The 64,031-nt window shown below is 43.0% G+C and overlaps 2 protein-coding genes across 2 annotated transcripts; one reads left to right on the top strand and one right to left on the bottom strand.

The window, feature by feature from the left end:
* The first annotated feature begins 25,143 nt into the window (after positions 1-25,143).
* agrp (agouti related neuropeptide) lies at positions 25,144-30,839 on the top strand. The gene is made up of 4 exons (XM_036964549.2): positions 25,144-25,248; positions 26,386-26,876; positions 27,325-27,431; positions 29,785-30,839. The coding sequence occupies exons 2-4, from the start codon at positions 26,738-26,740 to the stop codon at positions 29,974-29,976; spliced, it is 438 nt and encodes a 145-aa protein (XP_036820444.2). The 5' UTR covers positions 25,144-25,248; positions 26,386-26,737; the 3' UTR covers positions 29,977-30,839.
* Positions 30,840-43,550: 12,711 nt separating this feature from the next.
* On the bottom strand, positions 43,551-48,105 carry LOC110515682 (chymotrypsin A-like). The gene is made up of 6 exons (XM_090223335.1): positions 47,946-48,105; positions 46,313-46,496; positions 45,976-46,054; positions 44,847-45,027; positions 44,127-44,260; positions 43,551-43,761 (listed from the first exon to the last, which is right to left on the bottom strand). The coding sequence occupies exons 1-6, from the start codon at positions 48,067-48,069 to the stop codon at positions 43,600-43,602; spliced, it is 864 nt and encodes a 287-aa protein (XP_090079461.1). The 5' UTR covers positions 48,070-48,105; the 3' UTR covers positions 43,551-43,599.
* Between the last annotated feature and the right edge of the window lie 15,926 nt (positions 48,106-64,031).

The following is a 64,031-nucleotide window of genomic DNA, read 5'->3' as shown; positions in this document are numbered from 1 at the left end:
CCCCCCCCGCCCCATGTTGATGCATAGTTCTACTGTAGGCCTTTCCACTAAGCAGAACCACCCCCCCCCCGCCCCATGCTGATGCATAGTTCTACAGTAGGCCTTTCCACTGAGCAGAACCACCCCCCCCCCCGCCCCATGTTGATGCATAGTTCTACTGTAGGCCTTTCCACTAAGCAGAACCACCCCGCCCCTGCCCCATGTTGATGCATAGTTCTACAGTAGGCCTTTCCACTGAGCAGAACCACCCCCCCCCCCCCGCCACATGTTGATGCATAGTTCTCCAGTAGGCCTTTCCACTGAGCAGAACCACCCCCCCCCCCCCCCCGCCCCATGTTGATGCATAGTTCTACAGTAGGCCTTTCCACTGAGCAGAACCTCCCCCCTCCCCATGCTGATGCATAGTTCTACTGTAGGCCTTTCCACTGAGCAGAACCTCCCCCCGCCCCATGTTGATGCATAGTTCTACTGTAGGCCTTTCCACTGAGCAGAACCAACCCCCCCCCGCCCCATGCTGATGCATAGTTCTACAGTAGGCCTTTCCACTGAGCAGAACCACCCCCCCCACCCCCACCCCATGTTGATGCATAGTTCTACAGTAGGCCTTTCCACTAAGCAGAACCACCCCCCCCCCGCCCCATGCTGATGCATAGTTCTACAGTAGGCCTTTCCACTGAGCAGAACCACCCCCCCCCCGCCCCATGTTGATGCATAGTTCTACTGTAGGCCTTTCCACTAAGCAGAACCACCACCCCCCCCCCCCCCCCCCCGCCCCATGTTGATGCATAGTTCTACTGTAGGCCTTTCCACTGAGCAGAACCTCCCCCCGCCCCATGTTAATGCATAGTTCTACTGTAGGCCTTTCCACTGAGCAGAACCTCCCCCCGCCCCATGCTGATGCATAGTTCTACTGTAGGCCTTTCCACTGAGCAGAACCTCCTTACCCCCCGCCCCATGCTGATGCATAGTTCTACTGTAGGCCTTTCCACTGAGCAGAACCTCCCCCCGCCCCATGTTGATGCATAGTTCTACTGTAGGCCTTTCCACTGAGCAGAACCACCCCCCCCCCCGCCCCATGCTGATGCATAGTTCTACAGTAGGCCTTTCCACTGAGCAGAACCACCCCCCCCCCGCCCCATGTTGATGCATAGTTCTACTGTAGGCCTTTCCACTAAGCAGAACCACCCCCCCCCCCCCCGCCCCATGCTGATGCATAGTTCTACAGTAGGCCTTTCCACTGAGCAGAACCACCCCCCCCCCCCGCCCCATGTTGATGCATAGTTCTACTGTAGGCCTTTCCACTAAGCAGAACCACCCCGCCCCTGCCCCATGTTGATGCATAGTTCTACAGTAGGCCTTTCCACTGAGCAGAACCACCACCCCCCCCCCCCCCCCGCCCCATGTTGATGCATAGTTCTACTGTAGGCCTTTCCACTGAGCAGAACCACCCCCCCCCTCCCCATGCTGATGCATAGTTCTACTGTAGGCCTTTCCACTAAGCAGAACCACCCCGCCCCTGCCCCATGTTGATGCATAGTTCTACAGTAGGCCTTTCCACTGAGCAGAACCTCCCCCCGCCCCATGTTGATGCATAGTTCTACTGTAGGCCTTTCCACTGAGCAGAACCACCCCCCCCCCCGCCCCATGTTGATGCATAGTTCTACTGTAGGCCTTTCCACTGAGCAGAACCACCCCGCCCCTGCCCCATGTTGATGCATAGTTCTACAGTAGGCCTTTCCACTGAGCAGAACCACCCCCCCCCCCCCCCGCCCCATGTTGATGCATAGTTCTACAGTAGGCCTTTCCACTGAGCAGAACCACCCCCCCCCCCCCCCGCCACATGTTGATGCATAGTTCTACAGTAGGCCTTTCCACTGAGCAGAACCACCCCCCCCCCCCCCCCCGCCCCATGTTGATGCATAGTTCTACAGTAGGCCTTTCCACTGAGCAGAACCCCCCCCCCCCCCCCGCCCCATGTTGATGCATAGGTCTACTGTAGGCCTTTCCACTGAGCAGAACCACCCCCCCCCCCGCCCCATGTTGATGCATAGTTCTACAGTAGGCCTTTCCACTGAGCAGAACCCCCCCCCCCCCCCCCCCCGCCCCATGTTGATGCATAGTTCTACTGTAGGCCTTTCCACTGAGCAGAACCACCCCCCCCCCCCCCCACGCCCCATGCTGATGCATAGTTCTACAGTAGGCCTTTCCACTGAGCAGAACCACCCCCCCCCCCACGCCCCATGTTGATGCATAGTTCTACTGTAGGCCTTTCCACTGAGCAGAACCACCCCCCCCCCCCCACGCCCCATGTTGATGCATAGGTCTACTGTAGGCCTTTCCACTGAGCAGAACCACTCCCCCCCCCCCCACCCCATGCTGATGCATAGTTCTACAGCAGGCCTTTCCACTGAGCAGAACCTCCCCCCCCCCCCCCCGCCCCATGCTGATGCATAGTTCTACTGTAGGCCTTTCCACTGAGCAGAACCACCCCCCCCCCCCCCCGCCACATGTTGATGCATAGTTCTACAGTTGGCCTTTCCACTGAGCAGAACCCCCCCCCCCCCGCCCCATGCTGATGCATAGTTCTACTGTAGGCCTTTCCACTGAGCAGAACCTCCCCCCGCCCCATGCTGATGCATAGTTCTACTGTAGGCCTTTCCACTAAGCAGAACCACCCCCCACCCCCCCGCCCCATGCTGATGCATAGTTCTACAGTAGGCCTTTCCACTGAGCAAAACCACCCTCCCCCCGCCCCATGTTGATGCATAGTTCTACTGTAGGCCTTTCCACTGAGCAGAACCACCCCCCCCCCCGCCCCATGTTAATGCATAGTTCTACTGTAGGCCTTTCCACTGAGCAGAACCATCCCCCCCCGCCCCATGTTTATGCATAGTTCTACTGTAGGCCTTTCCACTGAGCAGAACCACTCCCCCCCCCCCCCCCCGCCCCATGTTGATGCATAGTTCTACTGTAGGCCTTTCCACTAAGCAGAACCACCCCCTGCCCCATGTTGATGCATAGTTCTACAGTAGGCCTTTCCACTGAGCAGAACCTCCCCCCGCCCCATGTTGATGCATAGTTCTACTGTAGGCCTTTCCACTGAGCAGAACCTCCCCCCGCCCCCGCCCCATGTTAATGCATAGTTCTACTGTAGGCCTTTCCACTGAGCAGAACCTCCCCCCGCCCCCGCCCCATGCTGATGCATAGTTCTACTGTAGGCCTTTCCACTGAGCAGAACCACTCCCCCCCCCCCCACCCCATGCTGATGCATAGTTCTACTGTAGGCCTTTCCACTGAGCAGAACCTCCCCCCACCCCCACCCCATGTTGATGCATAGTTCTACTGTAGGCCTTTCCACTGAGCAGAACCACTCCCCCCCCCCACCCCATGCTGATGCATAGTTCTACTGTAGGCCTTTCCACTGAGCAGAACCTCCCCCCACCCCCGCCCCATGTTGATGCATAGTTCTACTGTAGGCCTTTCCACTGAGCAGAACCTCCCCCCACCCCATGTTGATGCATAGTTCTACTGTAGGCCTTTCCACTGAGCAGAACCTCCCCCCTCCCCATGTTGATGCATAGTTCTACTGTAGGCCTTTCCACTGAGCAGAACCTCCCCCCACCCCCGCCCCATGTTGATGCATAGTTCTACTGTAGGCCTTTCCACTGAGCAGAACCTCCCCATGTTGATGCATAGTTCTACTGTAGGCCTTTCCACTGAGCAGAACCTCCCCCCTCCCCATGTTGATGCATAGTTCTACTGTAGGCCTTTCCACTGAGCAGAACCACCCCCCGCCCCATGTTAATGCATAGTTCTACTGTAGGCCTTTCCACTGAGCAGAACCTCCCCCCACCCCATGCTGATGCATAGTTCTACTGTAGGCCTTTCCACTGAGCAGAACCTCCCCCCACCCCATGCTGATGCATAGTTCTACTGTAGGCCTTTCCACTAAGCAGAACCTCCCCCCACCCCATGCTGATGCATAGTTCTACTGTAGGCCTTTCCACTGAGCAGAACCACACCCCCCCCCCCCCACCCCATGCTGATGCATAGTTCTACTGTAGGCCTTTCCACTGAGCAGAACCTCCCCCCCACCCCATGCTGATGCTCATTAGACCCAGACCTAGGCCTCCAGCTTCCCCCCACCCCATGCTGATGCTCATTAGACCCAGACCTAGGCCTCCAGCTCCCCCCCACCCCATGCTGATGCTCATTAGACCCAGACCTAGGCCTCCAGCCCCCCACCACCCCATGCTGATGCTCATTAGACCCAAACCTAGACCTCCAGCCCCCCACCACCCCATGCTGATGCTCATTAGACCCAGACCTAGGCCTCCAGCTTCCCCCCACCCCATGCTGATGCTCATTAGACCCAGACCTAGGCCTCCAGCTCCCCCCCACCCCATGCTGATGCTCATTAGACCCAGGTTTCGGACTTTCCCTTGGTCGTATTCTCGCGGGGCAGAAATCTCAGAGACCAATTGGTACACTCTGATTTACCACCCCAAGATATTCCTGAACAACGTCTATTTGCGCCCCTACTGGATGGAAATTACAAATGTAATGGCTGTGCTCAATGCAATGGCACTTATAAATGTAGATCCTTCAAACACCCACAAACAGGGAAACAGATCCCAATAAAAGGTGTTATCACGTGCTCCACTAAGGCAGTTATTTATCTTATAACTTGTCCTTGTGGTAAACATTATGTGGGTAAAACAAAGCGTGAATTAAAAGTACGTATCTCAGAGCATCGTAGCACCATTAGGTGTAAGAACTTTACTTATCCAGTTGCGGCCCACTTCTTGGAGGCAGGCCACTCGATTTCGTCTCTGCGTTATATTGGCATCGAACATGTCACCCTCCCTAGGAGAGGGGGTGACCTTGATCATTTATTTTTAAAACCATGCTGATGCTCATTAGACCCAGACCTAGACCTCCAGGCCCCAACCCCCCACCCCATGCTGATGCTCATTAGACCCAGACCTAGGCCTCCAGCCCCCCCCCACCCCCCACCCCATGCTGATGCTCATTAGACCCAGACCTAGGCCTCCAGCCCCCCCCACCCCCCACCCCCCACCCCATGCTGATGCTCATTAGACCCAGACCTAGGCCTCCAGCCCCCCCCCCCCCCCCCCCCCGCCCCATGCTGATGCTCATTAGACCCAGACCTAGACCTCCAGGCCCCAACCCCCCACCCCATGCTGATGCTCATTAGACCCAGACCTAGGCCTCCAGCCCCCCCCCACCCCCCACCCCATGCTGATGCTCATTAGACCCAGACCTAGGCCTCCAGCCCCCCCCACCCCCCACCCCATGCTGATGCTCATTAGACCCAGACCTAGGCCTCCAGCCCCCCCCCCCCCCCCCCGCCCCATGCTGATGCTCATTAGACCCAGACCTAGACCTCCAGGCCCCAACCCCCCACCCCATGCTGATGCTCATTAGACCCAGACCTAGGCCTCCAGCCCCCCCCCACCCCCCACCCCATGCTGATGCTCATTAGACCCAGACCTAGGCCTCCAGCCCCCCCCCACCCCCCACCCCATGCTGATGCTCATTAGACCCAGACCTAGACCTAGACCTCCAGGCCCCAACCCCCCACCCCATGCTGATGATCATTAGACCCGGACCTAGGCCTCCAGCCCCCCGCCCCATGCTGATGCTCATTAGACCCAGACCTAGACCTCCAGGCCCCAACCCCCCACCCCATGCTGATGCTCATTAGACCCAGACCTAGGCCTCCAGCCCCCCCCCCCCCCCCCCCCCCGCCCCATGCTGATGCTCATTAGACCCAGACCTAGACCTCCAGCCCCCCCCTCCCCCCTCCCACTGGTTGACCTACTGTATACCGTCATCCAAATTGATGATTCATTGCTTTCTTGTGTCACTTCCGTACTGACTTACGCTAACCACCATAAATAACCACGGCCAGGAATTCCCATTAAAAATGTTCTATGAAACATTATAGAAATAACATTTTTAAAAATCTATTAAATTAAAATATGCCCTAAAAGCAATGCAGAGTTCAACAAGATGCGTTGTGAGATGTATTTGCAAAGGTTTTGGCAACTCACCAATTCCAGGAAATGCATCAAGCCTCTCCCTTATCAGTCCCCATTCTGAGTATATTACATCCGAATGAGCAATGCTACTACATACATTAGACCACAAAGTGACCAGATCGACAAATGGATTTGTACTCAAATTTGATGTTTTTCAAAACATTTACTGAGAAATATATTGAATCATAATAACAACAGGTTTAAATTGGTACTTCCTGTTTACCTAATAAAATAAAATAGAGCAGTATTCCTTATTTTATAAAAGATTGTTACACATAGACCTGTGCAAAAGATTCTGTACTTACCCTTTTCGGCCGACTGAGAATTGTTATGCATTATTACAAAATACTATAAACAATCATTGAGATAAGTGACACGTTAAAAACAAACTATATTTGCTTACATGAACAAACCTCCCCCCAGTACAAAACGGTTCATGGAATCAGACGTCAAAGCCAGCTCTGTGAAGCACTGAACAACTATGTTGAGAGTCATTAGTTACCGTGAGGTCAAAGGAATGAAAAAACAATGACTTCTGGGTATTTCCCTTCACATTAAGTGCTAAACAAGCCAACTGTAATCAGCTACTTATTAATGAGGATCCAGCTTCTACAACATATTGTGTTTCTGAGTAATGTGTCTATATAGGAGGGGTTGGGTAATGTGTCTATAGGAGGGGTTGGGTAATGTGTCTATATAGGAGGGGTTGGGTAATGTGTCTATATAGGAGGGGTTGGGTAATGTGTCTATAGGAGGGGTTGGGTAATGTGTCTTTAGGAGGGGTTGGGTAATGTGTCTATAGGAGGGGTTGGGTAATGTGTCTATAGGAGGGGTTGGGTAATGTGTCTATATAGGAGGGGTTGGGTAATGTGTCTATATAGGAGGGGTTGGGTAATGTGTCTATAGGAGGGGTTGGGTAATGTGTCTATAGGAGGGGTTGGGTAATGTGTCTATAGGAGGGGTTGGGTAATGTGTCTATAGGAGGGGTTGGGTAATGTGTCTATAGGAGGGGTTGGGTAATGTGTCTATATAGGAGGGGTTGGGTAATGTGTCTATAGGAGGGGTTGGGTAATGTGTCTATAGGAGGGGTTGGGTAATGTGTCTATAGGAGGGGTTGGGTAATGTGTCTATAGGAGGGGTTGGGTAATGTGTCTATAGGAGGGGTTGGGTAATGTGTCTATAGGAGGGGTTGGGTAATGTGTCTATAGGAGGGGTTGGGTAATGTGTCTATAGGAGGGGTTGGGTAATGTGTCTATAGGAGGGGTTGGGTAATGTGTCTATAGGAGGGGTTGGGTAATGTGTCTATAGGAGGGGTTGGGTAATGTGTCTATAGGAGGGGTTGGGTAATGTGTCTTTAGGAGGGGTTGGGTAATGTGTCTTTAGGAGGGGTTGGGTAATGTGTTGATATCAGAAGGGTTGGGTTTAAAGCAGAAGACACACTTCCATCTGACTAGTAAACTACAGCTTATGTCTTATCTTATATACAGTGAGCTCCAAAATTACTGGCACCCTTGACTGGCAATGCACAAAACAATACTTAAACAAATATAAACAATACAATTATAGAGATGAACTCTAAATACGTGAGAAATACTGTATTTTATTAATGTTTCTAATGGAACCCAACAAAATAAGTGATTGATTTAAGTACAAATCAATGTCCTCCAAATCGAAGTGTCACCATTAATGGCACCCTTAAAGATGATTGTAAATAACATCTACCAACATTAAACCAGGAACTATATTCCACTTATTTAAGTTTATCTTAGTCTTAAGGAACTATATTGAGCCATTACATCACTTCCTTTTTAACTAGGGTATGAAAATGAGGTAACAGGCATGTGTCACGCCCTGACCGTAGAGATTTTTTTAATTCTCTATGTTTGGTTGGTCAGGGTGTGAGTCGGGTGGGAAACTCTATGTTCTTTATTTCTATGTGTTTTGGCCTGGTATGGTTCTCAATCAGGGACAGCTGTCTACCGTTGTCTCTGATTGGGAATCATTATACTTAGGCAGTCTGTTTTGCCACATTAGTTTTGTGGGATGTTGTTTTTGTACAGCTCTGTGTGGCCTACTGAACGTTACGCTCGGTTTCATTTTGTTGTTTTTAGGTGTTCCTTTTTAATTAAAGACAAAATGTACACCTATATAACGGATGTGAAACGGCTAGCTTAGTTAGCGGTGGTGCTGGTGTAACGGATGTGAAACGGCTAGCTTAGTTAGCGGCGGTGTGCGCTAAATAGCGTTTCAATCGGTGACGTCACTCGCTCTGAGACCTTGAAGTAGTAGTTCCCCTTTGCTCTGCAAGGGCCGCGGCTTTTGTGGAGCGATGGGTAACGCTGCTTGGAGGGTGAATGTTGTTGATGTGTGCAGAGGGTCCCTGGTACGCGCCCGGGTAGTGGCGAGGGTGACGGTCTAAAGTTCTACTGTTACACCTACCACGCTGCACCTTGGTCCCATCATTTCCACGAGCGTAACAGCATGCAATATCCCTTTGTCATCCAACACCATGATGAAAAGAAAAGAACTGGCAGTTCACAAAGAGCCAGATGGTCGTAGACCTTCATAAATCTGGAAACGGCTACAAGAAGATCCACAAACGGTTAAATATACCACTGAGCCCTGTCAGGGCAATTATTTAAAAATTCAAAAGATATGGGAACAGTTGAAAACCTCACGGGTAGAGGACGCAAAGGCATTTTGCCCCCCCTCAGGATAGGGAGGAGGATGGTGAGAGAAGCAACGAAGTCCCCAAGAATCACTGGGAAAGAATTGCAGGCCTTGGTGGCGTCTTGAGGTCACCAGGTTTCAAAAAGCACCATCAGACTCCACCTCCACAAACACAGGCTCTTTGGAAGGGTTGCCAGAAGAAAGTACCATCAGACTCCACCTCCACATCCACATGCTCTTTCGAAGGGTTGCCAGAAGAAAGTACCATCAGACTCCACCTCCACATCCACAGGCTCTTTGGAAGGGTTGCCAGAATAAAGCACCATCAGACTCCACCTCCACAACCACAGGCTCTTTAGAAGGGTTGCCAGAAGAAAGCACCATCAGACTCCACCTCCACATCCACAGGCTCTTTGGAAGGGTTGCCAGAAGAAAGCACCATCAGACTCCACCTCCACAACCACAGGCTCTTTGGAAGGGTTGCCAGAAGAAAGCACCATCAGACTCCACCTCCACAACCACAGGCTCTTTAGAAGGGTTGTCAGAAGAAAGCACCATCAGACTCCACCTCCACAACCACAGGCTCTTTAGAAGGGTTGTCAGAAGAAAGCCCTTTCTGACCCTAAGACACAGACGCAAGCGCTTGGAGTTTGCCAAACGTCATTTAAATTATGATTGGAAAAAGGTGCTCTGGTCAGATACAGCATCGGCATCTTTGGCGTCGAAACAGAGATGCATACAAGGAGAGGCACCTCATACCCACGGTGAAACAGAGATGCATACAAGGAGAGGCACCTCATACCCACGGTGAAACAGAGATGCATACAAGGAGAGGCACCTCATACCCATGGTGAAACAGAGATGCATACAAGGAGAGGCACCTCATACCCACGGTGAAACAGAGATGCATACAAGGAGAGGCACCTCATGCCCACGGTGAAACAGAGATGCATACAAGGAGAGGCACCTCATACCCACGGTGAAACAGAGATGCATACAAGGAGAGGCACCTCATACCCACGGTGAAACAGAGATGCATACAAGGAGAGGCACCTCATGCCCACGGTGAAACAGAGATGCATACAAGGAGAGGCACCTCATACCCACGGTGAAACAGAGATGCATACAAGGAGAGGCACCTCATACCCACGGTGAAACAGAGATGCATACAAGGAGAGGCACCTCATACCCACGGTGAAACAGAGATGCATACCAGGAGAGGCACCTCATACCCACGGTGAAATATGGAAGAGTGCCAATAATTATGAAACCTTGATTTTGGTGAAATGTATTTTGCATTAATTAAATAATTGTATGTTTTATTGGTTAGTTCCATTTAAACATGAATAAAATACGGTATTTCTCACATGTTGGTATTTTGAGTTTATCTCCATAATTATATTGTTTCTGTTTGTTTTAAAGTATTGTTTGTGCATAGTGCCAGTCATTTTGGAGCCCACTGTACCTCCATTAAAGAGGAGAGTGTGAGGACATCGTATTAAAGAGGAGAGTGACTCTACTTTCAGGTTCTTCCATTGAGCAGCCGACTAGTTGAAACGCTCACACATGAACCATGTTGACATAGAAAACTATTGTGTTTCCTGTGTCCCATGAAGGGTTTTTGTTATGTGCACATTAAGGCAAGACTAAAAGGACGTACACACAGAGGGAGGTCAAGTCAACAATCCCCAAAAACAAAAGCGGAATCCCAAATGGAAGCCTATTCCCTGTTTTAGTGCACTACGTTTGACTGGTCATAGGTAGGAGTGCACTACGTTTGACTGGTCATAGGTAGGAGTGCACTACATTTGACTGGTCATAGGTAGTAGTGCACTACGTTTGACTGGTCATAGGTAGTGCACTTCATTTGACTGGTCATAGGTAGTAGTGCACTACATTTGACTGGTCATAGGTAGTGCACTTCGTATGAAATAGGGGTTCCGTTTGTGCTGCAGTCCCTTGTTTTTTGACTGAGGACTTGATTGAAGCCTTGTAAATAACCACGTCAATGAAGAACACTTCTGGGAACAGTACATTTGTGACGTTCACCAATCAGAAGCATGTAAAAGGTCAATGTATTTGCCATTATATTGAACATGGTAAGGGTGTACTTCCTGTTCGTTACCTGGAAGGGGCTATTAGGAGTTTCATGGATGTTGAAGCAATGGATTTAATACAACATCATTTGGATGAGAGGATTCTTGTATTTCCCATTTATTAGGCTATATATTATGCATTATACACATCTATATATTATACATAGTACACATATTATGCATAGTATTATGCATAGTACACATGTATATAGTATACATAGTACACATCTATATATTATACATAGTACACATCTATATATTATGCACAGTACACATCTATATATTATACACAGTACACATCTATATATTATGCACAGTACACATCTATATATTATACACAGTACACATCTATATATTATGCACAGTACACATCTATATATTATGCATTATACACATCTATATATTATACATAGTACACATATTATGCATAGTATTATGCATAGTACACATGTATATAGTATACATAGTACACATCTATATATTATACATAGTACACATCTATATATTATGCACAGTACACATCTATATATTATGCATAGTACACATCTATATATTATGCACAGTACACATCTATATATTATGCACAGTACACATCTATATATTATACACAGTACACATCTATATATTATGCACAGTACACATCTATATATTATACACAGTACACATCTATATATTATACACAGTACACATCTATATATTAAACACAGTACACATCTATATATTATGCATAGTACACATCTATATATTATGCATAGTACACATCTATATATTATGCACAGTACACATCTATATATTATGCACAGTACACATCCATATATTATACACAGTACACATCTATATATTATGCACAGTACACATCTATATATTATACACAGTACACATCTATATATTATGCACAGTACACATCTATATATTATGCACAGTACACATCTATATATTATGCACAGTACACATCTATATATTATGCACAGTACACATCTATATATTATGCACAGTACACATCTATATATTATGCACAGTACACATCTATATATTATACACAGTACACATCTATATATTATGCACAGTACACATCTATATATTATACACAGTACACATCTATATATTATGCACAGTACACATCTATATATTATGCACAGTACACATCTATATATTATACACAGTACACATCTATATATTATGCGCAGTACACATCTATATATTATACACAGTACACATCTATATATTATACATAGTACACATCTATATATTATACACAGTACACATCTATATATTATACACAGTACACATCTATATATTATACATAGTACACATCTATATATTATACATAGTACACATCTATATATTATACACAGTACACATCTATATATTATACATAGTACACATCTATATATTATGCACAGTACACATCTATATATTATACACAGTACACATCTATATATTATGCACAGTACACATCTATATATTATACATAATATAATGATAATGATGGAGGAACTATAGACACTAACCTGTCCATAATGATGTAGAAACTATAGACACTAACCTGTCCATAATGATGGAGAAACTATAGACACTAACCTGTCCATAATGATGTAGAAACTATAGACACTAACCTGTCCATAATGATGTAGAAACTATAGACACTAACCTGTCCATAATGATGTAGAAACTATAGACACTAACCTGTCCATAATGATGTAGAAACTATAGACACTAACCTGTCCATAATGATGTAGAAACTATAGACACTAACCTGTCCATAATGATGTAGAAACTATAGACACTAACCTGTCCATAATGATGGAGGAACTATAGACACTAACCTGTCCATAATGATGGAGAAACTATAGACACTAACCTGTCCATAATGATGGAGAAACTATAGACACTAACCTGTCCATAATGATGTAGAAACTATAGACACTAACCTGTCCATAATGATGGAGAAACTATAGACACTAACCTGTCCATAATGATGTAGAAACTATAGACACTAACCTGTCCATAATGATGGAGAAACTATAGACACTAACCTGTCCATAATGATGTAGAAACTATAGACACTAACCTGTCCATAATGATGTAGAAACTATAGACACTAACCTGTCCATAATGATGGAGAAACTATAGACACTAACCTGTCCATAATGATGTAGAAACTATAGACATTAACCTGTCCATAATGATGTAGAAACTATAGACACTAACCTGTCCATAATGATGGAGAAACTATAGACATTAACCTGTCCATAATGATGGAGAAACTATAGACACTAACCTGTCCATAATGATGGAGGAACTATAGACACTAACCTGTCCATAATGATGGAGAAACTATAGACACTAACCTGTCCATAATGATGGAGGAACTATAGACACTAACCTGTCCATAATGATGTAGAAACTATAGACACTAACCTGTCCATAATGATGGAGAAACTATAGACACTAACCTGTCCATAATGATGTAGAAACTATAGACACTAACCTGTCCATAATGATGTAGAAACTATAGACACTAACCTGTCCATAATGATGTAGAAACTATAGACACTAACCTGTCCATAATGATGTAGAAACTATAGACACTAACCTGTCCATAATGATGTAGAAACTATAGACACTAACCTGTCCATAATGATTTGGAAACTATAGACACTAACCTGTCCATAATGATGTAGAAACTATAGACACTAACCTGTCCATAATTATGTAGAAACTATAGACACTAACCTGTCCATAATGATGGAGAAACTATAGACACTAACCTGTCCATAATGATGTAGAAACTATAGACACTAACCTGTCCATAATGATGTAGAAACTATAGACACTAACCTGTCCATAATGATGTAGAAACTATAGACACTAACCTGTCCATAATGATGGAGGAACTATAGACACTAACCTGTCCATAATGATGTAGAAACTATAGACACTAACCTGTCCATAATGATGTAGAAACTATAGACACTAACCTGTCCATAATTATGTAGAAACTATAGACACTAACCTGTCCATAATGATGTAGAAACTATAGACACTAACCTGTCCATAATGATGTAGAAACTATAGACACTAACCTGTCCATAATGATGGAGAAACTATAGACACTAACCTGTCCATAATGATGTAGAAACTATAGACACTAACCTGTCCATAATGATGGAGAAACTATAGACACTAACCTGTCCATAATGATGTAGAAACTATAGACACTAACCTGTCCATAATGATGGAGAAACTATAGACATTAACCTGTCCATAATGATGGAGAAACTATAGACACTAACCTGTCCATAATGATGGAGAAACTATAGACACTAACCTGTCCATAATGATGTAGAAACTATAGACACTAACCTGTCCATAATGATGTAGAAACTATAGACACTAACCTGTCCATAATGATGTAGAAACTATAGACACTAACCTGTCCATAATGATGGAGGAACTATAGACACTAACCTGTCCATAATGATGGAGAAACTATAGACACTAACCTGTCCATAATGATGTAGAAACTATAGACACTAACCTGTCCATAATGATGGAGAAACTATAGACACTAACCTGTCCATAATGATGTAGAAACTATAGACATTAACCTGTCCATAATGATTTATAGAGAAACTATAGACACTAACCTGTCCATAATGATGTAGAAACTATAGACACTAACCTGTCCATAATGATGGAGAAACTATAGACATTAACCTGTCCATAATGATGGAGAAACTATAGACACTAACCTGTCCATAATGATGTAGAAACTATAGACACTAACCTGTCCATAATGATGTAGAAACTATAGACACTAACCTGTCCATAATGATGGAGAAACTATAGACATTAACCTGTCCATAATGATGTAGAAACTATAGACACTAACCTGTCCATAATGATGTAGAAACTATAGACACTAACCTGTCCATAATGATGTAGAAACTATAGACACTAACCTGTCCATAATGATGGAGGAACTATAGACACTAACCTGTCCATAATGATGTAGAAACTATAGACACTAACCTGTCCATAATGATGTAGAAACTATAGACATTAACCTGTCCATAATGATGTAGAAACTATAGACACTAACCTGTCCATAATGATGTAGAAACTATAGACACTAACCTGTCCATAATGATGTAGAAACTATGGACACTAACCTGTCCATAATGATGTAGAAACTATAGACATTAACCTGTCCATAATGATGGAGGAACTATAGACACTAACCTGTCCATAATGATGGAGGAACTATAGACACTAACCTGTCCATAATGATTTATAGAGAAACTATAGACACTAACCTGTCCATAATGATGTAGAAACTATAGACACTAACCTGTCCATAATGATGTAGAAACTATAGACACTAACCTGTCCATAATGATGTAGAAACTATAGACACTAACCTTTCCATAATGATGTAGAAACTATAGACACTAACCTGTCCATAATTATGTAGAAACTATAGACACTAACCTGTCCATAATGATGTAGAAACTATAGACACTAACCTGTCCATAATGATGTAGAAACTATAGACACTAACCTGTCCATAATGATGTAGAAACTATAGACACTAACCTGTCCATAATGATGGAGAAACTATAGACACTAACCTGTCCATAATGATGTAGAAACTATAGACATTAACCTGTCCATAATGATGTAGAAACTATAGACACTAACCTGTCCATAATTATGTAGAAACTATAGACACTAACCTGTCCATAATGATGTAGAAACTATAGACACTAACCTGTCCATAATGATGTAGAAACTATAGACACTAACCTGTCCATAATGATGTAGAAACTATAGACATTAACCTGTCCATAATGATGTAGAAACTATAGACACTAACCTGTCCATAATGATGTAGAAACTATAGACACTAACCTGTCCATAATGATGTAGAAACTATAGACACTAACCTGTCCATAATGATGGAGGAACTATAGACACTAACCTGTCCATAATGATGGAGAAACTATAGACACTAACCTGTCCATAATGATGTAGAAACTATAGACACTAACCTGTCCATAATGATGGAGAAACTATAGACACTAACCTGTCCATAATGATGTAGAAACTATAGACATTAACCTGTCCATAATGATTTATAGAGAAACTATAGACACTAACCTGTCCATAATGATGGAGGAACTATAGACACTAACCTGTCCATAATGATGTAGAAACTATAGACACTAACCTGTCCATAATGATGTAGAAACTATAGACACTAACCTGTCCATAATGATGTAGAAACTATAGACACTAACCTGTCCATAATGATGTAGAAACTATAGACACTAACCTGTCCATAATGATGGAGGAACTATAGACACTAACCTGTCCATAATGATGGAGGAACTATAGACACTAACCTGTCCATAATGATGTAGAAACTATAGACACTAACCTGTCCATAATGATGTAGAAACTATAGACACTAACCTGTCCATAATGATGTAGAAACTATAGACACTAACCTGTCCATAATGATGTAGAAACTATAGACACTAACCTGTCCATAATGATGGAGAAACTATAGACACTAACCTGTCCATAATGATGGAGGAACTATAGACACTAACCTGTCCATAATGATGTAGAAACTATAGACACTAACCTGTCCATAATGATGTAGAAACTATAGACACTAACCTGTCCATAATGATTTATGGAGAAACTATAGACACTAACCTGTCCATAATGATGGAGAAACTATAGACACTAACCTGTCCATAATGATGTAGAAACTATAGACACTAACCTGTCCATAATGATGTAGAAACTATAGACACTAACCTGTCCATAATGATTTATGGAGAAACTATAGACACTAACCTGTCCATAATGATGTAGAAACTATAGACACTAACCTGTCCATAATGATGTAGAAACTATAGACACTAACCTGTCCATAATGATGTAGAAACTATAGACACTAACCTGTCCAAAATGATGTAGAAACTATAGACACTAACCTGTCCATAATGATGTAGAAACTATAGACACTAACCTGTCCATAATGATGTAGAAACTATAGACACTAACCTGTCCAAAATGATGTAGAAACTATAGACACTAACCTGTCCATAATGATGTAGAAACTATAGACACTAACCTGTCCATAATGATGTAGAAACTATAGACACTAACCTGTCCATAATGATTTATGGAGAAACTATAGACACTAACCTGTCCATAATGATGGAGAAACTATAGACACTAACCTGTCCATAATGATGTAGAAACTATAGACACTAACCTGTCCATAATGATGTAGAAACTATAGACACTAACCTGTCCATAATGATGGAGAAACTATAGACACTAACCTGTCCATAATGATGGAGAAACTATAGACACTAACCTGTCCATAATGATGTAGAAACTATAGACACTAACCTGTCCATAATGATGTAGAAACTATAGACACTAACCTGTCCATAATGATGTAGAAACTATAGACACTAACCTGTCCATAATGATGTAGAAACTATAGACACTAACCTGTCCATAATGATGTAGAAACTATAGACACTAACCTGTCCATAATGATGTAGAAACTATAGACACTAACCTGTCCATAATGATTTATGGAGAAACTATAGACATTAACCTGTCCATAATGATGTAGAAACTATAGACACTAACCTGTCCATAATGATGGAGAAACTATAGACACTAACCTGTCCATAATGATGGAGAAACTATAGACACTAACCTGTCCATAATGATTTATGGAGAAACTATAGACACTAACCTGTCCATAATGATGTAGAAACTATAGACACTAACCTGTCCATAATGATGTAGAAACTATAGACACTAACCTGTCCATAATGATGTAGAAACTATAGACACTAACCTGTCCATAATGATGGAGAAACTATAGACACTAACCTGTCCATAATGATGTAGAAACTATAGACACTAACCTGTCCATAATGATGTAGAAACTATAGACACTAACCTGTCCATAATGATGTAGAAACTATAGACACTAACCTGTCCATAATGATGTAGAAACTATAGACATTAACCTGTCCATAATGATGTAGAAACTATAGACACTAACCTGTCCATAATGATGTGGAAACTATAGACACTAACCTGTCCATAATGATGTAGAAACTATAGACACTAACCTGTCCATAATGATGTAGAAACTATAGACACTAACCTGTCCATAATGATGGAGGAACTATAGACACTAACCTGTCCATAATGATGGAGAAACTATAGACACTAACCTGTCCATAATGATGTAGAAACTATAGACACTAACCTGTCCATAATGATGTAGAAACTATAGACACTAACCTGTCCATAATGATTTATGGAGAAACTATAGACACTAACCTGTCCATAATGATGGAGAAACTATAGACACTAACCTGTCCATAATGATGTAGAAACTATAGACATTAACCTGTCCATAATGATGTAGAAACTATAGACATTAACCTGTCCATAATGATGTAGAAACTATAGACACTAACCTGTCCATAATGATGTAGAAACTATAGACATTAACCTGTCCATAATGATGTAGAAACTATAGACACTAACCTGTCCATAATGATGTGGAAACTATAGACACTAACCTGTCCATAATGATGTAGAAACTATAGACACTAACCTGTCCATAATGATTTATGGAGAAACTATAGACACTAACCTGTCCATAATGATGTAGAAACTATAGACACTAACCTGTCCATAATGATGTAGAAACTATAGACACTAACCTGTCCATAATGATGTAGAAACTATAGACACTAACCTGTCCATAATGATGTAGAAACTATAGACACTAACCTGTCCATAATGATGGAGAAACTATAGACACTAACCTGTCCATAATGATTTATGGAGAAACTATAGACACTAACCTGTCCATAATGATGTAAAAACTATAGACACTAACCTGTCCATAATGATGGAGAAACTATAGACACTAACCTGTCCATAATGATGTAGAAACTATAGACACTAACCTGTCCATAATGATGTAGAAACTATAGACACTAACCTGTCCATAATGATGTAGAAACTATAGACACTAACCTGTCCATAATGATGTAGAAACTATAGACACTAACCTGTCCATAATGATGTAGAAATTATAGACACTAACCTGTCCATAATGATGTAGAAACTATAGACACTAACCTGTCCATAATGATGTAGAAACTATAGACACTAACCTGTCCATAATGATGTAGAAACTATAGACATTAACCTGTCCATAATGATGTAGAAACTATAGACACTAACCTGTCCATAATGATGTGGAAACTATAGACACTAACCTGTCCATAATGATGTAGAAACTATAGACACTAACCTGTCCATAATGATTTATGGAGAAACTATAGACACTAACCTGTCCATAATGATGTAGAAACTATAGACACTAACCTGTCCATAATGATGTAGAAACTATAGACACGAACCTGTCCATAATGATGTAGAAACTATAGACACTAACCTGTCCATAATGATGTAGAAACTATAGACACTAACCTGTCCATAATGATGTAGAAACTATAGACACTAACCTGTCCATAATGATGTAGAAACTATAGACACTAACCTGTCCATAATGATGTAGAAACTATAGACACTAACCTGTCCATAATGATGTAGAAACTATAGACACTAACCTGTCCATAATGATGTAGAAACTATAGACACTAACCTGTCCATAATGATGTAGAAACTATAGACACTAACCTGTCCATAATGATGTAGAAACTATAGACACTAACCTGTCCATAATGATGTAGAAACTATAGACACTAACCTGTCCATAATGATGTAGAAACTATAGACACTAACCTGTCCATAATGATGTAGAAACTATAGACACTAACCTGTCCATAATGATGTAGAAACTATAGACACTAACCTGTCCATAATGATGTAGAAACTATAGACACTAACCTGTCCATAATGATGTAGAAACTATAGACATTAACCTGTCCATAATGATGTAGAAACTATAGACACTAACCTGTCCATAATGATGTAGAAACTATAGACACTAACCTGTCCATAATGATGGAGGAACTATAGACACTAACCTGTCCATAATGATGTAGAAACTATAGACACTAACCTGTCCATAATGATGTAGAAACTATAGACACTAACCTGTCCATAATGATGTAGAAACTATAGACACTAACCTGTCCATAATGATGTAGAAACTATAGACACTAACCTGTCCATAATGATGTAGAAACTATAGACACTAACCTGTCCATAATGATGGAGGAACTATAGACACTAACCTGTCCATAATGATGTAGAAACTATAGACACTAACCTGTCCATAATGATGTAGAAACTATAGACACTAACCTGTCCATAATGATGTAGAAACTATAGACACTAACCTGTCCATAATGATGTAGAAACTATAGACACTAACCTGTCCATAATGATGTAGAAACTATAGACACTAACCTGTCCATAATGATGTAGAAACTATAGACACTAACCTGTCCATAATGATGGAGGAACTATAGACATTAACCTGTCCATAATGATGTAGAAACTATAGACATTAACCTGTCCATAATGATGTAGAAACTATAGACACTAACCTGTCCATAATGATTTATGGAGAAACTATAGACACTAACCTGTCCATAATGATGTAGAAACTATAGACACTAACCTGTCCATAATGATGTAGAAACTATAGACACTAACCTGTCCATAATGATGTAGAAACTATAGACACTAACCTGTCCATAATGATGTAGAAACTATAGACACTAACCTGTCCATAATGATGTAGAAACTATAGACACTAACCTGTCCATAATGATGGAGAAACTATAGACACTAACCTGTCCATAATGATGTAGAAACTATAGACACTAACCTGTCCATAATGATGGAGAAACTATAGACACTAACCTGTCCATAATGATGTAGAAACTATAGACACTAACCTGTCCATAATGATGGAGAAACTATAGACACTAACCTGTCCATAATGATGTAGAAACTATAGACACTAACCTGTCCATAATGATGGAGGAACTATAGACACTAACCTGTCCATAATGATGTAGAAACTATAGACACTAACCTGTCCATAATGATGTAGAAACTATAGACACTAACCTGTCCATAATGATGTAGAAACTATAGACACTAACCTGTCCATAATGATGTAGAAACTATAGACACTAACCTGTCCATAATGATGTAGAAACTATAGACACTAACCTGTCCATAATGATGTAGAAACTATAGACACTAACCTGTCCATAATGATGTAGAAACTATAGACACTAACCTGTCCATAATGATGTAGAAACTATAGACACTAACCTGTCCATAATGATGTAGAAACTATAGACACTAACCTGTCCATAATGATGTAGAAACTATAGACACTAACCTGTCCATAATGATGGAGAAACTATAGACACTAACCTGTCCATAATGATGGAGAAACTATAGACACTAACCTGTCCATAATGATTTATAGAGAAACTATAGACACTAACCTGTCCATAATGATGTAGAAACTATAGACACTAACCTGTCCATAATGATGTAGAAACTATAGACACTAACCTGTCCATAATGATGTAGAAACTATAGACACTAACCTGTCCATAATGATGGAGAAACTATAGACACTAACCTGTCCATAATGATGTAGAAACTATAGACACTAACCTGTCCATAATGATGTAGAAACTATAGACACTAACCTGTCCATAATGATGTAGAAACTATAGACACTAACCTGTCCATAATGATGTAGAAACTATAGACACTAACCTGTCCATAATGATGTAGAAACTATAGACACTAACCTGTCCATAATGATGTAGAAACTATAGACACTAACCTGTCCATAATGATGTAGAAACTATAGACACTAACCTGTCCATAATGATGGAGGAACTATAGACACTAACCTGTCCATAATGATGGAGAAACTATAGACACTAACCTGTCCATAATGATGGAGGAACTATAGACACTAACCTGTCCATAATGATGGAGGAACTATAGACACTAACCTGTCCATAATGATGTAGAAACTATAGACACTAACCTGTCCATAATGATGGAGGAACTATAGACACTAACCTGTCCATAATGATGTAGAAACTATAGACACTAACCTGTCCATAATGATGTAGAAACTATAGACACTAACCTGTCCATAATGATGTAGAAACTATAGACACTAACCTGTCCATAATGATGGAGGAACTATAGACATTAACCTGTCCATAATGATGGAGGAACTATAGACATTAACCTGTCCATAATGATGGAGAAACTATAGACATTAACCTGTCCATAATGATGTAGAAACTATAGACACTAACCTGTCCATAATGATGGAGAAACTATAGACATTAACCTGTCCATAATGATGTAGAAACTATAGACACTAACCTGTCCATAATGATGGAGGAACTATAGACATTAACCTGTCCATAATGATGTAGAAACTATAGACACTAACCTGTCCATAATGATGTAGAAACTATAGACACTAACATGTCCATAATGATGTAGAAACTATAGACACTAACCTGTCCATAATGATGTAGAAACTATAGACACTAACCTGTCCATAATGATGTAGAAACTATAGACACTAACCTGTCCATAATGATTTATGGAGAAACTATAGACACTAACCTGTCCATAATGATGTAGAAACTATAGACACTAACCTGTCCATAATGATTTATGTAGAAACTATAGACACTAACCTGTCCATAATGATGTAGAAACTATAGACACTAACCTGTCCATAATGATGGAGGAACTATAGACACTAACCTGTCCATAATGATGGAGAAACTATAGACATTAACCTGTCCATAATGATGTAGAAACTATAGACACTAACCTGTCCATAATGATGTAGAAACTATAGACACTAACCTGTCCATAATGATGGAGGAACTATAGACATTAACCTGTCCATAATGATGTAGAAACTATAGACACTAACCTGTCCATAATGATGGAGGAACTATAGACACTAACCTGTCCATAATGATGTAGAAACTATAGACACTAACCTGTCCATAATGATGGAGAAACTATAGACACTAACCTGTCCATAATGATGTAGAAACTATAGACACTAACCTGTCCATAATGATGTACAAACTATAGACACTAACCTGTCCATAATGATGGAGAAACTATAGACACTAACCTGTCCATAATGATGGAGAAACTATAGACACTAACCTGTCCATAATGATGTAGAAACTATAGACACTAACCTGTCCATAATGATGTAGAAACTATAGACACTAACCTGTCCATAATGATGGAGGAACTATAGACACTAACCTGTCCATAATGATGTAGAAACTATAGACACTAACCTGTCCATAATGATGGAGAAACTATAGACACTAACCTGTCCATAATGATGGAGAAACTATAGACACTAACCTGTCCATAATGATGGAGGAACTATAGACACTAACCTGTCCATAATGATGTAGAAACTATAGACACTAACCTGTCCATAATGATGTAGAAACTATAGACACTAACCTGTCCATAATGATGGAGAAACTATAGACACTAACCTGTCCATAATGATGTAGAAACTATAGACACTAACCTGTCCATAATGATGTAGAAACTATAGACACTAACCTGTCCATAATGATGTAGAAACTATAGACACTAACCTGTCCATAATGATGGAGAAACTATAGACACTAACCTGTCCATAATGATGGAGAAACTATAGACACTAACCTGTCCATAATGATGGAGAAACTATAGACACTAACCTGTCCATAATGATTTAGAAACTATAGACACTAACCTGTCCATAATGATGTAGAAACTATAGACACTAACCTGTCCATAATGATGTAGAAACTATAGACACTAACCTGTCCATAATGATGGAGAAACTATAGACACTAACCTGTCCATAAATATTTAGAAACTATAGACACTAACCTGTCCATAATGATGTAGAAACTATAGACACTAACCTGTCCATAATGATGGAGGAACTATAGACATTAACCTGTCCATAATGATGTAGAAACTATAGACACTAACCTGTCCATAATGATTTAGAAACTATAGACACTAACCTGTCCATAATGATGTAGAAACTATAGACACTAACCTGTCCATAATGATGTAGAAACTATAGACACTAACCTGTCCATAATGATGTAGAAACTATAGACACTAGGCTTAATAATAATAATAATTATGTCTCGCATTGAAGTGCCCGGTGGGCCGGTTACGGTCCGTGGGCCGTACTTTTCCTCCCTTTGGACTAGAGCATGCTTATATACAAGGCCTTTTCCTCTCCTGACATCAACAGTCCTACTCCTGGGTTTCTATGTTATTATCACATGGTCAAGGGATGGAGTCAGGGAGGAGTCAGGGAGGAGTCAGGAAAGAGTCAGGGAGGAGTCAGGGAGGAGTCAGGGAGGAGTCAGGAAAGAGTCAGGGCGGGGTCAGGGAGGAGTCAGGGAGGAGTCAGGAAATAGTCAGGGCGGGGTCAGGGAGGAGTCAGGAAAGAGCCAGGGAGGAGAGGGAGGAGTCAGGGAGGAGTCAGGAAAGAGTCAGGGAGGATTCAGGGAGGAGTCAGGGAGGAATCAGGGAGGAGTCAGGGAGGATTCAGGGAGGCCACACTGACTATATCTATGACCACTCCTTCTGCCCACTACTCTCCTATTCACTAGGAACCAAGCAAGAAGAAAACGGTCTGAAACAGGGAGGAGTCAGGGAGGTGTCAGGGAGGAGCCAGGGAGGAGTCAGGGAGGATTCAGGGAGAAGTTAGGGAGGAGTCAGGGAGGATTCAGGGAGGCCACACTGACTATCTCTATGACCACTCCTTCTGCCCACTACTCTCCTATTCACTAGGAACCAAGCAAGAAGAAAACGGTCTGAAACAGGGAGGAGCCAGGGAGGATTCAGGGAGGGACTACCTAAACGTGTCCAATAAGAAACACTCATTTTCATTATCCATTGCAAAGCGCTTTGCTACTGTGGACGCTTATGACTACGACCCTGGGCTGAAGAGAGCTAGGCAACGCTATGCTTTTATCAATTGCATACTCCCACCCCTCTCACCTTCTCCACTAATGGGTTTTGATAAGGAGACGAGTAGAGAGAAGAGAGGACGCAGGGTTTTTGCAATTGAGAAAAGGCCCATGACTGTGAGCACTCCTCCTCTTCCTCCTCTTCATCCCCCCATGTAGCTGCTGCTGTGGGCTGGCCTCCCTCATCCCTCCTTACCTCCTCCCTCCTTCCCTCCTCAGGGCATCTTTATAAAGAGACTCTTGGTCTCACCATGGGACGATCACTCGCAGACACAGGAGTCCACGGAGCCACAGGTGAGCTGAACAATCCAGTAGCTGCTCTGTGTGTTTCTCTCTCTCTGTGTCTCTGTCTCCCTCATTCTCTGTATCTCTCTCTCTGTGTCTCTCGCTGTCTCCCTCTGTCTCTCTCTCAATCACTTTCTCTGTATCTCTATCTCTCCGTCTCTCTCTCTCTCTCTGTCTCTCATTCTTTGTATCTCTCTGTGTCTCTCTCTGTCTCTCTCTCTCTGTATCGCTTTCTTTGTATCTCTCTGTGTCTCTCTCGGTCTTCCTCTTTGTCGCTTTCTCTCTCCATCTCTTTCTCTCTCTGCCTCTAACTCTGTCTCTATCTCTCTCAGGTCTCTCTCTATCTCTCTCAGGTCTCTCTTTCTCTGTATCTCTCTCTCTGTCTCTCTGTATCTCTCTCTGTCTCTCTCTATCTGTCTCTCTCTCTGTCTCTGTCTCTCTCTTTCTCTCGCTGTCTTTCTGTCGCTCTCTGCCACTCTAACTCTCTCTTATTCGCTCTTTCTCACACACTCACTCACACACACACACACACACACACACACACACACACACACACACACACACACACACACACACACACACACACACACACACACACACACACACACAAACACACAAAACAAATGTGACTTGTCTAATATCTAATACTGTATGTTCCTCTGAGGTTCAGCCAAGCGCAAACAACTGGACACTTTGTCTAATGTAACTGCTGTTGTGGTCTGTGTGTGTGTGTGTGTGTGTGTGTGTGTGTGTGTGTGTGTGTGTGTGTGTGTGTGTGTGTGTGTGTGTGTGTGTGTGTGTGTGTGTGTGTGTGTGTGTTCTCTGATGTTCCAACGGTTACAATGCTTGAGGAGAAATTATGACAATATCTGCAACTCTCAGATCTCTACAGATCACTTATAATCACAATCAAACAGGCTGTTTTATTACGATGTATTCCGGTTAAAATAGCTCAAACAGAATGATTCGATATTTAAGTATGTTTGTACATTTTGTAAAACATTTTAAAAAAGAGACTGTAGAAGACCTCAAACATTTAGTCATTTGTCAATGATTTTAGGCAAAACAACAAAGTTTACTTTTTAAAAAACAAAAGTGATTTAACTGTAATGACATAACCCCTATCTATGTATGACTCTTCCTCAGCTCTCTTCACTCAGTAAAACAGCACTCAGTGAAGCAGTGAAGCAGCCGCCAGCGAAGCAGCACTCAGTGAAGCAGCACTCAGTGAAGCAGCCGTCAGTGAAGCAGCCGTCAGTGAAGCAGCCGTCAGTGAAGCAGCCGTCAGTGAAGCAGCACTCAGTGAAGCAGCCGTCAGTGAAGCAGCCGTCAGTGAAGCAGCACTCAGTGAAGCAGCACTTAGTGAAGCAGTGAAGCAGCCGTCAGTGAAGCAGCCGTCAGTGAAGCAGCCATCAGTGAAGCAGCACTCAGTGAAGCAGCCATCAGTGAAGCAGCACTCAGTGAAGCAGCACTCAGCGAAGCGTTGTGTTGTATCAGCATGGTCAACTCAGTATTCCCATACTGCTGGACCCTGTGCCTGATCCAGCTGGCTACAGGACTGGTTCATGGAAACGTTCGTCTAGACGACTCCCATCCCGGCCTCAGACTCACTGACGATTCCTTCCTCTCCGATATAGGTTCGGTATTTTTATTTGCATTTGCTGTAATTAGGTAGACGGTGATTACTGTCCAGGTGAGAAAAAACAGTGGATTGTTCCAGAAAGCTGGACCAATCAGTTAGCAGTGGATTGTTCCAGAAAGCTGGACCAATCAGTTAGCAGAGGATTGTTCCAGAAAGCTGGACCAATCAGTTAGCAGAGGATTGTTCCAGAAAGCTGGATCAGTCAGTTAGCCGAGGATTGTTCCAGAAAGCTGGATCAGTCAGTTAGCAGAGGATTGTTCCAGAAAGCTGGATCAGTCAGTTAGCCGAGGATTCTTCCAGAAAGCTGGATCAGTCAGTTAGCAGAGGATTGTTCCAGAAAGCTGGATCAATCAGTTAGCCAGCTAACGTTTCGATTCCTCTCTAGGAAACGATCCCATTCTGATTGATTGATTGATGGATTGACCTTTCGTTTCTCCCCTCAGGCAAAGGCTCTCTCTCTAGAGGGGATCCTGTGGGTTTCCGCTTAGAGTCTGAGGATGAAGAGGAGAAGGAGGAGGAGCTGCTGATGGACCTGGAAACCTACGATGAGGTGGATCAATATACTATTTAAATCATTACTCGTTGTGTGTGACAGCGTGCAATGTGTACATCACTTTAACATGTTTTTAACGGCTGGAACATCATGTGAGTGGATGTACACTGAGTATACGAAACACCTTTCTACGACCGACCAGGTGAATCCAGGTGGGAACATCATGTGAGTTGATGTACACTGAGTATACGAAACACCTTTCTACGACCGACCAGGTGAATCCAGGTGGGAACATCATGTGAGTTGATGTACACTGAGTATACGAAACACCTTTCTACGACCGACCAGGTGAATCCAGGTGGGAACATCATGTGAGTTGATGTACACTGAGTATACGAAACACCTTTCTACGACCGACCAGGTGAATCCAGGTGGGAACATCATGTGAGTTGATGTACACTGAGTATACGAAACACCTTTCTACGACCCACCAGGTGAATCCAGGTGGGAACATCATGTGAGTTGATGTACACTGAGTATACGAAACACCTTTCTACGACCGACCAGGTGAATCCAGGTGGGAACATCATGTGAGTTGATGTACACTGAGTATACGAAACACCTTTCTACGACCGACCAGGTGAATCCAGGTGGGAACATCATGTGAGTTGATGTACACTGAGTATACGAAACACCTTTCTACGACCGACCAGGTGAATCCAGGTGGGAACATCATGTGAGTTGATGTACACTGAGTATACGAAACACCTTTCTACGACCGACCAGGTGAATCCAGGTGGGAACATCATGTGAGTTGATGTACACTGAGTATACGAAACACCTTTCTACGACCCACCAGGTGAATCCAGGTGGGAACATCATGTGAGTTGATGTACACTGAGTATACGAAACACCTTTCTACGACCGACCAGGTGAATCCAGGTGGGAACATCATGTGAGTTGATGTACACTGAGTATACGAAACACCTTTCTACGACCGACCAGGTGAATCCAGGTGGGAACATCATGTGAGTTGATGTACACTGAGTATACGAAACACCTTTCTACGACCGACCAGGTGAATCCAGGTGGGAACATCATGTGAGTTGATGTACACTGAGTATACGAAACACTTTTCTACGACCGACCAGGTGAATCCAGGTGGGAACATCATGTGAGTTGATGTACACTGAGTATACAATGGAGACCAGAGGTTCTACCAAGGATAGTAAAACAATGGAGACCAGAGGTTCTACCAAGGACAGTAAAACAATGGAGACCAGAGGTTCTACCAAGGACAGTAAAACAAGGAACATTCAGACACTTCGCCAGTGTGTTATTTTAGGCTTAGGTGGTTAGGTTAAGGGTTAGGTTTAGGTTTAAGAGTTAGGGTTAGGAGTTAGGGTTAGGTTTAGGGGTTAGGAGTTAGGGTTAGGAGTTAGGAGTTAAGGTTAAGGGCAGGCGTTAGGGGTTAGAGTTAGGAGTTAAGGGCTAGGGTTAGGAGTTAGGGGTTAGAGTTAGGAGTTAAGGGCTAGGGTAGGAGTTAGGGGTTAGAGGTTAGGGTTAGGAGTTAGGGGTTAGGAGTTAAGGGTTAGGAGTTAAGGTTTAGGAGTTAGGAGCTAGGGGTTAAGGTTAGGGGTTAGAGGTTAGGGTTAGGGTTAGGAGTTAAGCTTAGGAGTTAGGGGTTAGGGGTTAGAAAGTAGGAGTTAAGGGTTAGGAGTTAAGGGTTAGGAGTTAGGAGCTAGGGGTTAAGGTTTAGGGTTAGGAGTTAGGGGTTAAGGTTATGTTAAGAGTTTGGGAAAAATGGATTTTGAATGGGAATCAGTTGTTTGGTCCCCACAAGGATAGTAAAACAAACGTGTGTGTGTGTGTGTGTGTGTCCATCTGTCTGTCTGTATGTGTGGTGTCTACTGTCTAACATTCTGTCCAGGGGCTGTACTTGTACATCAAAGCAACATCAAGCTGCCTCACGCTATAGAAACAGAGGCTCCTGCCCTCTGGCTCCTTCTGGTTCGGACCAGGCTAACTGACTGGGTCATACATTCCACCAGGCTGAGGTTGAGGCTGTGCAGCTGTGGGAGCAGAGCCATGAGTTCTCCCCGTTGCTGTATCCCCTCACCAGCAGTCCTGTCTGTGTTCTGGGTCCCCTCCCTCCCTCCACTGTGTAACATCGGTCCTGTCTGAGTTCTGGGTCCCCTCCCTCCCTCCCTCCACTGTGTAACATCGGTCCTGTCTGTGTTCTGGGTCCCCTCCCTCCCTCCACTGTGTAACATTGGTCCTGTCTGTGTTCTGGGTCCCCTCCTCCCTCCACTGTGTAACATCGGTCCTGTCTGAGTTCTGGGTCCCCTCCCTCCCTCCACTGTGTAACATCGGTCCTGTCTGTGTTCTGTCTCGTCTGTCCATCTACCAGGATGTTGCTGAGGCGATGCAGCTGCAGAGCAGGGCCATGCGTTCTCCCCGTCGCTGTATCCCCCACCAGCAGTCCTGTCTGGGTAACACGCTGCCCTGCTGCGACCCCTGCGATACCCGCTACCCCCGAATGTTCGGCTCCATCTGCTACTGCCGTCGGACGGCCTGCGCCGGGGCTCACCGGCGTCCCTAAAACACTCCTAGAAACCGTCTACGGCCCCCTCCTCTCACGGTGGGGCCCCTTTCTCTGCCAGTCTACAGTCAGTATCTAATTCATATCCGCAAGGCTTGATTTTATGAGCACGCAAACACAGACTATACATCCCAGGATGCATCAGTGAGACCGGCCAATAGGACACTCTCGTTGTATTTTCTTCTTGATGTTAACTCTGGTTGTGTTTTATTTTAATTTTATTTTTTCCCCGATAGGTTAGATGGATGTTACGTTGGGTGTACATTTATCGTTCAATGAAAGTCGAAAGACAAATCAATCTCTAAAAAGGTAATATAATTGTCTAAAAAAAAATTGGGCTAAGATAATTTTTTTTGTTAATTAATTTTAATCTTAAAAAATACTGGGAACATATATATATTTTTTAAAGAGACCAGAATGTAAAATACTTACATTACTCAAATCAAAAGTGGACATTTAAAGTTGTGTTTATTGATTTTAAATAGTGAATCAGGATCCGTATGTTCATCATGTGCCCAGAGTCTTAACAGTAGTCTAATTGTGAGGCAGACTGTTTCTGCTACGTGGTTTAAGACTTCAGTATGTGAAACTCGCATAATGAATTATATATATATATTTTTAAATACCTGTAGTTGACAATATATTTTTTTTTTCATGGAAATTCCATAATAGGGAAACAGCTTTTTATTAAAAACAATTGTCATCAATTGGTATAGCCATTATTTTGAAAGTCAAACACTCTCTCTAGGTAAGTTAAAGAAATCAGTGCAAATAGTAATTTATTGTATCTTATGAATGAAAATGAAATAAAAAAAAGTTATTATTTTGTGTCATAGAAAATAAAAATGGTCTCTGAACTGACATTTCAAATGACGATGATACATTACATCATATACTAGGTGATATATCCACTAAATGGCAGCCTCTAGGTGATATCTCCACTAAATGGCAGCCTCTAGGGGATATCTCCACTAAATGGCAGCCTCTAGGTGATATCTCCACTAAATGGCAGCCTCTAGGGGATATCTCCACTAAATGGCACCCTCTAGGTGATATCTCCACTAAATGGCACCCTCTAGGTGATATCTCCTTTGGCATTGATAAACACACTGTGATGATACATTACATCATATACTAGGGGATATCTCCTTTGGCATTCATGAACACACTGTGATGATACATTACATCATATACTAGGGGATATCTCCACTAAATGGCACCCTCTAGGTGATATCTCCACTAAATGGCAGCCTCTAGGTGATATCTCCTTTGGCATTCATAAACACACTGTGATGATACATAACATCATATACTAGCTGATATCTCCACTAAATGGCACCCTCTAGGTGATATCTCCACTAAATGGCACCCTCTAGGTGATATCTCCTTTGGCATTGATAAACACACTGTGATGATACATTACAACATATACTAGGGGATATCTCCACTAAATGGCAGCCTCTAGGTGATATCTCCACTAAATGGCAGCCTCTAGGTGATATCTCCACTAAATGGCAGCCTCTAGGTGATATCTCCTTTGACATTGATAAACACACTGTGATGATACATTACATCATATACTAGGGGATATCTCCACTAAATGGCAGCCTCTAGGTGATATCTCCTTTGGCATTCAGAAACACACTGTGACGATACATAACATCATATACTAGGGGATATCTCCTTTGGCATTCATAAACACACTGTGATGATACATTACATCATATACTAGGGGATATCTCCTTTGGCATTCATAAACACACTGTCATGATACATAACATCATATACTAGGTGATATCTCCTTTGGCATTCATAAACACACTGTGACGATTCATAACATCATATACTAGGGGATATCTCCACTAATTGGCAGCCTCTAGGTGATATCTCCACTAAATGGCAGCCTCTAGGTGATATCACCACTAAATGGCAGCCTCTAGGTGATATCTCCACTAAATGGCAGCCTCTAGGTAATATCACCACTAAATGGCAGCCTCTAGGTGATATCACCACTAAATGGCAGCCTCTAGGTGATACCTCCACAAAATGGCAGCCTCTAGGTTATATCACCACTAAATGGCAGTCTCTAGGTGATATCTCCACTAAACTCAGCCTCTAGGTGATATCTCCACTAAATGGCAGCCTCTAGGTAATATCACCACTAAATGGCAGCCTCTAGGCTATATCACCACTAAATGGCAGCCTCTAGGTGATATCACCACTAAATGGCAGTCTCTAGGTGATATCTCCACTAAATGGCAGCCTCTAGGTAATATCTCCACTAAATGGCAGCCTCTAGGTTATATCTCCACTAAATGGCAGCCTCTAGGTGATATATCCACTAAATGGCAGCCTCTAGGTGATATCTCCACTAAATGGCAGCCTCTAGGTGATATCTCCACTAAATGGCAGCCTCTAGGTGATATATCCACTAAATGGCAGCCTCTAGGTGATATCTCCACTAAATGGCAGCCTCTAGGTGATATCACCACTAAATGGCAACCTCTAGGTGATATCACCACTAAATGGCAGTCTCTAGGTGATATCTCCACTAAATGGCAGCCTCTAGGTGATATCACCACTAAATGGCAGCCTCTAGGTGATATCTCCACTAAATGGCATCCTCTAGGTGATATCTCCACTAAATGGCAGCCTCTAGGTAATATCTCCACTAAATGGCAGCCTCTAGGTTATATCTCCACTAAATGGCAGCCTCTAGGTGATATATCCACTAAATGGCAGCCTCTAGGTGATATCTCCACTAAATGGCAGCCTCTAGGTGATATCTCCACTAAATGGCAGCCTCTAGGTGATATATCCACTAAATGGCAGCCTCTAGGTGATATCTCCACTAAATGGCAGCCTCTAGGTGATATCACCACTAAATGGCAACCTCTAGGTGATATCACCACTAAATGGCAGTCTCTAGGTGATATCTCCACTAAATGGCAGCCTCTAGGTGATATCACCACTAAATGGCAGCCTCTAGGTGATATCTCCACTAAATGGCATCCTCTAGGTGATATCTCCACTAAATGGCAGCCTCTAGGTGATATCTCCACTAAATGGCAGCCTCTAGGTGATATCTCCACTAAATGGCAGCCTCTATGTGATATCTCCACTAAATGGCAGCCTCTAGGTGATATCACCACTAAATGGCAGCCTCTAGGTGATATCTCCACTAAATGGCAGCCTCTAGGTGATATCTCCACTAAATGGCATCCTCTAGGTGATATCACCACTAAATGGCAGCCTCTAGGTGATATCTCCTTTGGCATGCATAAACACGCTGACATGATTCATTACATCATATACTAGGTGATATCTCCACTAAATGGCAGCCTCTAGGTGATATCTCCACTAAATGGCAGCCTCTAGGTGATATCTCCACTAAATGGCAGCCTCTAGGTGATATCACCACTAAATGGCGGCCTCTAGGTGATATCTCCACTAAATGGCAGCCTCTAGGTGATATCTCCTTTGGCATTCATAAGCACACTCACACTCACACTGCCTAACGCACTAGTCTGGATCGGAGCCATACGGTCAACACTTACTGCCCTTTAAAGGTCAAGACAACTGCCCTTTTATGGTCAACATGACTGCCCTTTAAAGGTCAACACTACTGCCCCTTAAAGTTCAACACTACTGCCCCTTAAAGGTCAACACTACTGCCCCTTAAAGGTCAACCAATCTGCCCTCTAAAGGTCAACACTACCACTCTGGGTATTCTCTAACACCCTGAGACAACCACTCTGGGTATTCTCCAACACCCTGAGACAACCACTCTGGGTATTCTCTAACACCCTGAGACAACCACTCTGGGTATTCTCTAACACCATGAGACAACCACTCTGGGTATTCTCTAACACCCTGAGACAACCACTCTGGGTATTCTCTAACACCCTGAGACAACCACTCTGGGTATTCTCTAACACCCTGAGACAATGACTCTGGGTATTCTCTAACACCCTGAGACAACCACTCTGGGTATTCTCTAACACCCTGAGACAACCACTCTGGGTATTCTCTAACACCCTGAGACAACCACTCTGGGTATTCTCTAACACCCTGAGACCACCACTTTGGGTATTCTCTAACACCCGGAGACAACCACTCTGGGTATTCTCTAACACCCTGAGACAACCACTCTGGGTATTCTCTAACACCCTGAGACCACCACTTTGGGTATTCTCTAACACCCGGAGACAACCACTCTGGGTATTCTCTAACACCCTGAGACAACCTCTCTGGGTATTCTCTAACACCCTGAGACAACCACTCTGGGTATTCTCTAACACCCTGAAACAACCCCTCTGGGTATTTTCCAACACCCTGAGACAACCACTCTGGGTATTCTCTAACACCCTGAAACAACCCCTCTGGGTATTTTCCAACACCCTGAGACAACCACTCTGGGTATTCTCCAACACACTGAGACAACCACTCTGGGTATTCTCTAACACCCTGAGAGAACCACTCTGGGTATTCTCCAACACCCTGAGACAACCACTCTGGGTATTCTCTAACACCCTGAGACAACTACTCTGGGTATTCTCTAACACCCTGAGACAACCACTCTGGGTATTCTCTAACACCCCTGAGACAACCACTCTGGGTATTCTCTAACACCCTGAGACAACCACTCTGGGTATTCTCTAACACCCTGAGACAATGACTCTGGGTATTTCCCTAGCGTATCCCTACTGGTTCTCTTCACATGACACCAAAGTCTGATGTGGTGAGTCAACAAGGCAGTCTTTATGCTTTATGTCTCCCTGGGCTTTTGTAGGCCACCAGCTGACACCCTCACTACATCACTAATAAACACATCAAACATCTTCTTCTCAATAAGACCTGGGTTCAAACATGATTTGATATCTGTCAAATACCTTTGAGCGTTTAATCTAGCCTGCCTGGAGTGCTAGTTCGACAGGGTTTGCCTTTTTTTGTAACTATTCTGTTGTTCAGCTCAATGATTTTAAATAGTATTTGAACCCAGGTGGTTTATGGGTAGACAGTGTTAGGCCTCAGTTTTTTTAAACTAGGCAAGTCAGTTTAGAACAAATTCTTATTTTACAATGACGGCCTACCCACGGCCAGACCTATGGGACTCATGATCACAGCTGGTTGTGATACAGCCTGGAATGGAACCGGGGTCTGTAGTGACTCCTCTAGCACTGAGAAGCAGTGCCTTAGACCACTGTGATACAGCCTGGAATTGCACCAGGGTCTGTAGTGACGCCTCTAGCACTGAGAAGTAGTGACTTAGACCGCTGAGATACAGCCTGGAATTGAACCAGGGTCTGTAGTGACGCCTCTAGCACTGAGAAGTAGTGACTTAGACCGCTGTGATACAGCCTGGAATTGAACCAGGGTCTGTAGTGACGCCTCTAGCCCTGAGATGCAGTACCTTAGACCACTGTGATACAGCCTGGAATTGAACCAGGGTCTGTAGTGACGCCTCTAGCACTGAGATGCAGTACCTTAGACCGCTGTGATACAGCCTGGAATTGAACCAGGGTCTGTAGTGACGCCTCTAGCACTGAGATGCAGTGACTTAGACCGCTGTGATACAGCCTGGAATTGAACCAGGGTCTGTAGTGACGCCTCTAGCACTGAGATGCAGTGACTTAGACCGCTGTGATACAGCCTGGAATTGAACCAGGGTCTGTAGTGACGCCTCTAGCACTGAGAAGTAGTGACTTAGACCGCTGTGATACAGCCTGGAATTGAACCAGGGTCTGTAGTGACGCCTCTAGCACTGAGATGCAGTACCTTAGACCGCTGTGATACAGCCTGGAATTGAACCAGGGTCTGTAGTGACGCCTCTAGCACTGAGATGCAGTGACTTAGACCGCTGTGATACAGCCTGGAATTGAACCAGGGTCTGTAGTGACGCCTCTAGCACTGAGAAGTAGTGACTTAGACCGCTGTGATACAGCCTGGAATTGAACCAGGGTCTGTAGTGACGCCTCTAGCACTGAGATGCAGTGACTCTTGATGCTCTGACCTAGGTAGCCTGGTTTCTCTTTGGAGTTGTGGGTGTTTGTTTTCCGTGTCAGTGTTTGGGTCCACACGCTACGGTTTCGTTTTAGTTCAGTCACGTTGTCGTTTATTCTTTTGTTCAGTGTTCATGATTCTTATTAAATATTATGGACACTTTTACCACGCTGCGCATTGGTCCTCCGATCCTTCCTACTACTCCTCCTCGTCCTTTTGAATGACTTTGAGAGTGACTATGAATATACTGTAGTTGAGTTATTTTGGGGTCTTTCAATAATCATTCTCATAATAGTTGTTTACTATTTGGTTATTAGGATCTTCATTTGCTTTGGCAGAAGCTGCTCTCCCTGGGGTCCACAAAAACAAGACAAGTTACATGACAAGTTGTTGAACTCATGGACCGTCAGAGGTCTTGTTTGGTTAAGTCTTCGTTGTTGTTGAACTCATGGACCGTCAGAGGTCTTGTTTGGTTAAGTCTTCGTTGTTGTTGAACTCATGGACCGTCAGAGGTCTTGTTTGGTTAAGTCTTTGTTGTTGTTGAAGTCATGGACCGTCAGAGGTCTTGTTTGGTTAAGTCTTCGTTGTTGTTGAACTCATGGACCGTCAGAGGTCTTGTTTGGTTAAGTCTTCGTTGTTGTTGAACTCATGGACCGTCAGAGGTCTTGTTTGGTTAAGTCTTCGTTGTTGTTGAACTCATGGACCGTCAGAGGTCTTGTTTGGTTAAGTCTTCGTTGTTGTTGAACTCATGGACCGTCAGAGGTCTTGTTTTGTTAAGTCTTCGTTGTTGTTGAACTCATGGACCGTCAGAGGTCTTGTTTGGTTAAGTCTTCGTTGTTGTTGAACTCATGGACCGTCAGAGGTCTTGTTTGGTTAAGTCTTTGTTGTTGTTGAACTCATGGACCGTCAGAGGTCTTGTTTTGTTAAGTCACACACTTCCTGCCACCGGGGAAGTCATTGTTGGACTCAGCTAGTGATTGGTTACCGTTGTAGCGGGTCAGACCCCAGCCAGAGGTCACACACTTCATGCCACTGGGGAAGTCATCGTTGGACTCAGCGACGCGTACTGAGGACACATGGGTCCCCCATGCTCACAGAACGGGGACGGCCGAGTGTTGAAGAGCGTAGCTTGTAAAAATCACAACATCATCACACCAACTGTTGGTCAGGAGCTTCATGAAATGGGTTTCCATGGCCGAGCAGCCGCACACAAGCCTAAGATCACCATACGTAATGCCAAGCGTCGGCTGGAGGGGTTGCAAAGCTCCGACGCCATTGGACTGTGGAGCAGTGGAAACTCTGTGTTTGTCGGATGGCAGGAGAACGCTTCCTGCCCCAATGCATACTACTAACTACACGTTGTTTTGGTGGAGGAGGAATACCGGTCTGGGGCTGTTTTTCATGGTTCGGGCTCCTTAGTTCCAAGTGAAGGGGAAATGTTAACGCTACAGCATAAAATGACATTCTAGAAGATTCTGTGCTTCCAACTTTGCGGCCACAGTTTGGTGAAGACCCTTTCACGTGACAATGCCCCCGTGCACAAAATGGTTTGTCGAGAACGGTGTGGAAGAACTTGACCGGCCTGCACAGAGCCCTGACTTCAACCCCATCAAACACATTCGGGAGGATTTGGAAAGCCGACTGCAAGCCAGGCCTAATCGCCCAACATCAGTGCCCGACCTCACTAATGCTCTTGTAGCTGAATGGAAGGAAGTCCCACTGCAGCAATGTTCCAAAATCTAGTGGAAAGCTTTCCCAGAAGAGTGGAGGCTGTTATAGCAGCAATGTTCCAACATCTAGTGGAAAGCCTTCCCAGAAGAGTGGAGGCTGCTATAACAGTCTCCAATGTTCCAACATCTAGTGGAAAGCCTTCCCAGAAGAGTGGAGGCTGTTTATGGCAGCAAAGGAGGGGGGGACCCAACTACATATTAATGTTCGATGAGCAGGTGTCCACATACATTTGGTCATGTCGTATATTGTTGCTATCTTGTCACCGAGCGTGTTTGACATGACGATAAGGGATGAGGAGTTGGTGAGAGAACAGGAACATTAATGGCACCCAGGATACTACATTCACTTCAAAATGTTGTGTTTTGTATTTAATACATTTAGTGGCCTGTCCCCACCTTGCCCACACAACGGTCTAGATGTCTCAGGGTTGGAGCCAACGGATCTCCCAGGATCACACGGCGAGAAGTTCTGCAACAAACAATTATAGTCACTACAAAAAACACACACAAAAAAGGGGATGGGATGAGACTCCAATTTCATGCTTTCAACCCAGCAGGCAAAAACCACTTCAATTGACGTCATTACAACATCAATATCTTATTGTCAACACGTTGTAATGAAGTCATTTCAAACCGCTTTGCCCACGGGGGATAGAGAGTGTAAAATAGGTGTTGGCATTGAGAGTGTTGCCATTGCTGTGTTCAATACAAGGCTGACTTCACGCTGCAGTGGGCAGCAGTCACAACCCATTGTTGATCAGAGAGCCACCGCAGAAATCCAGTGTTGTCCTGGAGGGACACCTGCAGGCGGGCGTAACCAGACACCACAGGCTCCTCCCCGTTGACGATGAGGGCGTAACCAGACACCACAGGCTCCTCCCCGTTGACGATGTGGGCGTAACCAGACACCACAGGCTCCTCCCCTTGATGATGCGGGTGTAACCAGACACCACAGGCCCCTCCCCGTTGACGATGTGGGCGTAACCAGATACCACAGGCTCCTCCCCGTTGATGATGTGGGCGTAACCAGACAACACAGGCTCCTCCTCATTGACGATGTGGGCGTAACCAGACACCACAGGCTCCTCCCCATTGACGATATGGGCGTAACCAGACACCCCAGGCTCCTCCCCGTTGACAATGTGGGCGTAACCAGACACCACAGGCTCCTCCCCGTTGACGATGTGGGCGTAACCCGACACCACAGCATCCTCATCGTTGACGATGTGGGCGTAACCAGACACCACAGGCTCCTCCCCGTTGACAATGCGGGTGTAACCAGACACCACAGGCTCCTCCCCGTTGACAATGCGGGTGTAACCAGACACCACAGGCTCCTCATCGTTGACGATGTGGGCGTAACCAGACACCACAGGCTCCTCCCCGTTGACGATGTGGGCGTAACCAGACAGAGCGGTATGAAGTCCTTGTCTGACAACACTTGGGTACTTGACTATCCTGGTTTAAATATATACCATGACAATCCCCTTCAAAAAAAAGTCTACTGATATAAAAAATAATACTTACTGTTTACATTACGTGACTATTTCAATACTGCGGTGTCATACAGTGATGTCATACAGTGATGTCATACAATGATGTCATACAGTGATGTCATACAGTGATGCCATACAGTGATGTCATACTATGATGTCATACAGTGATGTCATACAATGATGTCATACAGTGATGTCATAAAGTGATGTCATACATCTCAACACGGAGACGTAGAGCCTACATATGGAAAGTTTAAGACTAAAAAATAACTCGAGCTTAATGTCGGCCGCACCATCACTATATTATACCATCACTATATTATACCATCACTACATTATACCATCACTACATTATACCATCACTATATTATACCAACACTTCATTATACCATCACTATATTATACCATCACTACATTATACCATCACTACATTATACCATCACTATATTATACCAACACTTCATTATACCATCACTATATTATACCATCACTACATTATACCATCACTATATTATACCATCACTTCATTATACCATCACTATATTATACCATCACTACATTATACCATCACTATATTATACCATCACTTCATTGTACCATCACTACATTATACCATCACTATATTATACCATCACTACATTATACCATCAGTATATTATACTATCACTTCATTATACCATCACTATATTATACCATCACTACATTATACCATCACTATATTATACCATCACTACATTATACCATCACTATATTATACCATCACTTCATTGTACCATCACTATATTAAACCATCACTACATTATACCATCCCTATATTATACCATCACTACATTATACCATCACTACATTATACCATCACTATATTATACCATCACTACATTATACCATCAGTATATTATACTATCACTTCATTATACCATCACTATATTATACCATCACTACATTATACCATCACTATATTATACCATCACTACATTATACCATCACTATATTATACCATCACTTCATTGTACCATCACTATATTAAACCATCACTACATTATACCATCACTATATTATACCATCACTACATTATACCATCCCTATATTATACCATCACTACATTATACCATCACTACATTATACCATCACTATATTATACCATCACTACATTATACCATCAGTATATTATACTATCACTTCATTATACCATCACTATATTATACCATCACTACATTATACCATCACTATATTATACCATCACTACATTATACCATCACTATATTATACCATCACTTCATTGTACCATCACTATATTAAACCATCACTACATTATACCATCACTATATTATACCATCACTACATTATACCATCCCTATATTATACCATCACTACATTATACCATCACTACATTATACCATCACTATATTATACCATCACTACATTATACCATCAGTATATTATACTATCACTTCATTATACCATCACTATATTATACCATCACTACATTATACCATCACTATATTATACCATCACTACATTATACCATCACTATATTATACCATCACTTCATTGTACCATCACTATATTAAACCATCACTACATTATACCATCACTATATTATACCATCACTATATTATACCATCACTATATTATACCATCACTTCATTGTACCATCACTACATTATACCATCACTATATTATACCATCACTATATTATACCATCATTTCATTGTACCATCACTATATTATACCATCACTACATTATACCATCACTACATTATACCATCACTACATTATACCATCACTATATTATACCATCACTTCATTATACCATCACTATATTATACCATCACTACATTATACCATCACTATATTATACCATCACTTCATTGTACCATCACTACATTATACCATCACTATATTATACCATCACTACATTATACCATCAGTATATTATACTATCACTTCATTATACCATCACTATATTATACCATCACTACATTATACCATCACTATATTATACCATCACTACATTATACCATCACTATATTATACCATCACTTCATTGTACCATCACTATATTAAACCATCACTACATTATACCATCCCTATATTATACCATCACTACATTATACCATCACTACATTATACCATCACTATATTATACCATCACTACATTATACCATCAGTATATTATACTATCACTTCATTATACCATCACTATATTATACCATCACTATATTATACCATCACTACATTATACCATCACTATATTATACCATCACTACATTATACCATCACTATATTATACCATCACTTCATTGTACCATCACTATATTAAACCATCACTACATTATACCATCACTATATTATACCATCACTACATTATACCATCCCTATATTATACCATCACTACATTATACCATCACTACATTATACCATCACTATATTATACCATCACTACATTATACCATCACTATATTATACCATCACTACATTATACCATCACTACATTATACCATCAGTATATTATACTATCACTTCATTATACCATCACTATATTATACCATCACTACATTATACCATCACTACATTATACCATCACTATATTATACCATCACTATATTATACCATCAGTATATTATACTATCACTTCATTATACCATCACTATATTATACCATCACTACATTATACCATCACTACATTATACCATCACTATATTATACCATCACTACATTATACCATCAGTATATTATACTATCACTTCATTATACCATCACTATATTATACCATCACTACATTATACCATCACTATATTATACCATCACTTCATTGTACCATCACTATATTAAACCATCACTACATTATACCATCACTATATTATACCATCACTATATTATACCATCACTACATTATACCATCACTACATTATACCATCACTATATTATACCATCACTATATAATACCATCACTACATTATACCATCACTATATTATACCATCACTTCATTGTACCAGCACTATATAATACCATCACTATATTATACCATCACTATATTATACTCCTCCTTTTCACGCTGCTTGGTCCTGTTATGGTGGGTTGTTCTGTCATGGTCGTCATAAAGAGGAGGCGCAGTGTGGTAAGCGAACATAACTCTTTAACACTTCTTCTGGCTGGGGGGCAGTATTGAGTAGCTTGGATAAATAAGTTGCCCAAAGTAAACGGCCTGCTCCTCAGTCTCAGTTGCTAATATATGCATATTATTATTAGTATTGGATAGAAATACACTCTAACGTTTCTAAAACTGTTTGAATGATGTCTGTGAGTATAACAGAACTCATATGGCAGGCAAAGTCCTGAGGAGAAATCAAAACAGGAAGTGAGAAATCTGAGCTTTGTATGTATTCACCAAAGTCCCCAATGAAATCTCCTTGAGATATTAATGATGTTGCACTGCCTAGGGGTTCCACTAGATGTCAACCATCTATAGAAATTTGAATGAAACATCTACGTTGTTGTGGGAGTGAATGAGAGCAGAATCTATTAGGTGTCTGGCAGTCAGCCATTTTCTGATCACGCTTATTACTCATGGTATCCACTTGCGTTCTATTGCGCATGAAGACACAAAGGAATACTCCGGTTGGAACTTTATTGAAGCTATATGTTAAAAACATCCTAATGATTGATTCTGTACTTAGTTTGAAATGTTTCTTCGACTTGTAATATAATTTTTTGAAGTTTTTGTCCGATGTAACGCTGACCAGAATGAGCGTTTGGATATGTATACCAAACGCGCTAACAAAAGAAGGTATTTGGACATGAATAACGGACATCATCGAACAAAACAAACATTTATTGTGGACCTGGGATTCCTGGAGTGCTTTCTGATGTAGATCATCAAAGGTAAGGGAATATTTAGAATGTAATTTCTTGTTTATGTTGACGCCATCGTTGCGGCTACTGTGACTTTCACTTCAGATTATTGCATGGGTTTCTTTTTCCGTAATTACAAAAACAAAATCTGACACAGCGGTTGCATTAAGGAGAGGTATATCTATAATTCCATGTGTATATCTTGTATTATCATCTACATTTTATGATGAGTATTTCTGTTGAATGATGTGGCTATGCAAAATCACTGGATGTTTTTGGAACTAGTGAATGCTGATATCATGGATGGTCAGTCATTGCATCCAGAGATGTATCTTTGTATTTGAGAGTGGTTACATTTCTCAAGCACCATCCCACCCGCTTTTTACCAGAACAGTGGCGGAGAGAACACTTTGTTATTCTGTTAACTGCTGATCGCTGCATTAACTATCAAAACCCCACGTTTTCAAGAAACACCAAGGAACAAACATGTTACTAGAAACTACTTTAATTTTTTTTTTATGGAGATGAAGTTGAAAACTTAGTTGGAGGCGATGGTCTGGTCGATGTAGGAGCGGAGCTCGGTGACGCGGGCGTACACTCCGGGCATAGTGGTGGTGCAGGTTCCACTGCCCCAGGACACAATACCAACCAGGGTCCAGGCACCAGCCTTCTCACAGACCAGGGGGCCACCAGAGTCACCCTGGAGGAACACAAAAAGGAGAACAGAAAGAGTTAGAGTCTCTCTCTCTAGGGATATATTTTTTATGTTCAGAGTTTGTGCTCGGCTGTTTCCAAAAAAATTAAGAACTAAGGAAACACCAAGCTTTAATTGATGCAATGACTGTTTAAACCAGTGTAAATAACTGTAAAAATGCAGATTGAACTCTTCCATTAGTCAGATGGTGGTAGGTTCAGTGTCATAGCCTGTAACAGTGTGTTAGGGTGCCACATGTTTTGTTTAGGCTTGCAAAAATCTGGGACTCTTCCAACTAGGAAGTCTGAAAACCCTGGCAATGTTTTGGAAGTTTACCGGAATGTTCCAAACCTATGGTTTGTGTTACTCACCATGCAGGAAGAGGCACCATCGGCTCCAGCGCAGATCATGAGGTCGGTGATCTTGGAGCCCCAGAACTTCTGGCACTGAGCCTTGGTCAGCAGGGGAAGAGCAGCCTGCTGCAGCAGGGCAGGGGTGTCAGCAGCTGGAACCAGAGGACACCAAGGGTCAGGTAACTCTTAGAAACCGGTCAGCTAATCACCATCTTTCTCACATTATTAGACTACTAGCAACTCAGGACTACACTGAAACCCAACTGAAAAGTAATTTTTTTAAACAGATTGAGCCAACTGAAATGTCATTTTTCAAATAGATTGAGCCAACTGAAAAGTCATTTTTTAAACAGATTGAGCCAACTGAAATGTCATTTTTCAAATAGATTGAGCCAACTGAAAAGTCATTTTTGAAACAGATTGAGCCAACTGAAACGTCATTTTTGAAACAGATTGAGCCAACTGAAACGTAATTTTTTAAACAGATTGAGCCAACTGAAACGTCATTTTTGAAACAGATTGAGCCAACTGAAACGTCATTTTTGAAACAGATTGAGCCAACTGAAACGTCATTTTTGAAACAGATTGAGCCAACTGAAACGTCATTTTTCAAATACATTTAGCCAACTGAAATGGAAACTTTCAACTATACCAGGCATACCGCTAGTCAAAAAAACTAACCAAGGTTTGTCTGACTTTACAATGAGACCTAGAAAAGCTGTAGTGATTATTGATTACCATTGTAGCGGGTCAGACCCCAGCCGGAGGTCACACACGTCATGCCACCGGGGAAGTCATCGTTGGTCTCAGCAACGCACACGGGGGACACACGGGTTCCCAAGAGGGCGGGCGTGGCCAGCTTGATGAGGGTGATGTCGTTGTTGATGGTGAAGCCGTTGTAATTGGGGTGCTTGAAGACCTAGTAAGGACACAAGGCGACAACGTTTGACATTTAGATTGAATGTTAATCCGCTGAGCAGATCGTTATCGTTTGAGTTGATGTGACTTCAAAAGGTGGAACTTTTACTGATCTTTATCTTTACTTCAAAATAAAAGTCTAGATGTTCAAATTGTAGTAATATAGGAGACAGTGGGGATATATAGGGAACAATGGGGATATATAGGGGACAGTAGGGATATATAGGGGACAGTAGGGATATATAGGGGACAGTAGGGATATATAGGGGACAGTAGGGATATATAGGGGACAGTAGGGATGTATAGGGGACAGTGGGGATATATAGGGGACAGTGGGGATATATAGGGGACAGTGGGGATATATAGGGGACAGTGGGGATATATAGGGGACAGTGGGGATATATAGGGGACAGTGGGGATATATAGGGGACAGTGGGGATATATAGGGGACAGTAGGGATATATAGGGGACAGTAGGGATATATAGGAGACAGTGGGGATGGAAAGGTGGAACTTTTACTGATCTTTATCTTTACTTCAAAATAAAAGTCTAGATGTTCAAATTGTAGTAATATAGGAGACAGTGGGGATATGTAGGGAACAGTAGGGATATATAGGGGACAGTAGGGATATATAGGGGACAGTAGGGATATATAGGGGACAGTAGGGATGTATAGGGGACAGTAGGGATGTATAGGGGACAGTAGGGATATATAGGGGACAGTGGGGATATATAGGGGACAGTATGGATATATAGGGGACAGTATGGATATATAGGGGACAGTAGGGATATATAGGGGACAGTGGATATATAGGGGACAGTGGGGATATATAGGGGACAGTGGGGATGGGAAAGGTGGAACTTTTACTGATCTTTATCTTTACTTCAAAATAAAAGTCTAGATGTTCAAATTGTAGTAATAGTTGTGTGTGTGTGTGTGGTTGTTTACCTGGCCAACCTTGATGGTCTGGATGTTCTCAGCGTTGGACGAGCGATCGTGCTCTCCCAGGATCACACGGTGAGAGGTCCTGAAATAGTTTCACAAAATAAACAGAATTTAGCTACTTTAGCAATATGCTAGCCCGGCTTTGAGCTAATTAGCATTAGAATTATCTAGTTTTATATCTAGTTTTTAGTTAGTTAGCATTAGCCAGCTTTTAGCTGGTTAGCAATAGCTCGCTTTTAGCTAGTTAGTATGAGCAATAGCTAGATTTCAGCTAGTTTTTTTTAGCTAGTTAGCGTGTTGCTACACTTATGAAGGTTATGGCTCAGCAGCCAGCACTCACTTCACGCTGCAGTGGGCAGCAGTCACAACCCAGTTCTCGTTGATCAGTGAGCCGCCGCAGAAGTGGAATCCGGTGTAGTCCTGGAGGGACACCTGCCAGGGCCAGGAGCCGGGCACAGCCTCCTCACCGTTGACGATGCGGGCGTAACCAGACACCACAGGCTGGATGGCGGGTTTACCACAGCCTAAAGACAGAGCTTATGGGTCAGGGGTCAAGTTTGGCTGCTCTAACAGAGACTCTAACAGTGACAGTTTCTGAATTACGTCCATACAGAATATAAATACAATGCTGCCTATTGTAGTACCACGTGAAATGTTATTGACCAGAGCAGTCAACTACCATCAAATACTTATTTTACCCGATACATAAATCAAATGAAGTTTTATTTCTACAGCACATTCTAGACATGGGAATGCAACACAATGTGCTTCACAGGAAGACACAAATTAAAACTGAAATATTTACAACACAACAAACATATGAGAATTAAAAAAACAACAAGAATAACAATAAAAACCAGAACGACTAAAAAGCCAACCCAAGGTATCCTACATGGTATCCTACAAGGTATCCTACATGGTGTCCTACAAGGTATCCTGCATGGTATCCTACAAGGTATCCTACAAGGAATCCTACAAGGAATCCTACATGGTATCCTACATGGTATCCTACATGGAATCCTACATGGTATCCTACATGGTATCCTACAAGGTATCCTACAAGGTATCCTACATGGTATCCTACATGGTATCCTACAAGGTATCCTACATGGTATCCTACAAGGTATCCTGCATGGTATCCTACAAGGTATCCTACAAGGAATCCTACAAGGAATCCTACATGGTATCCTACATGGTATCCTACATGGAATCCTACATGGTATCCTACATGGTATCCTACAAGGTATCCTACAAGGTATCCTACATGGTATCCTACATGGTATCCTACAAGGTATCCTACATGGTATCCTACATGGTATCCTACAAGGTATCCTACAAGGTATCCTACATGGTATCCTACAAGGTATCCTACAAGGTATCCTACAAGGTATCCTACAAGGTATCCTACATGGTATCCTACATGGTATCCTACAAGGTATCCTACAAGGTATCCTACATGGTATCCTACATGGTATCCTACAAGGAATCCTACATGGTATCCTACAAGGAATCCTACATGGTATCCTACAAGGTATCCTACAAGGTATCCTACATGGTATCCTACATGGTATCCTACATGGTATCCTACAAGGTATCCTACATGGTATCCTACATGGTATCCTACAAGGTATCCTACAAGGTATCCTACATGGTATCCTACAAGGTATCCTACAAGGTATCCTACATGGTATCCTACATGGTATCCTACAAGGTATCCTACATGGTATCCTACAAGTAATCCTACATGGTATCCTACAAGGTATCCTACAAGGTATCCTACATGGTATCCTACATGGTATCCTACAAGGTATCCTACAAGGTATCCTACATGGTATCCTACAAGGTATCCTACAAGGTATCCTACAAGGAATCCTACAAGGTATCCTACAAGGAATCCTACATGGTATCCTACATGGTATCCTACAAGGTATCCTACAAGGCAGACAATGGCATAAACATGGACATTTTCTCACCGTAGGCTGCGCCGGCGAAGGCGAGGCAGGAGAGGATCAGCAGACAGATCATGTTTTCAGCGTGATGGAGTGAGGCACACAGCAGGGGTCTTTTTATACAGGAACCAAGGCTCTGACTCTGCATTCCCCTCCACCCCCTGTGTGTGTGTGTGTGTGTGTGTGTGTACCTCACCTGTCCCTCTGCAGATAACAGGGGACATTTTCTCACACCGTTACAGAACATTATGGGGTTACGAAAAGGTCGTTTGTTGGAATATTTCTTGAAAATGACCAATAGAAAAAAAATGATGGAGACAATGTTGGCTCGTGGTAAATATTCCCCGAAGGAGATCCTCGCTCTCTCTGAAAGCATGAAAGCTGTGTTACTTAGACAACTCATGAAGGGCTGCAGGTAGCCTAGCAGTTAGAGTGTTGGGCCAGTAACCAGCAGTAGCCTAGCAGTTAGAGTGTTGGGCCAGTAACCAGCAGTAGCCTAGCAGTTAGTGTTGGGCCAGTAACCAGCAGTAGCCTAGCAGTTAGTGTTGGGCCAGTAACCAGCAGTAGCCTAGTGGTTAGAGTGTTGGGCCAGTAACCAGCAGGTAGCCTAGTGGTTAGAGTGTCGTGCCAGTAACCAGCAGTAGCCTAGCAGTTAGTGTTGGGCCAGTAACCAGCAGGTAGCCTAGCGGTTAGAGTGTTGGGCCAGTAACCAGCAGGTAGACTAGCAGTTAGTGTTGGGCCAGTAACCAGCAGTAGCCTAGTGGTTAGAGTGTTGGGCCAGTAACCGAAAGGTTGCTGGTTCGAATACCTGAGCGGACAAGGTGAAAAAAATATGTAACCCTGTAAAACAACAACTATCATACTACTATGACTGACCCTGTAAAACAACAACTATCACACTACTATGGCTGACCCTGTAAAACAACACCTATCATACTACTATGGCTGACCCTGTTAAACAACACCTATCATACTACTATGGCTGACCCTGTAAAACAACACCTATCGTACTACTATGACTGACCCTGTAAAACAACACCTATCGTACTACTATGGCTGACCCTGTAAAACAACACCTATCATACTACTATGACTGACCCTGTAAAACAACACCTATCATACTACTATGACTGACCCTGTAAAACAACACCTATCATACTATGACTGACCCTGTAAAACAACAACTATCATACTACTATGGCTGACCCTGTAAAACAACACCTATCGTACTACTATGGCTGACCCTGTAAAACAACACCTATCATACTACTATGACTGACCCTGTAAAACAACACCTATCATACTATGACTGACCCTGTAAAACAACACCTATCATACTATGCCTGACCCTGTAAAACAACACCTATCATACTACTATGACTGACCCTGTAAAACAACACCTATCATACTATGACTGACCCTGTAAAACAACACCTATCCTACTATGGCTGACCCTGTAAAACAACACCTATCATACTACTATGACTGACCCTGTAAAACAACACCTATCATACTACTATGACTGACCCTGTAAAACAACACCTATCATACTACTATGGCTGACCCTGTAAAACAACACCTATCATACTACTATGGCTGACCCTGTAGAACAACACCTATCATACTACTATGGCTGACCCTGTAAAACAACACCTATCACACTACTATGGCTGACCCTGTAAAACAACACCTATCATACTACTATGGCTGACCCTGTAGAACAACACCTATCGTACTACTATGACTGACCCTGTTAAACAACACCTATCATACTACTATGGCTGACCCTGTAAAACAACACCTATCATACTACTATGGCTGACCCTGTAGAACAACACCTATCGTACTACTATGACTGACCCTGTTAAACAACACCTATCATACTACTATGACTGACCCTGTAGAACAACACCTATCATACTACTATGGCTGACCCTGTAAAACAACACCTATCATACTACTATGGCTGACCCTGTAGAACAACACCTATCATACTACTATGGCTGACCCTGTAAAACAACACCTATCATACTACTATGGCTGACCCTGTAAAACAACCAGTTTCACTGCACCTGTCTGGTGTATGTGACTATAAACATTTTTTTTTATTTATTTAACCTTTATTTAACCAGGCAAGTCAGTTAAGAACAAATTCTTATTTTCAATGACGGCCTGGGAACAGTGGGTTAACTGCCTGTTCAGGGGCAGAACGACAGATTTGTACCTTGTCAGCTCGGGGGTTTGAACTCGCAACCTTCCGGTTACTAGTCCAACGCTCTAACCACTAGGCTACCCTGCCGCCCCCCCCATCAATAAAGAAAGGGACAGCATGTTCTGTTTTTCCAGACAGTTAGTAAATGGTATAGTCTTTAAGCAGGTGATACTTTCTATCTTCATGAAAAGGCTGTTTTGAAGGGTTTGATTCCAAAACAAGATATTTCAGAAATGTTGGTAAATTGACATTCATTAAAAACACATCGAGTAAAAGAGAGAGAGAGCTATTGTCTTTTAATCTGACCATGACCTGGGGTAGTGAAAAGACACACACATGATTTTGTTTTAAATATATTGCTATGTTATTTTATTTTAGAGATGAGGGGTGGCCAGTCCTCACCTGGCTGTGCCAGGTGGAGATTATAACAGAACATGGCCAAGATGTTCAAATGGTCATAGATGACCATAGATGACCAGCAGGGTCAAATAATAACAATCACAGTGGTTGTAGAGGGTGCAACAGGAGTAAATGTCTCTAGAGAGTTGAAAACAGCAGGTCTGGGACAGGTAGCATGTCCGGTGAACAGGTCGGGGTTCCATAGCCAATCATTAAGAGTATCTCTACCACTCCTGCTGTCTCTAGAGAGTTGAAAACAGCAGGTCTGGGACAGGTAGCACGTCCGGTGAACAGGTCAGGGTTCCATAGCCGCAGGCAGAACAGTTGAAACTGGAGCAGCAGCACGGCCAGGTGGACTGGGGACAGAAAGGAGTCATCATGTCAGGTAGTCCTGAGGCATGGTCCTAGGGCTCAGGTCCTCCGAGAGAGGGAAAGAAAGAGAGAACGAAAGAGAGGAAGAGAGAATTAAAGAGAGCATACTTAAATTCACACAGGACACCGGATAAGACAGGAGAATTACTCCAGATATAACAGACTGACCCTAGCCCCCCGACACAGCATAAATACTGGAGGCTGAGACAGGAGGGGTCAGGAGGAACCATTTCCCTTTTTAACCGCTAGGTTTTATGGGTTTTATGACTCATACTGTGGTACTCTGTGAATAAGATAAGGTTCTGATTACCTTCCTAAGTGTAGAAAAAATATTTAGCGAAACCTCACTAAGGACTGAACAGACAAATATCATGGAAATGAGTCCCTAAATGAGTCCCTAAATGAGTCCCTAAATGAGTCACTAAATGAGTCCCTAAATGAGTCCCTAAATGAGTCCCTAAATGAGTCCCTAAATGAGTCGCTAAATGAGTCGCTAAATGAGTCCCTAAATGAGTCCCTAAATGAGTCGCTAAATGAGTCGCTAAATGAGTCACACTTGCGCCAGCGGCAAAAGCCAAATGGAACATTCCATCCACCTGGACAACGGACAAATGAAGTGTTTTAAAAGTTTGACAACAACCATAATCTATAAACATAGAAACTGACCCATGAGTATTCACGTCAGGCGAAACAATGCAGATGGGAAACAGCTATTCACTTGAACCTGGTTCAGATGAATGAACAAATAACATGGACAGGGGCATTTATTAATTATTTGAATAAAATGACATGTAGAGGAGTTACTTCCTTAATATTACATGTAAATAAAAAGAAAATGCACCAATCACAAGAGACCCCTGAGAGAGATAGAGAGAGAGAGAAATAGAGAGAGAGGGAATATATGAGCTGTTATCTCAGGTTAGGGAATCACAGATAAGGTTGTTGTTTTTTCCCAGTAGAAGGGGTCAGGTTAGCCTGGTCCCAGATCTCTTCTGCTCTTTTTCCAGTAGAAGGGGTCAGGTTAGCCTGGTCCCAGGTCTCTTCTGCTCTTTTTCCAGTAGAAGGGGTCAGGTTAACCTGGTCCCAGGTCTCTTCTGCTCTTTTTCCAGTAGAAGGGGTCAGGTTAGCCTGGTCCCAGGTCTCTTCTGCTCTTTTTCCAGTAGAAGGAGTCAGGTTAGCCTGGTCCCAGGTAGGGTCAGGTGGGGAGGGAATGAAAGCTAGGGTCAGGTAGGGAGGGAAAGGAAGCTAGGGTCAGGTAGGGAGGTAATGGAAGCTAGGGTCAGGTGGTGAGGGAAAGGAAGCTAGGGTCAAGTAGGGAGGGAAAGGAAGCTAGGGTCAGGTAGGGAGGGAAAGGAAGCTAGGGTCAGGTAGGGAGGGAGTGGAAGCTAGGGTCAGGTAGGGAGGGAGTGGAAGCTAGGGTCAGGTAGGGAGGGAAAGGAAGCTAATGTCAGGTAGGGAGGGAAAGGAAGCTAGGGTCAGGTAGGGAGGGAAAGGAAGCTAGGGTCAGGTAGGGAGGGAAAGGAAGCTAGGGTCAGGTAGGGAGGGAAAGGAAGCTAGGGTCAGGTAGGGAGGGATAGGAAGCTAGGGTCAGGTAGGGAGGGAATGGAAGCTAGGGTCAGGTAGGGAGGGATAGGAAGCTAGGGTCAGGTAGGGAGGGAAAGGTAGCTAATGTCAGGTAGGGAGGGAAAGGAAGCTAGGGTCAGGTAGGGAGGGAAAGGAAGCTAGGGTCAGGTAGGGAGGGAAAGGAAGCTAGGGTCAGGTAGGGAGGGAAAGGAAGCTAATGTCAGGTAGGGAGGGAATGGAAGCTAGGGTCAGGTAGGGAGGGAGTGGAAGCTAGGGTCAGGTGGGGAGGGAAAGGAAGCTAGGGTCAAGTAGGGAGGGAGTGGAAGCTAGGGTCAGGTAGGGAGGGAGTGGATGCTATGGACAGGTAGGGAGGGAATGGAAGCTAGGGTCAGGTAGGGAGGGAGTGGAAGCTAGGGTCAGGTAGGGAGGGAGTGGAAGCTAGGGTCAGGTGGGGAGGGAAAGGAAGCTAGGGTCAGGTGGTGAGGGAAAGGAAGCTAGGGTCAGGTGGGGAGGGAATGGAAGCTAGGGTCAGGTAGGGAGGGAAAGGAAGCTAGGATCAGGTAGGGAGGGAAAGGAAGCTAGGGTCAGGTGGGGAGGGAAAGGAAGCTAGGGTCAGAATATAGATGTGTATTAGGCTAACCAAGGACAAGTGTAGAACAAATTCACGCCCTACAATACCAATACACAATACAGTATGGCAATAACAAGAACAATGAGTTTGTTATTCTGATTCAACAAACATTATTCAAAATCAATATTGATCTGTAAACACAAGATCTCAAAACAGTTGGCTGACTGTTCTCTAATAACCAGAGCTAAATATTCAGATTATCCCACTGACGCAACATGACTGTCAGATGGGTAAATAACTAACACAACATGACTGTCAGATGGGTAAATAACACAACATGACTGTCAGATGGGTAAATAACACAACATGACTGTCAGATGGGTAACTAACTAACACAACATGACTGTCAGATGGGTAAATAACTAACACAACATGACTGTCAGATGGGTAAATAACACAACATTACTGTCAGATGGGTAAATAACACAACATGACTGTCAGGTGGGTAAATAACTAACACAACATGACTGTCAGATGGGTAAATAACACAACATGACTGTCAGATAGGTAAATAACTAACACAACATGACTGTCAGATGGGTAACTAACTAATACAACATGACTGTCAGATGGGTAAATAACTAACACAACATGACTGTCAGATGGGTGAATAACACAACATGACTGTCAGATGGGTAAATAACACAACATGACTGTCAGATAGGTAAATAACTAACACAACATGACTGTCAGATGGGTAACTAACTAATACAACATGACTGTCAGATGGGTAAATAACTAACACAACATGACTGTCAGATGGGTGAATAACACAACATGACTGTCAGACTGTCATGGATGGTACAGTATTTTTGAAAAGTGTTATTGCTGTAAGAAATGCTTTTTTCATATCGCAGTGAATCCTGGGAGTTGTAGGAAAATATGGCAGAGGTCTAGGGCAGGTTTCGGCTTGAGTCTGCCGAAGCCAGTGACCTCTGACACAGTTAGAGGAACGCGTTGCTCTTCTGAACACTTCAGGACACTAAAGGGCCCACATCTACAAAGTGTCTCAGAGTAGGAAGGGCTAATCTAGGATCTGTCCGTATAGTCTGATTTCATTATGATCTAAAAGGGCTAAACTGATCCGAGATCAGCACTATTTACCCTTGATGCCCTTAAATGAATATGTGTCCTGAGCACAGCAGTACAACCAGACCTGTCTACATCAATCTGGTCTAGTTGTCTTGCTATGTAGTACAGTACAGGGCTGAGAACTTTCCATTCCTCTAGTAGTGATAAGCAGCTGGATATATATTAACCCCCCCCCCCCCCCCCCCCCCCCCCCCCACCACCCCCAGGATAAGTAACCTTTTTGGAGTGTATATTCTACCGGTTCTTGCCCTCTGTTCTGGGCTGAGGTGGACAATATCCTGGGCTCCTTCTGGTTGGACTCTGATGGGGTTTGGGGATAAGTAAGGTGTCAGTGTCCTTTAGAATGGTGACAGTGTCGTTCCTCTGGATCGTCTCCTGTCTGGGTTTCGTCAGCGCCTCCCTATGGTGGGTCCACCTGCAGTCTGCTCTCCTTTCCTCAGGCGGGTTTTAACTCTTAGTTACAGTTATCAATCTTCATCCACAGCAGGGTTCTCCAAAAGGAAGCCCAGGGATTTTGTTTGCCCCCCCCCCCCCCAAGCTTTCTGAACAGAGTTATATTTTATTTTTTTATTAATATATATATTTTTTAACCTTTATTTAAACTAGTCAGTTAAGAACAAATTCTTATTTTCAATGGCGGCCTGCCGGGGAACAGTGGGTTAACTGCCATGTTCAGGGGCAGAACGTCAGATTTGTACCTTGTCAGCTCGGGGACACTCTAACCAGTAGGCTACCCTGCTGCCCCTATTGATGCAAGGACTGACCATCCATGATATCAAAATTATAGTTTTAACCAATTTATTTTAGTTGTTGGACATGAAATACTGTATTAACACCAGGAAATTAGTGATTTTAATTTTGGAAATCTGATCCCAAGTATTCCCACGCATAAATAGAAAGATATGCGATCGTATCCCAACGTAACCAAGGTTTGAAATCATTATGTTTATGTCACACTGTATCTGTTTAGGATTCTTGCAGTCAATTTGCAGTCTACAAATGATTGATAACTATCTTTCCGGCCCACGGCTGAAAGTAATTGGGGACTCCTGAGCTACAATCTTCTCCGCCTAACCCTTAAAATGAAGTTCGGTTTTCCTCAAGGCTCTGTTCTTGGACCACTAATGTTCTTTATGATATATTGTGTGTTACTGCCCCTCGTGATGTTAGACACCCATGGTTGAGGATGTTTCATTAAAGCTCCAATCGGTAACAACCGAGCTTTCTCCACACCCCTGTTGCCGGGCAAAAGAAATCTGAGGGATGGAGGGCCCGGTGAAATGTTCAAATTCATAGACAGAGCTATTGATACAAGGACTGACCAGCCATGATATCAACATTGTAGTTTAACCATGTTTTTAAGGCTATACAGTGCTTGTTTACATGTACTTTATATAGAATTAATGTAGTGGGTTATGATGGGGTACAACAGTTGAACTAAGCTCATGGGGCATTTATTTTGGAAGAATAAATGGGTACATATTATTAATGTATTAAGTCCAAAAATATAGACATTCCCTGTGATATTACATGATGCTGATTGGCCCTTTAAACAGAGCTAACTGGAGAAACATTCCCTGTGATATTACATGATGCTGATTGGCCCTTTATACAGAGCTGACTGTAGAAACATTCCCTGTGATATTACATGATGCTGATTGGCCCTTTAAACAGAGCTAACTGGAGAAACATTCCCTGTGATATTACATGATGCTGATTGGCCCTTTAAACAGAGCTAACTGTAGACACATTCCCTGTTATATTACATGATGCTGATTGGCCCTTTACACAGAGCTAACTGTAGAAACATTCCCTGTTATATTACATGATGCTGATTGGCCCTTTAAACAGGACTAACTGTAGAAACATTCCCTGTTATATTACATGATGCTGATTGGCCCATTACACAAAGCTGACTGTAGACACATTACATGATGCTGATTGGCCCTTTAAACAGAGCTAACTGTAGACACATTCCCTGTTATATTACATGATGCTGATTGGCCCTTTAAACAGAACTAACTGTAGAAACATTCCCTGTTATATTACATGATGCTGATTGGCCCTTTACACAGAGCTAACTGGAGAAACATTCCCTGTTATATTACATGATGCTGATTGGTCCTTTAAACAGAGCTAACTGGAGAAACATTACATGATGCTGATTGGCCCTTTAAACAGAGCTAACTGGAGAAACATTCCCTGTGATATTACATGATGCTGATTGGCCCTTTAAACAGAGCTAACTGGAGAAACATTCCATGTTATATTACATGATGCTGATTGGCCCTTTAAACAGAGCTAACTGTAGAAACATTCCCTGTGATATTACATGATGATGATTGGCCCTTTACACAGAGCTAACTGTAGAAACATTCCCTGTGATATTACATGATGCTGATTGGCCCTTTAAACAGAGCTAACTGGAGAAACATTCCCTGTGATATTACATGATGCTGATTGGCCCTTTAAACAGAGCTAACTGTAGAAACATTCCCTGTTATATTACATGATGATGATTGGCCCTTTACACAGAGCTAACTGGAGAAACATTCCCTGTGATATTACATGATGCTGATTGGCCCTTTAAACAGAGCTAACTGGAGAAACATCCCCTGTGATATTACATGATGCTGATTGGCCCTTTACACAGAGCTAACTGGAGAAACATTCCCTGTGATATTACATGATGCTGATTGGCCCTTTAAACAGAGCTAACTGGAGAAACATCCCCTGTGATATTACATGATGCTGATTGGCCCTTTAAACAGAGCTGACTGGAGAAACATTCCCTGTGATATTACATGATGCTGATTGGCCCTTTAAACCGAGCTAACTGTAGAAACATTCCCTGTGATATTACATGATGCTGATTGGCCCTTTAAACAGAGCTAACTGGAGAAACATTCCCTGTGATATTACATGATGCTGATTGGCCCTTTATACAGAGCTGACTGTAGAAACATTCCCTGTGATATTACATGATGCTGATTGGCCCTTTTAAACAGAGCTAACTGGATAAACATTCCCTGTTATATTACATGATGCTGATTGGCCCTTTAAACAGAGCTAACTGGAGAAACATTCCCTGTGATATTACATGATGCTGATTGGCCCTTTAAACAGAGCTAACTGGAGTAACATTACATGATGCTGATTGGCCCTTTAAACAGAGCTGACTGTAGAAACATTCCCTGTGATATTACATGATGCTGATTGGCCCTTTACACAGAGCTAACTGGAGAAACATTCCCTGTGATATTACATGATGCTGATTGGCCCTTTAAACAGAGCTAACTGTAGAAACATTCCCTGTTATATTACATGATGATGATTGGCCCTTTACACAGAGCTAACTGGAGAAACATTCCCTGTGATATTACATGATGCTGATTGGCCCTTTAAACAGAGCTGACTGTAGAAACATTCCCTGTGATATTACATGATGCTGATTGGCCCTTTAAACAGAGCTGACTGTAGAAACATTCCCTGTGATATTACATGATGCTGATTGGCCCTTTACACAGAGCTAACTGGAGAAACATTCCCTGTGATATTACATGATGCTGATTGGCCCTTTAAACAGAGCTAACTGGAGAAACATTCCCTGTGATATTACATGATGCTGATTGGCCCTTTACACAGAGCTAACTGGAGAAACATTCCCTGTGATATTACATGATGCTGATTGGCCCTTTATACAGAGCTGACTGTAGAAACATTCCCTGTGATATTACTAGATGCTGATTGGCCCTTTAAACAGAGCTAACTGGAGAAACATTCCCTGTTATATTACATGGTGCTGATTGGCCCTTTAAACAGAGCTGACTGTAGAAACATTCCCTGTGATATTACATGATGCTGATTGGCCCTTTAAACAGAGCTAACTGGAGAAACATTCCCTGTGATATTACATGATGCTGATTGGCCCTTTACACAGAGCTAACTGGAGAAACATTCCCTGTGATATTACATGATGCTGATTGGCCCTTTATACAGAGCTGACTGTAGAAACATTCCCTGTGATATTACTAGATGCTGATTGGCCCTTTAAACAGAGCTAACTGGAGAAACATTCCCTGTTATATTACATGGTGCTGATTGGCCCTTTAAACAGAGCTGACTGTAGAAACATTCCCTGTGATATTACATGATGCTGATTGGCCCTTTACACAGAGCTAACTGGAGAAACATTCCCTGTGATATTACATGATGCTGATTGGCCCTTTAAACAGAGCTAACTGGAGAAACATTCCCTGTTATATTACATGATGCTGATTGGCCCTATAAACAGAGCTGACTGTAGACACATCCCCTGTGATATTGTATGATGAGCTTAGGGGAATCGTTACTACAGATATGTAAACATCTCCTCCATATCATCTCCATGTCCCCCTTCCCACATTTCCCTACCTCCTTGTATTCCTGTGTAATGATGTGTTGTTGTGACCCATGTAAAAATGCATTTTAAAATTAACACTGACTTGACTCCATGTCCTGTTCCCAGGCTGCGTCACCCTGATCAAGCTGGCCACCCCCGCTGGCCTGAACATCAACGTAATGTCTCATTGTTCTGAGTTCTGATCATAGCTATAATGTCTCATTGTTCTGATCATGGTTATAATGTCTCATTATTCTGAGTTCTGATCATAGTTTAGTCTCATAGTAATAATGTCTCATTGTTCTGATCATAGTTATAATGTCTGATTGTTCTGATCATAGTTCTAATGTCTCATTGTTCTGATCATAGTTATAATGTCTCATTGTTCTGATCATAGTTATAATGTCTCATTATTCTAAGTTCTGATCATAGTTTAGTCTCATAGTTATAATGTCTCATTGTTCTGATCATAGTTACAATGTCTTATTGTTCTGAGTTCTGATCATAGTTATGTCTCATTGTTCTTATCTCCCTTCATGTTTCGCTATCTCCCTTCATGTTTCGCTATCTCCCTTCATGTCTCGCTATCTCCCTTCATGTCTCGCTATCTCCCTTCATGTCTCGCTATCTCCCTTCATGTCTCGCTAACTCCCACCCTGTCTCGCTAACTTCCTCCCTGTCTCCCTGTCTCGCTAACTCCCTCCATGTCTCGCCATCTCCCTCCATGTCTCGCTATCTCACTCCATGTCTCGCTAACTCCCTCCCTCCCTCGCTAACTCCCTCCCTCCCTCGCTAACTCCCTCCCTGTCTCGCTAACTCCCTCCCTGTCTCGCTAACACCCTCCCTGTCTCGCTAACTCCCTCCCTGTCTTCCACCATGTCTCCCTCCCTCTCTGTCTCCTTCCCTCCCTGTCTACCTATCACCCAGTGATAGGCCATGATATATGAAACGTCACCCAGTGATAGGCCATGATATATGAAACATCACCCAGTGATAGGCCATGATATATGAAACGTCACCCAGTGATAGGCCATGATATATGAAACGTCACCCAGTGATACACCATGATATATGAAACATCACCCAGTGATAGGCCAGGTGGCGTATCCCTTTATGGGACTCGTCCAGCTGGAGAGCAATCATCCCCTTGATTACTCACCTACACAATCAGCCCCTTGATTACTCACCTACACAATCAGCCCCTTGATTACTCACCAACCACAATCATCCCCTTGATTACTCACCAACCACAATCATCCCCTTGATTACTCACCTACACAATCATCCCCTTGATTACTCACCAACCACAATCATCCCCTTGATTACTCACCTACACAATCATCCCCTTGATTACTCACCTACACAATCATCCCCTTGTTTACTCACCAATCACAATCATCCCCTTGATTACTCACAAACCACAATCATCCCCTTGATTACTCACCTACACAATCATCCCCTTGATTACTCACCAACCACAATCATCCCCTTGATTACTCACCTACACAATCATCCCCTTGATTACTCACCTACACAATCATCCCCTTGTTTACTCACCAATCACAATCATCCCCTTGATTACTCACAAACCACAATCAGCCCCTTGATTACTCACCTACACAATCAGCCCCTTGATTACTCACCAACCACAATCATCCCCTTGATTACTCACCAACCACAATCATCCCCTTGATTACTCACCAACCACAATCAGCCCCTTGATTACTCACCTACACAATCATCCCCTTGATTACTCACCTACACAATCATCCCCTTGATTACTCACCAACCACAATCATCCCCCTGATTACTCACCAACACAATCATCCCCTTGATTACTCACCAACCACAATCATCCCCCTGATTACTCACCAACACAATCATCCCCTTGATTACTCACCAACCACAATCAGCCCCTTGATTACTCACCAACCGCAATCAGCCCCTTGATTACTCACCAACCGCAATCAGCCCCTTGATTACTCACTAACCACAATCATCCCCTTGATTACTCACCTACACAATCATCCCCTTGATTACTCACCAACCACAATCATCCCCCTGATTACTCACCAACCACAATCATCCCCTTGATTACTCACCAACCACAATCATCCCCTTGATTACTCACCAACCACAATCAGCCCCTTGATTACTCACCAACCACAATCATCCCCTTGATTACTCACCAACCACAATCAGCCCCTTGATTACTCACCAACCACAATCATCCCCTTGATTACTCACCAACCACAATCATCCCCCTGATTACTCACCAACACAATCATCCCCTTGATTACTCACCAACCACAATCAGCCCCTTGATTACTCACCAACCGCAATCAGCCCCTTGATTACTCACTAACCACAATCATCCCCTTGATTACTCACCTACACAATCATCCCCTTGATTACTCACCAACCACAATCATCCCCCTGATTACTCACCAACCACAATCATCCCCTTGATTACTCACCAACCACAATTATCCCCTTGATTACTCACCTACACAATCATCCCCTTGATTACTCACCAACCACAATCATCCCCCTGATTACTCACCAACCACAATCATCCCCTTGATTACTCACCAACCACAATCATCCCCTTGATTACTCACCAACCACAATCATCCCCTTGATTACTCACCAACCACAATCATCTCCTTGATTACTCACCTACACAATCATCCCCTTGATTACTCACCAACCACAATCAGCCCCTTGATTACTCACCTACACAATCATCCCCTTGATTACTCACCTACACAATCATTCCCTTGATTACTCACCAACCACAATCATCCCCTTGATTACTCACCTACACAATCATCCCCCTGATTACTCACCAACCACAATCATCCCCTTGATTACTCACCAACCACAATCAGCCCCTTGATTACTCACCTACACAATCATCCCCTTGATTACTCACCTACACAATCATCCCCTTGATTACTCACCAACCACAATCATCCCCCTGATTACTCACCAACCACAATCATCCCCTTGATTACTCACCTACACAATCAGCCCCTTGATTACTCACCAACCACAATCATCCCCCTGATTACTCACCAACCACAATCATCCCCTTGATTACTCACCAACCACAATCAGCCCCTTGATTACTCACCTACACAATCATCCCCTCGATTACTCACTAACCACAATCAGCCCCAATTCGTCCTGGCATGGAGAGCCCGTCGAGACCTGTTACGTCCAGCAGATGGAGCCATCTCCTCGTGATGAAGACTCTGTCTGTCACCAGGCCTCGATGAGTCTCCCCCTGGTGGCTGACCTACACAATCATCCCCTTGATTACTCACCAACCACAATCATCCCCCTGATTACTCACCAACACATATCACGCCACGCCCATGATACATGAAACATCACCTAGTGATACGCCATGACCCGTAAATGACGATGTGTGAAACATCACTTGGTTGCTGACGCAGTAATTAGAGATGCTGTGTCTGTGTTAAGAAACAACATGAATGAAGGAAATGCACATCCCTTTACCGATATAATCAGATCAATAAGGTGACGTGAGGTGTTTTTTCACAACGCAACCCTCCGTCTCGAAGTGAACCCATTTCCTCTACAACGCGCGTTGCCATGGTAACATCTCTATTGTCTTTTGAAGTGAATAAGGAACTGAGGGGCAACTTGTAGCAAATTTAAAGAGGAGGGAGGGAGGGAGGGAGGGAGGGAGGGAGGGAGGGAGGGAGGGAGGGAGGGAGGGAGAGGAGGGAAGGAGACAGAGGAGGTAGGGAGACAGAGGAGGTAGGGAGGGAGGGAGACAGAGGAGGGAGGGAGGGAGACAGAGGAGGTAGGGAGACAGAGGAGGGAGGGAGGGAGGGAGACAGAGGAGGGAGGGAGGGAGACAGAGGAGGTAGGGAGAGAAGGAGGGAAGGGTTGAGGGAGGGAGAGAGCGACGGACACAGAGGAGGGAAGGAGTGAGGGAGGGAGGAGTGAAGGAGGGACGGAGTGAGTGAGTGAGGGAGGTGGTGAGGGAGGGACGAGTGAGTGAGTGAGTGAGTGAGTGAGTGAGTGAGTGAGTGAGTGAGTGAGTGAGTGAGGGAGGGAGGCAGGGAGACAGAAAGCAGACATGACTCATTGTAAAGACTAGATGGCTGGATAATCCTCCTCGTGGTTTCTGGGTTTTCACCCATAACAGTCTAAGCCCTGTCTAAGCCAGGGGGGGGGGTACTACTAAGCCATATTAAATTGTTTTAAAAAGGTCCAACTCAATATTAGGAATGTGTTCTTAATATTTTCTACACTCAATATATATTTCCACACTATGAGGTTGGAATAATACTGTGAAATTATGAAAATTATAACCTTTTAGTGTAAAAGGTTTTTGAAAAGACTGAAATTTAAGCCTGTTTTCCATGTGCGGAGTCTTGGCCTCAGTCTTCACCAGGTAAATAATATAATAATATAAATTAATAGATCATTTTTTTAATATATATTTTGTATTTAACCTTTATTTAACTAGGCAAGTCAGTTAAAGAACAAATTCATATTTACAATGACGGCCTACCGGGGAACAGTGGGTTAACTGCCTTGTTCAGGGGGCAGAAGGACAGATTTATACTTTGTCAGCTGGGATTCGATCCAAACTCAGCAAAAAAAAGAAACGTCCCTTTTTCAGGATTCTGTCTTTCAAAGATAATTTGTAAAAATACAAATAACTTCACAGATCTTCATTGTAAAAGGTTTAAACACTGTTTCCCCTGCTTGTTCAATGAATCATAAACAATTAATGAACATGCACCTGTGGAACGGTCGTTAAGACACTAACAGCTTACAGACGGTAGGCAATTAAGGTCACAGTTATGAAAACTTAGGACACTAAAGAGGCCTTTCTACTGACTCTGAAAAACACCAATAGAAAGATGCCCAGGGTCCCTGCTCATCTGTGTGAACGTGCCTTTAGGCATGCTGCAAGGAGGCATGAGGACTGCAGATGTGGCCAGGGCAATAAATTGCAATGTCTGTACTGTGAGACGTCTAAGACAGCGCTACAGGGAGACAGGACGGACAGCTGATCGTCCTCGCAGTGGCACACCTGCAAAGGATCGGTACATCCAAACATCACACCTGCGGGACAGGTACGTGATGGCAACAACAACTGCCCGAGTTACACCAGGAACGCACAATCCCTCCATCAGTGCTCAGACTGTCCGCAATAGGCTGAGAGAGGTTGGACTGAGGGCTTGTTGGCCTGTTGTAATGCAGGTCCTCACCAGACATCATTGGTAACAACGTCACCTATGGGCACAAACCCACCGTCGCTGGACCAGACTGGACTGGCAAAAAGTGCTCTTCACTGACGAGTCGCGGTTTTGTCTCACCAGCAGTGATGGTCAGATTCGCGTTTATCGTCGAAGGAATGAGCATTACACCGAGGCCTGTACTCTGGAGCGGGATCGATTTGAGGGTGGAGGG

Source organism: Oncorhynchus mykiss, chromosome 26 (genome assembly GCF_057628025.1).
Source record: "Oncorhynchus mykiss isolate SJ-2025 chromosome 26, ASM5762802v1, whole genome shotgun sequence".
Taxonomy (NCBI): domain Eukaryota; kingdom Metazoa; phylum Chordata; class Actinopteri; order Salmoniformes; family Salmonidae; genus Oncorhynchus; species Oncorhynchus mykiss.
This window is presented reverse-complemented; position numbering and strand designations above follow the sequence as displayed.

What these genes read in the sequence shown, in the direction of transcription:
- agrp (XM_036964549.2), top strand. Translation starts at nt 26,738, where the DNA reads ATGGTCAACTCAGTATTCCCATACTGCTGGACCCTGTGCCTGATCCAG. An exon ending in TTCCTTCCTCTCCGATATAG is followed by an intron (nt 26,877 to 27,324) that starts GTTCGGTATTTT and finishes TTCTCCCCTCAG; the next exon opens with GCAAAGGCTCTCTCTCTAGA. An exon ending in ACCTGGAAACCTACGATGAG is followed by an intron (nt 27,432 to 29,784) that starts GTGGATCAATAT and finishes TCCATCTACCAG; the next exon opens with GATGTTGCTGAGGCGATGCA.
- LOC110515682 (XM_090223335.1), bottom strand. Translation starts at nt 48,069, where the DNA reads ATGCAGAGTCAGAGCCTTGGTTCCTGTATAAAAAGACCCCTGCTGTGT. An exon ending in GCTGCCCACTGCAGCGTGAA is followed by an intron (nt 46,055 to 46,312) that starts GTGAGTGCTGGC and finishes AAACTATTTCAG; the next exon opens with GACCTCTCACCGTGTGATCC. An exon ending in GGGTCTGACCCGCTACAATG is followed by an intron (nt 44,261 to 44,846) that starts GTAATCAATAAT and finishes CTCTGGTTCCAG; the next exon opens with CTGCTGACACCCCTGCCCTG.